The 72,089-nt window shown below is 38.4% G+C and overlaps 1 protein-coding gene across 1 annotated transcript; it reads left to right on the plus strand.

Annotated features, from left to right (window-relative positions):
• Positions 1 to 2,655: 2,655 nt before the first annotated feature.
• On the plus strand, positions 2,656 to 34,904 carry RAB11FIP2 (RAB11 family interacting protein 2). Its single transcript, XM_010408423.3, has 5 exons — positions 2,656 to 3,232; positions 13,937 to 14,379; positions 15,073 to 15,532; positions 26,640 to 26,685; positions 30,277 to 34,904. The coding sequence occupies exons 1-5, from the start codon at positions 2,880 to 2,882 to the stop codon at positions 30,502 to 30,504; spliced, it is 1,530 nt and encodes a 509-aa protein (XP_010406725.1). The 5' UTR covers positions 2,656 to 2,879; the 3' UTR covers positions 30,505 to 34,904.
• Positions 34,905 to 72,089: the final 37,185 nt, after the last annotated feature.

Here is a 72,089-nt window from a genome sequence, read left to right on the forward strand (position 1 = left end):
GCATACAGGCACTGAGCAGTCGTGGTGGCTTAGTGAATGAAAATCTGAGTCATTTCTGGATTAATGCTCTAACATAGTGCCAGGGGACACTGTGTTGCTGGAGATATCATTATTTCTCTGAGATATTTTGTCGCTTATATCCCACGTTACGTTCCAGAAGATGACAATTACCCTATTCCAAAGAGGACAAAATCAAAAGGCCAGCTTTCAGATTGACCCTAGAGGGATATAAGAGGAAATAAAATATATCTGGTGCACCTTTGAGCAGAATTCTCTTCAAGCACAGGGGTGGAGGAGTTGAGAGGGCATCTCCCCAGTGCATGCTCCACCAGCTGAGCAGAGAGGAGAAAGGGGAAAGGTTCCACACTCCTTTTCTCGCATGCCAGATTGCACATAAGGAGTGGAGGACTAATAATCTGTTTATTTTTGAAAGCAGTTAAGGCAGATTGGGTATTGCATTGATGTATGGTCTGCAGCAGTACAAAAGTTCTTCCACCTTCCCCTGTTCAGCTGGGTGCACATGTATTCCAGTCAGCCCCTGTCTAGGAAGAGACAATAATAAGAAATTAGAGAATACCAATAAAAGGCAAGCAAAAAGCACAAAACCTGCCTGTTGTAAAAACTCATAAAACTTTTCCTAAGATGCAGCATGCAAGATATGATGTTTGACTTAAATTTCTATTAAATAAATACATTCTGCCTACCTACAATTAATTTCTTGTTTTGATTTGATGAGTTCATCACGCTTGGTTTCTATTCAGTGCAATGAAGATTATTCTACTAAACCAGAATTTGTATGTGGTAAAATTAATTTCAGAAATATTCTGACGTACATAAGTCTCTCTACTTTCCAACAAGAACCCCATGGCTTTCCCCCATGGCCCAAGTCTCCTGCAGAACACTGGCACCATAATCCCTTCTGGCTCTTCCAGCCTGAAATACAGCGACTCTTTCCCCAAGTACAGGAGCTCCTCCTGGGAGATTCATTGTGAAACATTTGGGAAAGATACCTGAGGATGTGGAAGAATGACAGCTGCAGAGTAGGGGAAGGGGTTTTCAGGTGAGGGGGATGGTGATTTATACCAAAGAGTTGACCTGCAGCCTTAATTGACTATTAGCATCTCAGTATCACAAACCAAGGCAGACAACCATAGCATTTGTAACTGTTTCAGAAATTACTACCCTAGATAATCCATTTACATGTTTTTGCCTAAATATGATCATGTATTGAAGTTACCATTTCCAACTGGACCATCTATTTTCGTATCAACAAAAATCAGACACAATACGGGAAAGAAGTGCCAATTCTGTGTTAACTCTCACAGCATGCAGACAGCTATAACTGCCAGTCAAAAACTGAGGGTCAATGAAGTATTTATTAAAATTGTGTACAGAGATGACATGAGCTGGGACTTAGGCTAATGACTGTGTGTAAACTTTTATGGCCCTGGACAATAACTTGCTTGGCATTAGGCATTGTGGGCAGCATCGTACTTTACACTCCCTAATGGCCTTCAGCTTTGTTTTTCATTTCCAGTAGGTCTCAGGTGTATGAGAAGGTCTCCCAAGGTTTTTTTGCTCACTAACTTGTGAGCCATGGACCAGGAGCTCATGAGTGAGGGGTGGTGGGTGAAGTATTATCTGACCTGGCTGCTGGTTTCCTTGCTTTTTATGGTTTACAGGGGTGGGATACATAGCCTTGCAACCCTAATTTTTTTAATTTTGGTAAAAACAATGTTAATACCTGTGACTCTGCTTACAGGTGCGCATGTAAACACGTGCAGGCTCCAGGTGTACAATCAGAAAAATTATGTGTCCTCAAAACATCTTCTATAATATTATTTTTATTAATACTTTTGCATTTTGTAATTTTCGCTCTCTCATTTAAATCCAAGAGATTTGCCAGGGCGGGTGGATGGGGCTGAAAATAAAGAAGTTCCCGAAGCGGTAGGCACCAGGGTGGGCTCCAGAGCAGCACCACTCCCGGCTGGCTCCATGGCCGCCCCCGAGCCCTTCATATTGAATAATAGTAACAATAGACGACTTTAGCCAAGTTCCCTCCTCTCCACAGCTCCTGAAGAACTCTCTGCCCGCTCTAGAAATAAAAATAGCGATGAATTAATTAACGGGACGGGGATCTCAGCCGGGAGGGGCCCCCGGGAACCCAGCACTCCGTTACGCCCGGGGGAGCCGCGTCCTCTCCGGCCCTGCCCGCGGGCAGCGGGGGTGCTCGGTGCGCTGGGCAGCGCCTGTCCGGGCGGCCGGGGAACGGCGGCGAAGGGAAGAGAGGGAGGGGGCGAACCCTGCCCTCTGCCCTCTGACCGCCGCCGCCGCCCGCAGCATGGGGAAGGCGGAAGCGGCGGAGCCGGCCCGTCAGGCCGGGCGGCGGCGGGGGGGCAGCGCGGCGAGAGGCTGAGGCGGCCGCGGCGGGGACGGGCGGACTGACGGAGGCAGGGAGGGCAGCCCGGCACCGAGTCCCCCGCCGGCACCGAGCTCCCGCCGGCACCGAGCCGGGACGAGCAGGGGGAGGCCGCCGCCGGCCTGCGGGGCCCCGCGGCGGAGCGGCCCTGCCCGGGGGATGCCCTGGGGGCGGCGCGGGGCCGGGCCGGCGGCAGCGGCGGGCAGGGCCAGGCCGGGCGCGGGAGGGCGGCGGGGCCGCGGCTGCGGCGGGACCTGCAGCCCCCGGCCATGGAGCCGCAGGTGGGGCTGCCGGGGAAGGGGGGGACCCGTGGGCTGGTGAGGGCCACCCGCGGCCAGGAGCGCTAGAGGAAGGACCAGCTGAGCCCCTGACAGGTGTCTCCGCCGTAAGTGCCCTTACACAGTCACTCGAGGACTGACAGACTTTGCGTTTGTTATTGCTGCTGCTGCGACCTTCAAAGATGATGTTGGCAGAGCAAGCCCAGAAGTGGTTCCCAACTCACGTGCAAGTTACGGTCCTTCAAGCCAAAGGTCTGAAGCCAAAAGGTAAAAATGGCAGCAACGATGCCTACACCATCATACAGCTGGGCAAGGAGAAGTACTCCACCTCGGTGGCTGAGAAGACCCTGGATCCCATCTGGAAAGAAGAGGCCTCCTTCGAGCTCCCTGGATTACTCATGCAGGAGAATCCAGAGAAATACATCTTGTACCTGATTGTCATGCACCGGTCGCTGGTGGGGCTGGACAGGTTTTTAGGACAGGTGGCCATAAACCTGAATGATATATTTGAAGACAAGCAAAGGCGGAAAACAGAGTAAGTGATGGTTTTTTCATTATAATTCATATTCCTTGGACAGTTGCACTTGGGGAGGGTGGGAAATAATAGCATTACTATGAATGTACATACGTTGAAATGAAATTAATTCTGTCGTCAATTCGTGTTCCAGTCTCTTAACCTATACAGTTATGTCATTGTGGCCTGACCTCTTCCAGAGAAGTTTACTGTAATCAAATGCTTACTTTGCACAGGGAAGGACTGTCAATAACGTTAACTTTTCTGACAAACTCTTGTGTGTAACATGAACTCATTACAGTCTGTTTTTCTAAGCATTTTTCTTCGTTCTGTGCAGGGCCATACCCCCATTCAACTCCTACCTCAGTTTGAACCATGCGTGAGACTCAGATGCCCTGAAACCTGGTGTGGTTCTCTTTAAAATTGTTTTCCTTCAGTTGCTTCAACTATGTGTCTTTAAATGTTTTATATTTATGTTTTAGTGGTCAATGAACTGTGACTTAATGAAGGCTTACCACAACAGCACAGTGCTTTGCTGGTCCTGATTAATCTTAGGCCACGATCCCACAGGCTGCACTGTACAGCAGGCCTTAACTGAGAAGCCTGAAGAGAAATTTTGGCTCTTGTGGTAGCTTCCATCAGTACCTACATAGGCCTTTTTCAAATAAAATTGTGTTTGCCAGGAAGTTCAGGCACTGGAATGCAAAAAAAAAAAGGAATTAAAAAAAAAGTCATCATAGCAGTTTAAGTTGAACTGTACTTATCTAATTCTCTGAGTTTCTCAGCTAAATGAGTAAAGTTGTTTTAAGGTTCCTAGTCAGGACATGGTTACACAAAGGTGTTTGGTAGCAGCATCATGTATCCTCCATGTGTATTTGTAACTCAGACTGTAGGTATGAGAGTACTGTAGGCATGCCTATGACTCCATGCTTTGGGTTTGGTTTAGGTATGCTTGTCCCACAGGAGCTGAATAAGAACAGCATGGAGACCTCCAAGTGAGCTCTATGTAGACAGTGACATATGAGCGCTGTCAGATATTTCTGCAGCAGTTAAAAAGTTCCTGCTCCAGGTGCTTTTCCTCCTCTGGTGTCTCTTCAGTAGAGTACAAAAGCTCCTGTTCCCAAATCTCAGCTGTTAAAACTGAAGTCTGGTATCCATAGTGATGGTGGGTCTGTGGTGAGGTGCTGGACTTTGCATCCAAGCCACTAAAAGACTGGCATCGCTTGTCTGTCTCTGACTGTGCCAGGGTTGAACCTCCAGCAGCGTTGGCAGTTGGAGGTGGAAATCCATATGGTTAACACCAGGCAGGGCTTCTTGGTCAGACTGCGGTTTCTTCTGAAACCACCTCAAAACTTGGTGCTACTTAAATGCATGGCTGAGGTTGAAGAGCACCAAAGACAAGTCAAAGCTCTCATTGCCGTAGTGTTTGTTTTTGTAGACTGATTTTTTTTGCAAAAGAGTATATTCACAAACCATAAAAAAGAAAGAAGTAGTTCCTGCAAAATGTCTTGTGGGTTCACTGTCTGGAGTATTACGCTTTTTAATTGCTTACCTTTTTAGGGACAATCCAGTTATCTTGATGCAATACATGGTAATGCCTGTAGCCTTAGGGTCTTAATTTCTGTTAACACTTGATTCAAGAAGTTTCACTGCTCTTTAGACATGCATCTTAAAAATTCTTGAATCATTAGTTGTAATTATCTTGCAAGTCAGTAGGCATCTGCCTTAGTTGCAACACCTAGCAACAAGGTGATAAACAAGGTGAATGAATGAGGGAGGAATGCTACTAAATGTAAATCTAGATAGAAATATGTATTCAGAACTGGAGTAAAATATGTAAATTATTCCTGTATTACTGTGAGTAGCAAAACCTTTTCTCCCTAGAAAAAGAAACATAGGGTCTTGCACCAGTTTTAGCAAAAGTAGTACTGGATTCTTGCAAAATTATTCCAGAAATTTTTAAGTGGGGTAAGTAACACAGTCCTTGTGATAGTTAAATAAACATTCAGATCTGCAGTATTTTTATAGGAAGTTATGCTTAGCACGGCTCCATAGGTGTTATTTTCTCATTTCTTTCTCTGAAGTGTGAGAGAGGAACTCCTGCTATGTAGACATGAAGCAGTTCCTTCCAGACCACCACTGAAATCGCCGCGGCTCCTCGGGAACGCTGCGCGCTGCCTGCGAGCTCTGCTGCACAAGATGGGGGCCTACGGGGAAAGTTTTACAAACAGCCTAAGAGCTTTCTTCAGAAGTTACTTGAGCATTTAAGATTGCAAATCTTATTAAAAGTTGATGGGTGTTAGGCTTCTAGGGCCGAACAGCCGTACTTGTAAAAGTCTTATGTAAGTGTAAAAGTGCGGCTGGGCGGCAAGTGGGATTTTTGGCAGTGCGTTCTCGCTTAATGCTGATTTAAATTCTTATGAGGAAGGAGCCACTGAAAGTCCAGTTTTCCCCTTGGTGTCTTTAGGTGCTTAGAAACCTCAAAAATGTCCTTTCTAAAGCTCACTTTAGAAACAAAGTAACTCGGAGTTCTTAAGTTTAGATGTTTTTGAGAAGTTTTCGTGGTTGTGTGCTTGTGTGCCCTTGTGCCACGCAGGTGTGTCGTTGCTGTCTCCTCTAAGCATTACTTGGAGATGTGGATGCAATATTTGTGCATGTGTGTGGGACGAGGGCAAACTTTCAAGAACAGATTTACGAATGCAGTCTCAAACAAAATGCTCTTTTTCCCCTCCCCTTTATTAAATCCTTTTTGATACAAAATATTCCTAGTCCTGTGTTGGCAGTAAACTAAGGGTAATATATTTGGACCCAAAGACCTTCTAACTGTGACTATGGTGTGGGAACTGAGACACCCAGCACCTTTCAAGACCAAGTCCAATGTCTTTGCTACCAAAGCATTCTGATGGTTGAAAGCTATATTCATTGTTTCAGAAACACTAATCTGTTTTATTAAGCAATGTTTTTACTTTCAAATATGTTCAACAGGCTTGTGCTGTTATTAAATCCAGAGTTATTTTCTTATGTTGATGTAACCTTAACATTTCTTGCTTTGTTTGGGGATGAATGAGATCCAGTTATTTGATGAAGTGTCTATTGGTAATATTTCTACTTTTTAATATATTTAATAGCTTCCTCTTTCCAACACAGCTGTACATATGGTGCTGTAAGAGACAGACTCAAGAGTCACCAGGGTATTGCAAAAAAGATATTTAATATTCTGCACAATGCTGAACCCTGTCAGCAATTCCCTAGTGCTTTTTTAGTAAGGAGGTATGAGAAGTGAAGGCTACCAGCTGATTCTGAGTTCCTAGGAAGACCATGGGGTGTGTGACATTTCACTTTTTACATATTTTTTTAATTTAATATTTTATAATTTGGAAGAAATAAATTTCAAAAATCATTGCAGACTCAGGAACGTTATGTTAGGGAAAAATAATCCTTTATTTTCTGTGTAGCTTTTTTTGTTACTTGTCACATCTTAAGACAAATACTCCCTGCAGTAAAGTTTTCAGGCAGAGGCCTCATGATAGGATTTGTCTTGTGTTCTAAGAAACTTGCTCTGGCTCCAGACTTAATGAAACAAAGTATTTACTATAACTTGATAGGGAAAATTTTGTACACAGCATCATACAATGTCCTTTTCCTTTCTGAAACTGACGATTTTTCAAATTCTTAAAAGTAAAAATTCCTGGAACAGTTAGATCCAGATGCGGCTCAGATGGTCCCTCACTAGATCTCTTCCAGAGACTTCATCCAAAGCGTCTGCAGGATCCCAGTTCATTTTCTTTCTGCCTTAGTCCAGCAATGCCCATTGTACTGTGAAAGTTCATAAATTTGTGTCTCTGACATCTCTGCTTTAGCTGGAAATGGACAGGGACTTTTTACTTCTGCTCTTTTTTCCAGAGCTGAAAACTAAGCTCCAGATGCTGAAAGATTTTACTACAGTTCAAAAGGCTTTGGAAAAACTGCTTAAATGAAAGTGTATTTAGCAAAAGTTTTCAAATGTTCCATTTGTGACACGGCTTTTATTTTTTGCAATAACGTTGCATGGGTTTTTTAATTCATCCTAAGAAATACATGGACAATTTTTTCCGTCTGCTCTTGCAAAATAAATATACCTCTTCTACTCTTCCATTTGAAATGTAAATTATGATCAATGAATGTATTGTTTTAAAGAATATATGCTTTTTTGTAATAATTTCAATTCAGTTATAATTCATGGTTGCCTTAATGCTGCTGATAATCTGATTGCATAGCATCAAGACAAATTTTTGAGTTACCATGTAGTAAGAAAAATACTTATTTGCTGACATGCCTTAATTTACTGAAGCATTTTTCAGTTGTTTTTTACAATGACTGTGCTTAGATTTTTTCCACCTGAGGGCTAAATGAACACAGCACTAGAAGAACAAATTGCTGTTAACTTTCCTGATGTTACTTATTTCCTCAGCTTTTGCTTCATCCTTGTTACTCTAATTCCACTCTGTTTATTGTCCATTCCTTTGTGTGCTTCCCTGGATGGCTCATTTTATTGTATGTTCAGCTGATTTAAGATGCAACACTTGTTTGGAATGCTATAAATTTAAGGAGGCAGGTGATGTAGAGTTATTATTTCTTATGGAAATGTCAGAGGAGACATCTTTTATTTTTGATTTAGTTCCTCTTCTCCCTGGAGTCTATAATACCTCAACAACACTCCCCTCCACACACATACAAATTGCAGCACTGGTTAAAAGAAATGCTTGCTTGAGCATAAACAGTGAAGGAATCTTGGCCTTTTCTAAAGATACTTATCCACTTATATTGATAATAAAAAAGTCAAAACCAGCTTCTCAGCAAGCGAAGAGAACTAATGGTTGACCATGATCAGTACCTCTGTGTTGTAGGCACTTACTTTAGTGCTGCTTAGCTTCCTGGAAGATATGCAAATTGTGTGACTTTTTCCAAATTAATGTGAATTCTTTCTTGGCAGCCTCTGTCTTGGATATGAGCTCCCTCTTCAACTGCCTCTGCTCTGTCCTCTCTCTCATCTGTAGCAGCACAAGCAAGAGGGAGGCACTTGAGTAGGTGACTTCAAATACATCTGGAATTATGAACAAGCAAACAAGAGTAAATAGATAATATATGGGCTCGGTACTTGTTAATGAGTGGGAACCATTTTAATAATATTTCTGCAAAACATAACACACTATTATTTACTAATTTTTAGTCTTAACTTTAGTTTAAACCAGAAAAATGCATTTTAAGGGATGAACTTCAGTAATAGTGGAAATGGCAGGGTGTAACAAAAAATGTCTTTATTGTGGTTAGAGCAAGAGAAAAATCTTGTTCCACTCAAGTCAAAAGTGGGAAGAGTAGTAACTGAGAAATTTGTTAAAGGCACAGAAATAAAGGGCAGCCTGGAGATTCCATGCAGCTTGTTTTGTGGTACCACTCATTAAATAGAAAAAAAAGGAATGTGAGTAGTGAGGAACAGAAGAGAAAGATGGTTATGGGAGAAAACAAAGTTTTGCCCAGTTATAGCTTTATGGACTTATATTTTCAAATTATTTAGTAATATTCCCAGCACTTACATTTTGACAACAAATCCATGCACATCCTCTCAATACATCATAATTCTGAGTCAGTCTAAGTGCCATCTGGATTGATATGCTTCTCCATTTTCTGTGCACATACACACATGCTCGCACACACACTCAACTCAAATAACTGGCTTTAATTCTCATACCTTCAGTTATTTTGTTTCTAAAATAAAAGTATTCACACATAGTCTTTAGCCAAAATAATAAGTAAACTAAGACGACTTTAATGACTTTGATTCGAGTTGATGTTAGCAAACCCTGTAGTGAGGGTGTTGTGATAGCTGTCAGTTCCCATATGTTTTGTGGTGTTACAATGTCACTCTGTAGTATTTATTTTAAACTGCTTTGAGTATCTTCGGTTGGCTTCCAGAAAGTAAGAGTATTCATCTTTGGGAGTGTCATCACTTATTTTAATAAATTATTTGTTTTCTTCTTAATTTCCCGTCATACACGATGTAGTCTGTGCTCAGCCCCTTGCCTTAATTTTCCTACTTGCTGACTTTTGGGGCAGTCTCTCAGTATGGTATTGGAATGATTTATCACAAAACATACTTCTGTATTTTTCAAAGTGCATACACTGCTAAATGAAAATGTCAGACAGTTCTGGGCTTTGGATGTTGTTTTTTTATCAATAAGCTGTGGACATTTATGTCAGTGGGGTTTTGTAAAGCAAGTTTCTTCAGTGCATCTAGCATGACAGTAGTCATCAACTTTGTTTTTGTGACAGCTGATGGACATGTTCTATCATTGAGATTCTGATGGTCTGTTTTAGGGGTAAGTTTAGAAGTATCTGCCTGCATAGAAAATTCTCCTCATTACTGTGTAGCAGATCATGATGCCGATTTTTGCCTGTAAACTCAAGGTCAGAAGCCTTGGCGGATGCTGTGATGATTATGTGGCTTTTTGCAAAATTTCTTCAATAATTTGTGAATTAGAATAAATATCTTGCAAAATTCTTCGGATGCAATCTAATGCTTTCAGCAAAGCAAAACTAGATCAGTTCAACAGATGATTACTGGTAGAGGGAAGGCAGAGTGATGTATTTGAGAAGCAGAAAGATGGGAAAATTCCTTCAATACTTTCCATGTTTGGAGTTGGGAGATCGTCTGTCATGCACAGGTTGAATGTGCTGGCTGGAACACTTGATTCCTGTTGAGATTGGTAGACAAGTTACCCAATGCTTTTGGAGGCTGTTAAAATGTGTAATTAAAATGTAATTGAAATTAGGTAGTGCTTTTTCTTACCCATGCTGTCAGCCCATCCTGTTCACTGTTACATGGTGAGCAGAATAGGCTGAGTGATGCTTCTTTAAAGGAGAGAGAGGGATAAGACTTGGAAGTGTCAGATTCTGTGGCAGATTTGGAGAACAAGTAAAATCAGAAAAGGGGAGGAAAAACCAGCTGAAAGTCTGTTTGTAGATCACTAGCTATTTAAATGAAATAGGCAGGCCATGATTTTGTAACTTGCTCATTTGTAGTAGCTTATTTCAGTTTTCTCCTTCACCCTTCCTGTCTCTTTCCTAAGGTGAAGGGTTTGTTGCTGGTAGTACTGCACAAGTTATGAGAGTTTGCTTTTTCCACCCCTAATTGTAGGTGTGGCCAGAATCAACTGATTTTGTTGTGGTTAGGAAGTAGCCCTGCTGCTTCACATAGGGGTTTAGCTTTTCAAGGCTGCCTGGTCAGCAGGATTTTTCCTCTTTAGCCTTGCATGTTGATCTTCTCTTTGCACATTCAAGAAAATTGTCAGCATGCAGAGCAGCAATTTATAGAATACTTAAAAGTAAAAATTAACAGAAACCTGTGCAAGACAGGCAGAGCCCACTAGCACCCTGAAAAACAGACAAGGGAAAGAAGCAAGGGTTGTTCTGATGGAAGCCATAGGGAAAAAGTTGAAGTTAGAGAGTGTATGGAGGACATTGCCCTACAGAATATTTGAAGGTGAGAGCAAGAAGAATAAATGTGATTCCAAAGGCAATAGGGCTTCCTTTGAAGTTGGGAAAATTTACCAGACTTTGTACAAGGTCTGTTTAAATAAAGACTGTCTGCAAGACTGGATGTAATATTTGGTTATTAAGTAAAAGGGCATCTGCTCTCATAAAAGCCACCCTGTTTTGTTCATGTATGTTATTGGCTATTTTCCTACTTTGTACAGGCTTTCTATAGAATAAGCTCATGGCAGCCTGACAAATGGAGCATTTATTGTGGCTAAAAGTACTGTAAACAAAACCAAAATAGCAAGTTTTATTGGCTTTTATAATACATTTCAATTTTTTAAATTGGCAGTAGTATAGTGGAATTTAGTGTTTTAGGACCCAAATGTTGTTATCTGAAAACAGCGGACTTCATTTTCCGATTCTTTTTTCTCTCCTCTATAAGCTGTTTTTTCTATTTGCTGCTCACGCCCGTGTGTTGTCGAAACAGATTCTAATAAGAAACATTTACAGACTTAGTTGCTCATTCACGTGCAGCTCCACATAAATGCATTGCCTGCATTTGTTCTCATCTGTTTAAAAAAGTAATTAGTTGCCTTTGAATTTTGAAGAAAATCATGATTTGAGTCTGCTTCTCATATTGTCTTGTTATGAGCTGAAGCATATGGAACCTTCATTATAACTAAAACAAGATAAACTCTCCAAGGTAACAAAGAAGCCTCCTTGAAATGCCTGTGAAAATTAAATATCTGTCTTTCATGCAAAGATTTGATCCAGCAATCATTATTCAAATAGAAATTCCACTGAAGACCAGAGGAATTTTGCTGGAGTAGAAGAGTTTATGATTAAATTCTGTTGGAATCAGTAGCAGTATTGAACCTGGTTCCTGCAGGACCTTCTGTTGTCTTCCTAGGGAGAGTTTCGTTGTTTGCCCAGCTGAACTTGTTTTTAATGTCAAGTTCTTCAAGGTCTACTTTGAAAAGAAATGTAGAAACTGTGAAGGCAAGGTATTAGTTGTGTGCTTCTTTTTAAGAAGAGGTAAGTGTCAAAATGGTACATGGCATTTGCCCTTAGCAGGTAAGTGCTGGTAATGACACAGCATTGTTGATTAGTGATGAGAATGCCAATAATGGAGTTAAATGAATTTTTAAAATAAAAGACATTCTTCCACATAGCAAAAGCTTAAGAATTCATGTCTTCTTGTTGTTCTAAGACAAGTTAACAAGTGTCATTCATCAGTTTAAAGTTTCAGTAATTCCTAAGCAGAAACAGAAGAATTCACCAGTTTTATCAGAGTATTAATGTTTGAACCCTGTGAGGAGAGGGAAAAAGGGAATGTTTTGTTACAGTGTAGGCTGAGCCATTACATTTGAATGTCAAAAAGTGAAGTCCTTTCTGCCTCCTGCATCTCTTAAAACACTCACGAGCCTTATTTGTACTGGTGTGTATGTTTAGTGGGTGGCTGAGGAACCATGGGACAGCTTTCTCAGATTCAGGATGGTTTTTGTTGGGGCTTTTTATCTGCACAGACAGGATCTGTCTGAGCAAGGGGTTGTTCATTATGGCTGTGTATTGTTTGTATTTTTAAAGGGAATATGTAAACATATTTTCTTTTAAAGAGTTTTAAAGAAAGTAGGCTATCTTGTCTTCCAGTTTTTGCCATGTTATGTAGCACAAAGGCAACTGACTCTTGGTTCTGTGTGTGTTTTCTCTAAGGACTCTATAGATGACTTAAAGTGTTTCTGGAATCAGTTACCAAAGAAGTGAAACATTATTAACTAAAAGGAAAAACAATCCATCTTCTTCAGATACATATTCCAGGTTTTGCATTTCATTTAAAGTATATAAATGAAGTTACCTCACAACAGAAGAAAAGTTTTTTTCCTAAAGATTTAATTATCCTTCTACTGGTTTGAGCTTCTGGCTCTACAGGTCTGGATTCATGTTGTTCGGGGCCAGAACAGAGGAGGTGTGATATTTCTTAATTATTCTACTTTAGTATGAAATATAAAATCTTGTGAACATCACAAAGCAACAACAACAACCAAAAAAGGCATGTATAACTGTATCATCAATTTTGTATCTGTTAATAGAGAATTTAATTTCTTAGTCTCTCCAATTCAAAAGTTACTCGTGGTAAGGCACTGTTGTGGGAATTTGTGTGCATGGATTTCTCCTGACAGTGGGGTTAGAGCACTTCTTTGGAGCTGGTGGATCTGAAATATGCCCTTGTGCCCCTTTTTGAAAAAGGGAAGGGCTCTTGGTGATGGTTGTGGAGGAGGGATTGTGTGTTGGTCATTCATTTAGGTGAAGCTGTGGAGGGAGGATTGAGCCATAATTCTGCAGATGCTTCCATGGGACAATGCAGCACAATAGGGAATGAATAAGACACTTGGATAATGATAAAGCTTTTGCTGGACCTGGCAAAGAAGCACACTTGGCTTTTTGAAACAGATGATCACACCTTTGATCTCTTTTCAAGGAGTGGGGATTTACGTCATGGTTCCAAAGGAAATATTTCTGAAGTTAATCCTGCTGGTGACCTGCAAAAGAGAGGATGCTGTTGGATACACCTACGTGCTCACAGTTGTGCTCGTGGAGTTACTGTCAGCATCCAGAGGGGAGGCAGTTGCAGAATTGAAATGGTAGCTGGCTGTTCAGGGCTCTCAGATATTTCTTAGCCAGTGTTGCTGCAGTTGACATAAATCTTAACCAGTGCTTAGAAGAAAGGAAAGAGGGGAAAATGTTTGCCAGTGTATAAACCTGAGCAAAATCAACGGAGAAAAGGTCACTAGATCAAGTAGTTGCCACATAGAATACATTAATACACATCACTACTAAATAAAGGACACTTGAAAACTATAAAAAAATAAAATAAAATGTATCTATATTTATAATTAAGTACAAATTCTCCTTTGTAAGCAGATGGAAGCCCACTAGCTTTGATGAAGTTTAGTCAGCTTCCAGAGTTGATTTTGATTTTGAAACAGCTGAACACTGTCAAGAACTTCGTCTTGCTTAGTTATTAAGTTTTCTCTTTGAAAACAAATATAAACAAAGAAGTTTTTTAGCACAAGAATGGTTGAATCTTCGATGTAGGATTTGGGTTTTCATACTTTAAATTGTTCTAACCGGATGCATTAACCAACTAACCAGAGTGTAATGAGTAGTCTCCAGAAAACACAACTTAATTTGTGCTCTTTCTCCTTTAAGGTGGTTTCCCCTAGAATCCAGACAAGGGAAGAGAACTAAAGACAGAGGAGAAATAAATGTCAATATTCAGTTTATGAGGAATAACATGACAGCAAGTATGTTTGATTTGTCAATGAAGGACAAAACCAAATCCCCATTTGCTAAACTAAAAGACAAAATGAAGGGTCGGAAAAATGATGGGACGTTTTCAGATACATCCTCTGCAATCATCCCAAGCACTCACATACCTGATGCAAATCTAGAGGTGTGTAGTGGTGAAGTGCAAATGAAATCAAAACCAAAAAAACCTTTCCTCTTGGGACCTCAGCGGCTGTCCTCAGCTCACTCCATGTCAGATCTAACAGGACCACACGTCTCCTCAGACAAAATGAAATCCAGCACTGTTGGCTACTCCCATCTTTTCAGGCGTCAGCTGGAGTCCTTTGGCTCGGTTGATGAAGGTGGTAAGTAAAACTCACGACCATTAGAGCTACAGCTCACTACTATTAGGGCATTCAGAATCTGGTGCTTCAGTTCATGAAGCACTTACAAGGCCAAAATGTTAAGAGATATTACTGGCCTATTTTTTACACTTTCTTTAGTTGCTGGTGGCTCATAATTGCTGTTTCTGAGCATAAGAAATAACTCACATGGCTCATAATGTATGATAATTTAGCATTTTCTTTTATTATGTCCTCATCTGAGAGTATATTGCATTCCAGAGGGGACTCTAGGTGAAAGAAATAACATCTTGTGAAAAGTAAGTCTAATTAAAAAGTCAAAAACTATCACCAAATTTTAAACCTGATTTATACAAAGAACTGCGAGTATTTTGCATTGTTCAAAGTTATTATGCACTAACATACTTTTGTCTCTTTCTGGAATGGCACAACAGTCATAGCTGTCTTCTCTACAGATCTTTGTTTTCATGCAGGAAACAAAAATTTCCTGTGGTGCCTATCCATAAACATTTCTGAAACATGAAATCGAGGCCACAGCTGTTAATTTTTTTCTTTAATAGCTTAGTTACTCACCAGTGTTCTGAACCGAGACTCAATTGCAAAGCTTCTAGATCTAAGCTAGAATGGGTTTTCTGCATGTCATAAACTGTGATATAGTGTCTCATTGATAATATACTAATGACAGATTGTTTGCAGGGAGTCTAAAATCTCCACACAGAAGGACATTAAGTGTTGATACTTCTAAAATGAACCAACTTGACAGCACAGTTGATGAAACTGCACTTGAAGCACAAAATGACCCATTTAATGTGAGTGCTTCGTTACCCCAAAAATTTGCTACACTGCCAAGACAGAAGAATCCATTTGAAGAAAGCCCAGCAACGTGGGATCAAAACATAAGTCTGTTTTCCAAACCTGTTGAGATCAGAAAAGAAATTAAAAAAGAGAAGAAAGAGAAAGTTAGTCTTTTTGAAAGAGTGACTGGAAAAAAAGATAGCAAGAGGTCAGATAAACTTAGCAATGGGGGATCAGAGAGTTCTACTGACTTGAAATCACCGAGTGCGTTTGGGGAAGCTCATCAGGAGAGTTTTGATTATGATTCGACTAATCCGTTTATGGCAAACTTCAAGCCTACAAGCATGTTGCCATCTTCAAGGTAGGTTTTTGCTGTATTTCAATCTGATATCTTGAACATGTTATATAAATGAAAATGGGAAGTGTTGAGGAGCACAGTCTTTGCTTTATACACGATTATATCAGTGCTTGTCTGTTTCTAAGTAAAAGTTACGAACTTTTTATATAATTTGATTGTTTCATACTTATTTTTGAAGTGACATTTTATTACTGATATGTGCTGTGAATGTTCTTGGGTACTTGTGTTTGTGGAAGACCTGTTTGTGCTTCAGAATGGGCTCTCCCTGAAGTCTTCTGCTTAAACTGAACATTCGTTGTTAATAGTTACATTGCCCTAAGTGAGGTTTTGAGAGGGAAAGGTTTCAAGTGTAAGGGAAAGAGGAAATTGAATAACTAAAAGATTGGTGAAAATGGGAGTAGTGAAAAGAAATCCTGTGGATGTCACTATTTGGGGAAAAAAAAAAAAAGAGTATTTAGGTTCTATATGTTAGAGTACAAGAATTAAAGAACATTTGGTTTCTAAATGGGAGCCCTCACATGACCACTTATCTCACTTGAATTCATTTGGCTCACTGCAGCTTTGCTGAGTTTGATGTATATTGGAATCATTGCACGAGGCAGCAGTTCATGTATTGAGCGGAATGAATTAAGTTACAAGGGCTGATAAGAAACTTTGATTTAAATAATCCATTTTAATCTCTGTTTGTCTATCAATGCTTTACTTGTTTTCCTTAAAAAAAAAAGTGTAACCCACAGTTAGTTTCTTTTCTGGGTTTTGTTAGCTAGTGAGAAAGATATCCTGTCTCTCTTTTTATATGTAAAAATATATATATATTTATGTACACTCCCACCCACATATACTGGTCACAATAGATAAACGTTTAAGAAGTTAATTAACTTTCATTCATTTGCATTCTTTTTTTTTTTGTATATAAATGCCAGAAATTAGCAGGCCTTGCTTTTTCAAGGTAATGATTCATTTCTATGTAATAACTGAAATTTAGTAGAAAATGCATTTAAAATTAAAATGCTTCAAACTGGAATCTAAAGGCTGTAAGATCAATCACTGTTTTAAATGGAAAACATGGTTCTAGAAAATTCACCTTTTCCTGTGTATTAATTCCTTAATTAATGACACAGGAGTAGTTTCTTTTAGAAGAAAAATGTTTCTTATTATCTTGTTCTTTTAGAACAGAGGGATCTTATTTGTGTCCCAGCTCAGTTTTTTTCATGGGTTAGAATGCATGCACTCCTGATTTAAACTTAGAATCATTTTCTTAACAAAGCTAATAATGGCTGTGAATTTGGTAAATGAACTGAAATTGAACTGCTGTAGAAAAGAATTTGTCGCTAGAAGCTCATCCAGACCTCAACAAATTATCTTCTTAGTGCCTTCTGTGAGCCAAGTCAGTTCCTAGTGTCTTAAATAACATGTTTATAGACAATCTTAGAATATTTTTTGTTTAATGAAGTATTTCTCTGGGTTAGTGTAAGGTTAGGTTGTAGATTGGTTTGTCAGAAGTTAAACTTCCATTTAAATAAGCTCCTTTAAAGAGAAATAATTTAAATAACAATTAAAATTACATAGTATTTAATTTTTTAAAAATGAAACTGCATTCAGGCAGATGCTAGATGTAAGTAGTGAAATCTTTTGAAGTTCTTGAATGCAGCAGATCTTGATAAATATAAAACTTAATGGTAATCATGATGGACTTTTTTCTTTGTTTTGTAGTTAAAAAGCTCATCACAGTGCCCATTCAGAAGGACTCTAGTCATTTGTTTCCTTCTTTGTGTGAGAGTCCCTTTTACTAGTTCTTGACTTTTATGTAAACATAAACTTTTGATAAGACAAATAGATATTATTTTATTTTCAAAAAGCCAAAAATAGTAAACATTCTGACCTTTTTTGTGAGACAGCTGTTATGGCATAATATCTAGCATGCAGTAAGTTCTTGATTTTTATATGTTAGAAGCTCTTGATTTTTATATGTTCCATTATGATGTTCTGTGTGAACCTTTTAGACTTAGTTTACTTTCTTTCAAATGTATCTTGTACAGTTATTTTCTTTTGAAGTAGAAACTAATACAAAATGTGCATATTTAATAAGTTTACAGTTTAAGTTTACCTTTTATCTGTGGAGTATTTCTCGAATGGAATCCATTTTTAATTTTTTGAACTAGTAATGCTGAAGAAAGAATTGTATGAATATGTGGGCACAAAGTAAATGAGGCTGGGTAACAAATTCAGTATGCAGAAAGTGTAGACAGGGAATTTAGACTTTGGGTTGTTTCTTATTTACTCAATGTGCTATTAAGCTCTTTTGCATGAATCCCATTTCTGCAAGTAAACCAGGCAGGTTTTTTTTATTAAGGTGTGTCCAAAATCAATGTTCTGCTGTGGATCAGGTGTTTGCTTTGCAGGTGGATCTCCCAGTTAACCCCACTTAGCTAAGCCTTGGTTTGGGTGATGGAACATCCTGAACTGGATTCCTGTCTGATGAAATTCAGCTGGATGATGTATTCCAGGGGCACACTGTAGCCATAAAACAACATCCAGTCTGTGGGACCAGGCTGGACATAGAGCAAAGTGGAAGGAAAAAAATCCAACCCATAGCAGCCCTCTTTCCCAACCCTCCAAAAAAATCGACCAAACCCAACTCCTTCATGTTTACAGTGTGAATGTCAAGTTCTCAGCACTGTTGAAGCCACATCTGTAACCTTAGTGGGAGGCTTTTCAGTGACTTTGGTGAGCTTTGCGTCAGGCTTAAGTCCATCCTAATTAATTGTGGTTGGTATTGCTGACTGAGCAGTAACAATATGGAGAACAGCAGCTCGTAACATCAGCTGCTGGCTGGGTGAGCTGCTGAATAGCCCTTCACCTGCCCCATCCTTCAGTGCTTAGCTGGCTGTTTGCATGCTCTGTCACTAATTACTCTTACTAATTAAACGAATGAAGATAAGTACATCTTCCACATGTTGCTGATCCAAAAATTATAGAAGTGGTTCAGCAACACTTGTAGGACTTTTTTTTCTAAAAGCAAGCATGCCAGGATTATTTGAAAATTGTTATTTATTTTTATTTCTACTATTTATTATTTTTGTTTCAAGAAGGTTTTAGAAGTATTTTGGAAAAGCAAAACAAAACCTATTTGGTTTGTATATAATCCTTATTGACAGGAAATCACAAAATATGGACCCCTAATTTCTATTAATCTCTGATCTGTCAGAGGCTTGTTCCGTGGCTTTGGCTAAATCTGTAAAATAGGGATGATACTTTGTTACCTCCTGCAAATGCTGAGTGGATAAATGAGTATTTTTTTAAATGTTTTTGTAGATGCGATATTGCAGTGTTACTTAAGTGTTAAGACTGGGGGGTTCCATTGTCTGTTGCAGGCATAGTAGAGATATTTATGAGCTGATTCCTTGATAAATTAAAAATGCAAGAGTCATAGTGAAACAAAAAATTCTTGTTTTGCAAATATTACAAAATCTGTTAGTTCCAGAGGTTTTGTATCATACAACCAGTGAGGAATTTTTAAGCAAACGTCCAGCGCTCTTAGCCAGCATTTACCAGTAATAATTTTGGTTTTATATTTCTTAATGCACTGTTTTGAAACTTCTACTTAATATTGCCTCAAATTGCACTCATTCTTACAATTACTGCTATTGTCATGGCTCTCAGGAGGTTAATTTGCAGTCAGAAGCCACGTGGCTTTTGTGTTGAACACAGTTAAAGAAACTGAGGGTGCTCCTGGAAAACAAAGATTGTTTTGTGCCATAACCAAAGCTTGTGCATCGTTTTTCTGAAATTGTTTTTGTTTAGGAAAATACATGACACTACACTACAGGCTAATAAACTGATGTGAAAATTTCTCAATTTACACCACTTGACAAGTGCTAAAAGAAAAGCATCTTTAATTTTAATGTGTTATTAGGACCTTTTTAGAGAGATTGTACAAGTTATTAACAAGGTCCTCTGAGACAGGAGACGGGTAATTAACAAGACCTACAGAAAGGGAGTTTAGGTAATTAACAAGATCTTAGGCACTGGACACAGGGAGACAAATAGTCCAATATTTAAAGCTGACAGGTTGTTACTAGTCAGATTGAATTCCAGATCTGGGAAACTGGATTGATAGGTGTTTGGAAGCTTTCTACTAAGCAGTTATATATATATGCACACATAAAAAATGTGTGTGTCTGTGTATACACATATACATATATGTGAATCTAGAGAGGCATTAAAAAACCCATCTAAAGTAGCATTTTCTTGACCTAACCATTGTTATACTTCAGAGAAAAGAAGATAAAGCTTGTGTCTGCATTCTGATTACACTTTATCTCAAGTTGTAGCAATAAGTGTGTCACATTCTAAGCAATGTGGAAGATGGAATACTGGAGGAGAACGAACCTTGTATCTTATTAGGCTTCACTATAACAATTACAAATAATGCTCGTATTTATAATATTAGGCACTGGTGAATTGGAGCATAAATTATGAAAATACTTAAATTTTTTTTTCTGTATTCTCTTACTGCTTCAGCTGTTTTTCAAATTTGCAACTCAAAAAGAAAAAACACCAACCCAACCTTTAAACTCTTTTGCATATTTCTGCTTTGTAATTTCTGAATGTGGTTATTTTCTTCAGCCTCTCTCCCCCCTTCATCACATGTGGCTGTTAGAGCTGCCTGTCTCTCCAATGTCACATGTTCCAAACAAATAAGGGACTGCAGTTTTGTTTTTCCCAATGGAGGCAATGTTTGGAATAAGCAATGCCTCTGCATTTTGATATGGTCATTATTAGATTTGTAAAAAAATGAGTGAGGTGCCATGAAAACAGGAGGCTCTTGATCACAGCGATGTGTTTGGATCATATTAAATTGTTAGGTCTAAAGAACAGCTGATGTCTGCTACATTTCAACAAACATTAACATTTTGAATGTGTGATGGTCAGGTAGTTAAAGAAGCTTTTGCTACATCCTGTTGTTCCTCTGGGTTACTGCTTGTCACTTGAGCTCTGAGAGTAGAGCAGGTGCTTGTCTCGAGTCAGCTGAAGTTCTAAAGTAAAACCTGTTATCCCAAACCACACTGAGGGTGAGTTATTAGTGCAATAACTTCAACATAATCAAAGTCACTGTTAAATGGTTTCAGTCTTGCAGAGTTACTGGCAGCAGCTCCATTGGAAGAACCCCAGAAGTTGCCTGATGAGAGCAAAGGGTTGTAGTGGCTGTGTGTTTCTCTGCCAAATACGACATCCAGTGTGCAATACAATTCACTATTTCTAATTTTCATGTGCCTTTTTCAGAAATGTTGCTCTCTATATATTATTGTGCTTGCTAAAGCAATAAAATCTGTTAAGACGTTTTGGCATATTTATTCTCTGTTAGTCAAAAAATGGCATCAGGTGAACTATGGTATTTTCAGAATTTTGTTTCCTCTGTTAGTGTTAGCATGTCTTATTTTAAGAACAATGTACTTCTGCATTCCTTTTCTTGAAATGAATAATTTTTTTCAGTTCTCTTCTGAAATTTGACTAGACTTTAGTCAACTGTGATCTACAGTCTAGGTAGAGTATTGATGGACTATGACAGTGCTATAATGGTTGTCTAGGCCATTAATATTTGTTAATTCAGTGTGGTAAGGTTGTCAGTGGAACATTATTTCAACAAAACAAATACATTGCTGGTACATGAGAGGTAAAGAGAAATTAAAAAACAAGCAGAAGTCATGCAGAGATTCTTAGTCTGTCCTGCCAGGACTGTTATCATATGATTTAAAAGTTCACTGCATGTGATAGGAGAATAATGAAATCTTTTGGAAAGCTCCTACAAAGCAGTGGTCACAGCATTTAGGACAAGACTAAGGTGGGCTGGAGCAATCAATTCTTAGAGGGATATTGTAGAAATACTCAGTATTAATCTTGACTTTTGCAGACTCCTCACCAGCAATCAGTCACTCCTAATTAGTTGACTGTTTTAGGGATACTGCTAGGAAAGTTCATCCTGCTGGCTGCATGACAAGACTTTTTCAAGCTTTCACTGTCTCTTGGTGCACATTAGAGCATGCGAAATCTTTTTTGAGAGGATGTATGAGCCATATTATCTTTCCCAAGGGAAGATGGGCTGCCTGTTCTATTTAATTTTAAAAAAAGAATAATTTTTTCTATTGTTTCTTTATTAATAAATGCAGAAACTATGTAAAAGCAATGTATTTTTTTGTGTGTGTTTCATTATTATAAGAACCAAGAATTAGTTCTACAGATCTGGAAATTTCAGTGTAAAGTGTAATTTTAGGGTTGTTTGATTTATTTGTTTGTTTGTTGTTGACTTAGAGATCTCTAATAATAGGGTCTTCTAGTGGAGATCCTGGCACAACTTTTAGTCTAACAGTTCTTTAGTGGTCTCTTGAGAAAAAGACTTTTTTGCTATAGCACAACTCCTAGTAAAAGGAGAAATATTTATATACTTAAAATTCTAACTAATCAAGAAAAGGCAGTGATAGCCACAAAACCTGATCCTCTTTTTGTGTCTTCCTGGGGTCACCCAAGCTCCAAAAAGCCATGGAACATGGCTTGACAGCAGAGCAATTTATATAATGAAGTGTCTTAAGTGATGTTCCCCAGAATCTAATTGCAAAATAAATGTTAATATGCTTGTTCTGTACTTGTTTAGCTGCCAGACAAGACAGTCATTCCTTCTCAGAGTATGAAGTGAACTCTGCATTGCCAGGCACAGCAGGCTGACAATATTCTATGGAAGGCTAAGTTTCTGAATTTCATTAACTGTATCTGATTTTATTAATTTCTTTTGGGTTTTTTTTCCTAGTGCATTGGTAATAACCTAAATGGCATCTTAATATTTCAAGGTTTTGATATATGTTGAGAGAATCCAAAGAAAAATGCATAAACACTGTAGTAAGAATCAGTCCAAAGACCAAGAAGTAGGATAGGAATAGGAATTTCAACTCTAATGGAAAATGAATATGGCAGAGCTTTGCTAATTACCTGTATGCAGACATTCCATACTAAAGGAAAGAAACTGAAAGCTCACACTTAGCTCATTGGTATAATGGATATTTTACAGAATGTTAACATAAATTTTAATACTTTGGATAGTATTGATTAATGTAGATATCCTGATTTTAGTTTCTAATAGTATACACTACTATCATGTAACTAATATGAGTAGCAAAAGTAAAAAGCTTTTGCTCCTTAAGAAAACACTCTTTGCACGGAGCATAATTTAGGAGTCTGATTCCCATTCATTATGTTGTCAGAGTAAATGGCAGTAAAATGTTTAAATCAGTTATAGGAAAGATTTGATAAAGATTGTTTTAATCTCTAGGCATTCAGAAGCTAAATATTTAAGCAGCCACTAGACCTAATGTTTGAATTTTTAACTACCATTAAACTTCAATAGACAAAATTGTAAGATGCACTCATAAACTTGAACTTGTGGCACATCCTGAACACAACTCCACTGTATTCTTCCCATAGAAACTGTAAATTATCAACATGCAATGGAAGTATTTAACTACCATAAAAGATAGGTGTTATCAGGAAAAAAAAGTTTTATGTAGTTCTAATGAAATGTTTTTAAATAGAGAAGATAACAATAAAGTGCAAAATAATGTGCTTGCTCTGATTGTGAAGTAGTAACCCAAACCCCTCTACAGAAGCAGCATTGCAATGTATCTGTCTCCATTATTAGTTTATACTATTTTTCTTTCTCATCACTTTCTCCCCTCAGGAACAGGGCGATAGGAAAGGGTTCTCATCTCAGATGAGCTACAATTGAAATCCAAGCTAATAAAACCCCAGAAATTAAAACAAACTTTACTATTCAAGAAAAATGTAAAAAGAAAGTTATATCCAAAGCAGTAAAATAATATGGAATAATAAAATAATGGATATGATTTAATCTGGTAAAAATGTAAGTTTATATAAAATAGCTGTTAAGGACGCTAATTGAATTCCCAGATGAGTGAAATGAGGTACAGGAGTAATTGCTGTGTTGGATTGGAGAAGTCTATTCTACCAGAGAAGGGTAGGGGTGATGTACAAGTTGAGTGGCTCAGTGTCACTTCCATGATCCTACTGAAGCTGATTTTTAGTCTGTGCTGATTTACCACCCTTTAGTAGCTCATGTCTTAAAGGCGATCTGAGAGAATGAAAGTTTATTACTTGTAGGAGAAAAACAGTTAAAAATCAGTATGGGACCTGAGGCATCATCTTGAGGTACATGAGGAGTGCATTTGTTAGAAAAGAAATACCTTTTTACTTGTAAACTGAGCAAATTTAGTTTGGGCAAAATTGACAAACAATAATTATAGAATCCCACAATGCCAGTTTTTAACAGTCACTGGTCACAGTAAACTGCACTCAAAAAACCCCCACAAAAATCCAGAAAGATACTTTTTTTTTCCCCAAGCTGTGAAGATGTGAACTTCTTCGTAGCAGAAGTTCCCTGCCAGTTTATCAAACCCCGGGAAAAAAACCCAGAGGTTGGATTATAACTCATGCTATCACTATGAACTGTGACTGTAACACAGGAAAAAACAATGTTATTTTTTACAATTGCTTAGATCAATGATTTCAGAATGCTTTTAGGAAGTCAAGAGAATGGCTGCTGGAATGATGCTTGTCAGTGTGGGCTGCAGTCCTAGAGGCCTGTTTTCTATAATTATTGCCAGTAATCAAGTGAGATGGTAACTTTAGAGGTGTATTATTGTGATGAAATTTAAATTAAAAAATAAATGCTCTCGTGAATTTCAATACACCAAAGAGACAGCTCCACCAACTGTATGCATTCATAACTTTACAGGATTTTCTTTTGAGGCGTTACCTGGTCCTCAGACATTGAACTAGGCGTGCAGTGGTGGGAGTCTGCATCTGCTCACACTCACCTCGGGCTGGGAGCACTGGCAGGAAACCCTGCGGAGCTCAGCAAGGCCGACAAGCTACCACCTTACTTAGCAGACACTTTGATTTAGAAAAATGTTTTTATATGCAATCTCAGCACCTGTTTCTTCCTTGAGAAGCAGTATATTTTCTACATATCTCCTTAAAATATGAGTCTTCATGGAGTTTGGATTTTTATTGGGGAATATTTTAATAGCTTTTCATTTTTTTTGCAAGCGTATTCAAATTTCTTCTTGCAAAATACACAGATGTTCTCTTTTGTAATTGTAGTTATGATGTCCACAATTTTACAGAAACGATTGCAGGTTTTTTACTGCTTAAAAAAACCCTGAACAACTAGTCCATATTGCCAGTGATTTATACTTCTAATTTTGAAATGCAGCTTCTCGTAGTCAGAACTGCTGCTTTCATTTTAAGCTGCCGCTATGAAAAAGAGTCCCAGAACTTATTTCACAGAAACTATAAAGTCATTCAGGGCAGTGAAAGATCCTGCTTTTTTAACCTTTCAGAAAGTTGCCCAGTTGAGCAGTCAGGCCGTATTATTCTATATCTTGTCTAACATGAGGAAACAGTCCCAAAAGAAAGATATCCCAAATTAACGCCACACTTCGTTAAATAGAGACATTCTTGGTTTTCACCAAGCTAATTCGATCCAGTTCAGTTAACTCATTTTTTTTGTACTCGGATCACGGAAGGCAGCCATGAATGGAGCGAGTTCATCATGTGTTTGACACATCAGTGTGAGGTTGAAAGGAGGCTGCGAAGGAGGAATCCTGCCTTTGGCTTGGCGGACAATACCCGATGAAAGAGGCCCCTCATTCAAAAGTGGTCTCCAGCAAACAAGGCAGACTGCTGGGGATCACTGTTACAAACAGGTAGAATGGGAATTAGCCAAACTTGATTCCTCAGACACCTCTGGATTTCTAGTTGTGACTGTTCCTGTAATCCAGTCTCTGTCTAATACCCTCAGCCCACAGATGGTTTACAGGACTTCTGTGTGAGCACAGGTTTGCCTGCTTTGGAAATTAAACATCATGTACAGAATAAAAAAAAAAAAAAAAAAGTAAAAAATAAACTTTAATATGAAAAAAAGAGTCTTTACAGAAAAATATCATCATTTGTATTTTATATATTGTACATATTTTAAGTTCATAAATTTTTTCCCTTCCGCTTTTACACCATGAAATACATGACTTATAAATTCAGATAACAGAGTGGTAAACAGTCACAAAATACTTTCCCTGCTTTAAAAAATCTTAAAAAAAAAAAAAAAAGTGTAGATATATTTTTGTAGCTCTCAGTCAAACATCACCCTCAAAGCCAGTACATGCAGTCTAACAAAACAGTAGATTCTGTGATGTGGAAGAATGTGTCTGCCGTGGTGCTACCAAGTAAATAATATTTGTGAGCCATATCTGAACTCTGAACACATTTTCAGAGAATGTTTTCTCTCCAAACTTGCTGTAGCAAGTACCTAAGAACACAGCAACACTGATTTTTGAAGATACTTGCTAATAATTACACCAAGCTGAGAGAGCAGTGGGCCGTTTCTCAAGCCTGACATTTAGACAGTGGCTGTTTTTATCAGTATCAACAACATCATCAAAGAGCTGTGCTGTTTGGATATGCACAATAATCACCAGGTTTATTAAATAATAGATTATTTACTCAATTTTAAGTACAAAATAAATGTAGCTGACAGAAGATGGCTTTTTAGTCCTGACTTAAGCTGGTGATCTCACTGGAATTTCTACAGGAACTTTGTCCTTTAGGAGCTGCCATGAAAGCTGGGAATACCTGTTAGTCTGTAGGGTTTGGTTGTTGGTTTTTATCAATCTCATCCCAGGGACTGGTTTCTAGGATATTTCATTTAAAGTAGCACTTCATGCTTAGAAGCTCAAGCTAAGTCTAGAGATAAGAGGAGAAATAAGGAAGCCCAATCCATAATAGCCTTCTTGCATTTCTTAATTAGTTATTCAAATTTTATGACAAAAAGAATATGAAAAATACAAAGAATTATGAACAAAATATATTAAAATTTCCTTTAATTTCTAATATTTTCTTTTCCTAAGTTTAACAAATCAAGAAAATAAATCATCTTAAATACTTTGTAGCTGCATGCCTAATTCAGTACTGTCTTCTAGTAGATGTTTTGGTCAAATAAGTGTACACTGCTAATACTTGTTTGTCTGTTTTTTTTCTCCTACAGTTTTAATGTGAATCCTTCTGGCATTGAGGATCTCAGGAAAAAAACGGTGAGTTATGAAATGTTATGGAAAGCCATCAGTAAATGCCAACTAATTGGTATTTGTGTAAGCTTATAAGCTTTTGTTCTTTTTTTAACCTCTTCTATGGAAATGTTGGGGGTTTTTTTGACATATCCAGAAAACCTAAATAGAAAAGCACAGGCTTAATGTATATTTGGAAATAAAGAAGAGTTTTGCACTCAGTATGGAGTTTACCTGTGGTATGATGAAGAAGGAATTTAGTTCTTTGCACAAAAAGTAAGAAAACCCAAAAACCTGGAATTTTGGGGGTGGTTTAGATGATTCTAGAGACATAATGGTCAGGTGAGGAACTCTGCACTAGGCAGTGATGTATTAATTGACCAAACAGGAGTCATTACTATAATCAGAGACTTGAGGACAGTCTTTAGAAAGCAGATCAAAATTGAAATTATGATCTCATATATGATAGGATTAATAATACACGTAATAAATGAACAGCTGAAAACACTAAAAAATAGAAATACTAGAAGGTAATATTCCAAACGCTCTTGTTTCTAAAAGCACTGAGAATAAATTGTGTACTAAGAAAAGGCAAAAACTAATCCACAGATTGCCTAGGCAGTGTCTTTGTTTGAAGGAAAATGTGGTCTTACTAGAATTTTTTCTGTGAATAGATGACATCTTTAAAAGTGGGTTTGTTTTCAATCTCTAAAATATGTAGAAAACAAGTTTCACAAGCAAATATGACTTTGTACTGTTTGTTTTCTGCTGGTTTATGTAAATGACTTGTAATAACATTTGATGTTATTGTAAATGCCCAAGTTTTTATAATGTAAGTAGCTGGTGGGAGATGTCAGAGTATTTGAAGGCTGCCTTTGATCAGATAGTAAACTGAATTCTACCAGGCAGTTACTTAATCTCTGACAAAAAGAGACATCAAAAAATTGATTTAACTTAGCAGCCATTGTTTGTAAAGAAACCATAATTACAGTTTCTATGTGCTTGCAAATGTACTACTGCAAATCATGTAATTTATTGCTGGTAAAAGCATCGGTTTAATTCTTTTAAGAAATAAGATGTGAATTGTTTTATTTAAAGGATTTAAAGGTGATAAAAGAAATCCTTGATAATTTTTCTTTTGGAATACCAGCTACCCTAAATGTCAGTTGTAGGATTATGATGTGGTGCTCATTTAATGCAAAATACAAATTAGGTGGGGAAGAAACTATATCACAATCATAGTTTTGAATGAAACCATTTGAATTTTTTTTAAATATTCAGGATTGCTTTCTAAGGTGTTTGAAGTAATTTATTATTAGATTCTGTAATAGTAACGCTCGCCAAGTTATTATATTTCTTCCTTGTGCATATTATTTAGTAATTATGTTTGTATGTCTTCTCCTCTGATGCCAACACCTGTCTCTGAAAGCAGTGTTTAAATGGGAGCAGTAGCCAGTTGAAAGGGCAGTGTGAGCTCTTTAAGGCCTAATTAAGAACTGAAAGGAAGATGAAGTAAGTAGGACAAAAGATGTGAAAGTAGCTTAGATGATATTCCCAGAGCAGAATTCCTCATTAGAACAATGAAGAGATGATCAGGGATTGCCAGGCCTTCATTTTATCTAACGTTGTTTCCTCTGGCTGGCGGTGTGTACCCCAACAGGGTTTGTAGCTGAGACAATCATTCTTTTCATGGCTTGTTGCTTAGAATCTTTTTTTTTCCTTAATAATTCATTATAAGATTATTGTTAGGCACTTAAATTGTGATATCTAAAGACATAGGTGTTCTTTATACATTCATATATCACCTATTGGCCCAAACTGAACTTAGAAGATCTTCTTAATTTTAACAATATTAATTTCTAAATACTAGCATACTTTAGCTAGAATTTTCTTGCATAATTAATGTGATAAGTTATTTCCCCCTGCCCCGAGACGTGTATGGAGCATGTGTATGATAAAACATCTTTAAAGCATATATATTACAGACAATTTTCCACTAAACTTGATAGCATAATTAAAGTCATTATTGCATCTTAATTCCTGTTCCTTTGCCAAATCAGAATATTAGGCAAACCCTGTATTTCAGGCATGTAAGTGTTAATGATATTTTTTCCAGTGTGTACCGAAATTTGCTACCATAGAGAGAAAGTTTTACTTCCTTCTTGTAGAAGAAAATGTGCTAAACTTATGACCACAAAGTGAAGTTATTTTCTCTCCTATATTTGTTGAAAATTGATTACTAACCAATTTATAAATTTCATCAGGTTAGCCATTTTAATAAAGTGAGAGTTATTGATTACTTACAGTCCCTTGACTTGGTAAGTTTAAAATACCGAATACACGTCCATAAATGTGACATTAAATGTCACAAATATAGAGAGAAACCCTTAAAAGCACATATTTTTGAGAGCTACTGTTAGAATATAATTGATGGAGAGGCTGATCTGTCACACTTCAGCCTATTTGCAGGGCACCATCACTTTTAATGAGGTTCATTTGAAAACTTTGGCCAGCTGCATATTTTAATGGGTGGACATGTGCCAGTGTGCAAGTATGGAGCTGTAGGGAAAGAAAAGGAATGGGGCATGGAAGGGGAATGAGTATGACTGTTATGTGGTGTGCTTCTTAGCTGTGCAAACTTTATCATTTTTAATGACATGCTTCTGCTGTAAACAAAAGCTGTCTCGTGTCCTCTTAGAAGTGCAGGATTTTTTAGGTTCCATATATTCTAAATGTTTTCATTTCTGAATGAGATAAAGCCTCCTGCTTAACATGTCTAATAGTGCTGATACTTTTATAAACTAACACAAAAGAAGACATTCAGGTTTATATGTTTTGGATCACATGTTGCGATTTTTAAGATGACTGATTTGTCCATCTCAGCTAATACCTGCACTTACTGAATCATCAGAAATCATTACAGAAACAATTTTGTTTTCCCTACTGCTTAATTCTGTGCCTCTCCTGCTATAAAGCAAGCAAGATCTTTTGTAAAAACACATTTATTTCTACCTAAAGCGCTCTGGTGCAAGTAAGAGGCAACCTTTTACCTTCACCTGAAATTTAAAATTGAAAGTTTTATTATGTGATTCAGAAGCCAAGGCCTGGAGAACTACTGGTGAGTAAAAATATGAATATGAAAGACAAATGAGGGCTGATGTCATTTAGAGCTGAGTAAATCCTTTGCTGTGATGCTCTCCAGAGGCAAAGACTCAGAGAAGTTGCAGTAGGAGTTGAGTTCTTAGGGCACTTCTCTTGTTCTTCTATAGTTAAGGTGGTTGGTTTCCCAAAGTGGACCTGCCAGCTGTTGTTGTGGTTACTGCTTGTATGATCACTGACTGTGACACACTGACTGTGTGTCCATCTCACTGAGAAGATTTTTTTCTGAGATGACAGTGTGGGAAATGTTCATCCAGCTGGGCAGCCCATCTCCAGTTGTCTGCTCCAGTGGGGATGTTGGAGAGAAAAGTGCTGCAGCAAACAGAGGTGTTGCTGAAAGAAATTGGTTTTCATGTCAAGAGATGCACATGAGAAACATGAAGAGCAATAACCAATCAATTTTCTGGGAATAGTGAACTGCTTAATAAAATCTGGTGTTTTTCTACGCTTAACCTGCAGGAAGGAAATCCTTTCGACGCCACTGCAGGATACCGAAACCTCACTTATGAGGAGGTTCTGCAGGAGCTGGTGAAACACAAAGAGCAACTCAAGAAGAAGGACACCCACATTCGGGAGCTCGAGGATTACATTGACAATCTTCTGGTACGAGTGATGGAGGAAACCCCCAGTATTCTCAGAGTGCCATATGAACCTTCTCGGAAAGCTGGCAAATTTTCCAAAAGCTGAGATAGTGGTACTTGAGGGTACTTTCTGCTGAATACATTAGTGGAAGGAGATCACATTTTAATATTTTGACTTCTCTTCATTCCTTTTCTCCTGAGAAATTCCAGGAAAACGGGGAGGAGAGACAATGGCGTGGGTTTTTTCCTTTTTGTTTTTTTAATCAAAACACTAGCAGGGCTGCCAAAAGTAGTATTCTGTTAGATTACCTAAGTAACTTTTTCTTTTTTTTTTTTTCTTTTTGAAAACACCTTTAGGTACAGAATACTTAAAATAGAGTTAATAATACATATTAAATATGTCCATGCAGTTTATATAACAGCTTAGTGTTCACCATGTGGCAGTTTCAACTGGGAAGCCTGTGCTGTTATGAATGTTTTCTTGAATGATTATTGGTATTAGGCAAATATATTGATTCTTTTCTTACAGCATGCCATCAAGACCACTGTTTTCAATCCAGTGTAGTACTCTACTAAACCTAAGTGTGGTTTGTTGCAATGGAATGTAGTTCTGCACATATCAGAGGAAAACAGTGATGCACAATCCTTGCAGAGTAAATGCTGTATTCTATACAATGTGCTTTTTATAGAACAATGTAAAAAAACCCCATGCCATTTCTGTCATGGCACATGCTGGAACCAGTTATTTTACACTTAAATGCTGAATTTTGTGTTTAATGAGTGAACTTTGGTAGTGAGCTCATGACATAAGGTTGTTTTGAGGATCTTTTTGTATGAATTACTGCATGCCTTTTTATGTGTTAAAAGTACTTTGAGCAGTGTTCACAGAGGTACAGCTGGAGAACTCAAGTATGGAATAAAGATACGAATACTTTTGTTCAGTCAAAGTCTACTGCGATGGAAATGTAGAAGAAATGGAGAGGCTGACTTAAATAGACACGATAAATCAATTTAAGGTTGAGTTTTACATGATATATGTGTCTTAACTTTTTAAATCTTATAACAACAAAGTCTATGCCTTTAGAAATAGGCCATGTTGCTAAACACATATAGAGTACTTAGGCTTTTCATTAAAAATGTCCGTATTCCATGTAAATAGTTCTAAAAGTCAGTTTTCATTGAGGCAAATGAACCAAGAATGTAGTAAATATCTTCCTGATCGTTTAATAATTGTTTGTAAAATGATGTATGAAAAAGGTATCTGTTATTCAATGAATTGGAAAAATATAGTGATGAAGGTATAATGGGAAAATACTGTAGGAGAACCCTCAAAATTTTAACATGAATAGATTTTAATTTTAATTTCCTTAATAAGAGTCTTACTTGGATTTTCTGTTGCTGTGGAACAGTAAAATGTTATTTAAAAAATGTACAGAGAATATTTTAGATTTGGATTTAGGATGACTGTCTTTTCCTCTCTTTCTGCTCCTGATCTGTTGGGTTTTTTTTTACAGCACCATGAAATGGCTGCTGCCAAGGTGACCAAAAAGCTTGAAATTAAATTCCAGTTTTTTTCTTGTTGTTGTAAAAGATTTAAATATATTTTCATTTTAAAAACTGCAGAAATTGGTAATATCTTGAATATGTGGAAGGGTTGAAAAAGTTTTATCTGACTGCTTTTGATGTCATTAGTTTTGTAGGACAGCACGTAATTATTCTTGTTACAGAAAAAACTTCTTTGTACAAATATTCTCAGATTTCATTTACTTTTTTTTGGCTTTCCCTCCTTTATTTTCTTCTTTTATTTAGCAACTACCTCCCGTCCCCATTTAGCACTGTCCCTAAAATGTGTGCTGCCAGAGTTCCCAACCCACCAGTGAGATCCCTGGGTGTAGATCCCTGTGCCTGGATGGATCCTGAGAGATCCCAGCCCTGCCCAGTTGTAGAGCTCTGCATTTGTATTTTGTAGTGCAGAAATCCATCCCACACCAGGCAGTCTCTCTTTTGTCAAATGTATCAAGTTGTATCAAGTTTGGTACCTCAGAAACCACATGAATGTTCTTTTGACCCACTTAAAATCTCGTTGACTGTAAATTTGTTGTAATGTATTCAAAGTGCCAAAGGTTATATACCAGGTTATGGTACGTTTGCTGTTGGAAGTTGGGTTTTGCACTCAATTAGGTTTTAATTTTCTAATTCCACCAAGATGTATTTCGGTTACTCAGTATTTCCATAGAAGTTCTTAAACATTTTCAAATGTTTGGCCAAAGCCAGCGGTTTTCTCATGTTGTTAATGGGGAAATGTTCTGCCATTGTTTTGAATTCCACACTCATTTTCAGCTAACTGGTATGAGACCTTCTCTAGTATCCACAGTGCTTAAATCATACACACCAGTGAGGATTAACCACTGCACTAACCAGAGAATGTGCTCCAATGACTTCTCACATGCAAGCCAACTTTTAATTATTAAAATGAAACTCTACTATATTTAGCACCTCTGAAATCACTTCTTTTAGAATGTAAATGTAGAATAGCAAACTGCATAATTGACTAAAAGCAGATCATTTGACATATTTGCATACCGAGAACGATAAGCAGATTAAAGGTAGCGAAAAGATCAATTTTTGTGCATTAGTGAAGAAATTTAGTGAAGCTTTGAATGTGCTATCTAGTCTTTATCTGATCTTTAAGTGAATAAAAGCACCTATTGTTTCTAACAGTTTGTCAAGAAAGAGGGAAGAACAACAAATGCAATTTAAGAAGAGGTAATGTTGCTAAGAGAGGCAGAATGGGACATTAACAACTATGAAAATATTTTTATAGGGTTTATAGGTAAAGATACAAGCTGCTTTTGGAGCAATTTGTGAAAGATTACATACACATCATTTTCTAATCAGAAAGAAAATTTTAGCATTTCCTATATTCTGAGATTATTTTTAAAAAGCATCTTCACCACAAGTATTTTTTGAACCATGCAGCTTTCAGATGAAAACTTTCCGTACAGAGTAATTTGTATGTTGAAAACAAAGGAAGTTCTGTTTTTCCCGTAGGATAAAATTCTAGACTTTCTTGCAGATCATTTTAAACCCATAAAATCTTGCCACTTGTGGTCAGTCTTTCCTGCCTTTTAAAATATACAGGTGAAAATTTTGAGCATCTCCATATTATTTGGATATTTTCTCTCATAAATTAGCATAAGAGTTCATCCAGGCATGCACTATACTTTGAAATTATCCTTTGAAACAGCTCTGCTCATAGCCATGTATTCTGCTTACTTAAAGGACAAATATGAAGGCCATACTTTAATGTAAGTTGTAAGTCAGAAATAGAAACTTTCTGCCATTCAAGAAGGATATTTAATATTTATATATGTTACCTCTTGCTGCTGTATTTTACGTTTAGCTTGGTTTTCCACCTCCTAATGAATGTAGCATTCTGCCTAGATTATACATAACTACATTTATTGCTGTTGGCTCTGTGTCAAGAACTATTTGTAATTTTCCAGCTGTGGAAATGTTGCCTTGTATTTAGAAAGGTTTCGTGATTTGGGGACCTGATGAAAATCATGCTCATTAGATACTAGCCTGCATTTCTTTCTGTACAGGATGCCCTTTCTTAGATGCATCTTAAAACAAACAGAACTGCTGTCTTAATGTGTTTACTGCTGCACTGGGGGTTTATTTACACTTCCAGCTTTAAAGAAAGATTATTGTCCTACATCAAGTATGTAAAGTGAGCTCATGCTTTTCTGCTCTTTATGTACCATTGCTGTTGTAGTTACGATAGAGGCGTTAGCTGGGCTTTCACAGTGGTGAATTTAGAGCATGTTGACTAACTTCCCCTTCTTTGAAGTACTTGCTGAAGGATTATAGCACTGCTGTGTTCATGATGCTAGATTTAAGGGTCTGTCAGCACTTTCGTATGAAACCCTATTTTCAGGGATTTCTAACTTAAAAGTTTCGATACAGTCACTGGAAGTATTTAATATGCAATAGGTAGCACTTTAATCTGTTTATGAAGGGGTTTGAGATTTGTTTCTGTTGAAAAGGTCACAGTTTCCTAAAGCATGGTGGGCATTTGCTTTATCGTTTATAATTTCTACATTGGAGAAGCCACTGTATGTTACAGGTGGCCGAGCCATTCCTATTCATCTTAGAAGCTTCCAGATGTCTTGTATTACAATGTATTATAAAAAGCTGAAGATCCAGGTTATATAGGAAGTCTGTAAAAGATATGAACATTACTTATAACTTAAGGGTTTTATTTTTGTCTCGTGCAATCAATGGTAGTTTGTCTACATTTAAATAATGGTACAGAATCATAACTATATGCACTTGTGAGAACTATAAACTTAGAATGCATGAAAAACTTTATTTTTGTTCCATTATTGCAACTTCAGATCTTTTAATTTGATTAAAATGTTATCTTAATATTTTCATTTCTGTTCATTAAATAAATATTGCATGTCTAACACTAATAAAGCACCACAATGCACTACCGCAGTATTTCTTGATTTGTGACATTAATTGGTGTTATGCAAAGCATGTGACTCCTAAACTCCACGGTGTTGAGGCTCTCAGACCACAGAGGGGGGCATTTCCTTAGGGACAGCTCTAAATGAATATCCCAGATGTTTGCAGGGTAGCCATTAGGGGAAATCTCTTCGGTAGTGTCCAAAGCTTAGAATTAGTGAAAAAAAATGGCATATTCCTAAATGTACTAATCTGTATGTCCTTTTTAGTATGGTATCTGTGATCCCTTTAAATGCACTATTCCTCTGATGCCATGGCTGTCTAAATATTACCAGGAGACCTTTGGCACTGCAGGCCAGAACAGCATTTAGCATGAGAACAAACACTGTGCAAATTTTGATACGGAAAACATGTGACATATTTCTCTTAATACTTGACAGAACAAAAACCCATCCAGAATGACAGAAAACTGGAGCATCCTCCCCCATCACCCAGAAGTATTTTTTTCAATGCTCCCACAAGTTTTTCTCCTCTCCCATGAAGCAGCAAAACAGCAAAGTCTGTCCCCTGACAACAGCAGGTTTTCTGGATGGTAAAGGAGGCATGGAAAACAGTCCAGGCTTGGGAGAAGAACTCTGTGAATATTTCACCCAGTTTCTTGGAGCCTTGAATTCCACAGGGATTCCCTTGCAGTCAACTTGCTCTGTGAACAGGTCCTTTGTCAATACGTTTATGGGCTTAGAAAGCTCAGAAAGGGTTCTTCTCTTAGAGGTGTCCATGCAGTGTGGTGGTTATGGGAAATCACAGCCAGTTATGAGCTGTCCATGGACTTCCACATGTGTTTCTATGCAGATTCCATCAGCTGTGTCACCCCATGGCTCACGATTTTGTAACTGTCCCGGTGTGTGAGAGGTGAGGAATGAGGGCAGGAGGAAGGCAGGTTTCAGAAAGCACCACACTGCCTATTGAATACCATCTGTAATTCACATCTGGTAATTAATCTCAGTTCCTGTGCCCGTTTGAAAAGGGAGCCACACCATTTCCCACCCTCAGAGGAATAATGTTTGTTAGCTGATACCAGCTGCAGTCCTACTGACAATATGAGAGCCCAGCTTGATTAAACAGCTTCCAGTTTCACCAGCATGAAGTTGTCTTTGGAGTTTTCATTAGTAGCCACCTCAAGCCCCTAGTAAAGGTTTTCAAGGATATTTTAAATATAGTTTAGCAGTTAAAAGAACTATTGGAATTAGATGTAAACTAAAAGTATCATTAAGGACAGTTCTCTCTCCAGTTGCACTTATTAAAGTTACTTTTTATGGAAGCACAGAGAGTAAAGATCAGGATTTCATTTCCCTATTTTAATTTGTTTTTATGGGAGTGTTGTGCAAGTTCTGGCTGCAGCTCACTTGGGATACGTTACCCTTTTGTGTAACATTGGGCATGCTGGTAAAGTTAAATGATGATAAATCCCATCTCTTTTTCTGGATTAATGAATTAAAATTTGGATTATTTTTTTGGATTGTTTTGTGATAGTCCATTTTAGGAGAGATAGGAATAAGTCTATCTGCTAAAGGAAGCTGTTTTCTCTGTACTGCTTATTGAGTTATTATGCAAGAAGGCTACCACACTGAGTGCAGCCCAACCTGGAAACTGTGTGGCATTGATTGTGTAATATTTAAACAAATACCAGTATATTCAGTGCTGGAAGCCAGTGGCTATTACATGGGGATTATTGCAATGTATTTATAATGTGTTTTTACAGCATTTAGTAATGTAGATCAGTCTCTGATAAATGGATGATGATTTAGGACAGAAAAGTACCCTCCGTGGCTAAACACTGACATGTTTATACTTTAAAAGTAAGCAGCTTAAAAAGGTTTTAGGGCCATGCAACGTTTAAATGAAGCTGAATACTAAAAAGGGGAGAAACTTTGCAGGATGTTTTTTGTTTGTTTCAGCCTAAACAGTGTCTGCTGTGTGACATGCAGGGAATGAATAGAAACAACACTGGGGAGATTCCAATGTTAGGATCAAAAAAACCCCAACAACAATAAAAAGTTAGTAGGACTAGGAGTCTGATTTTAAGGGAACTATTTGCCCAGTGTGTGCCAGGTTCTGTTTGTAATGGGAAGAGGTAACACAGCATCCCTTACTAACAAGATTGGTGGCAGGGTGAAAGCCCCCTAAAACTGGGAGTTTAACAGGGAGATGATTTCCCAAAGTTTTAGCTGTGGGACAGGTGTTGGGCAGAAGCAGAGCTGTCACTTCTGCGTTTTCAGCCCTGCTGACAGTGGTATTAAATTCAGGGATTTTCAGAATTCAGGACAAACCTAGGAAAGTTAGGAAGTGTCTGAGGAAATTTGGGGTGTGCAGCACATGGCTGGCCAGGTTGCCTTTGCTGTTACTTGAAGTGGGTGTCTGGCTCAGGGTCTTGTGGAGTGGCCAAAATGTGTCGTATCACCTCCTCTAAATCATTCATCTGGGGCCTTCCGAGGTGCTGAATGTCTCCTTCTCCGATAACTTGCTGCTCACATTATGAATTCCTTGAAAATTGACTCCCTGGGACATCTTTACATGAGACATCAAGGGTCTCCATTTAAATTTAATGAATACTGTGTAATTTGCCAAGGACTTCTACAATGCATTAGGAAAATCTGCCTCTTTGAGACCAGAGCTTTGCCAAAATAATGGCAGCTTAATTGCATCCTTTAAAAGCAACTGCTGACTCTCCAGCTATGGGTATTTTCCATTTCCTAATAAAATGTTTTCCCATTAAAGCAGCTTATTTCATTAACTTATAATTCATAGCTTAAATATGCTTATATTTTGTTAATTGTAGATTACTTAGTGCTTATTTTTAAGAAACACTGAAGCACAAAATACAAAATGTCAGGGTTTTTTTTAAAAGAAAAGTCTTGCCTTGTGCATAGCAATTGCATTTGGATAAGCAATTTAAATATGCTATTTTTAAGGAGTTTTTACATGCTATTTTAAACTAAATAATTAAACTTCTGTAACAAGAAACAATTTGAAGTGTTCATGCAATTTATAGTTTTAATTCCTTTATAGATATGTGCTCCAATATTTTATAGTTATGATTCAAAAGCTACCACAGTTACATATTTTAAATTGTAAGGATATATTGTGAGACTTCAAATTATTCTTTTCCAAAGTACACAAAGCCAAAGTATCTGATAGACTCTTTTGTGTTTTGTAAAAGTTAAAAGTGAGCTCTGGGAGAAGTAAGGTTTTCCTAAAAATTTGTATAAGCCTTTGTGTTGAGCTGCAGTGCAGCTCGATTTGGGTATGTAGCTTCAGGCACTCCTTTATCCAACAGGATAACATCGAATTTGCTTTATTTCTTTATAATTCAAGGACAACAGAGTAGGAATCAGTTTGCAGCAGATGCTGGGTACTACTTGTGAGGACCAAGTTACAAAAGTGGATGCTTTGTGAGGCGTGGTCTTGGCTTTTTGGTGTTTGTGAAGTAGGTGGCGTGTAAATACCAGGCTTGTTTGTGTTTCCAGGATCAGATAGAAAACTTCCTATTTTCTGATACTTTCACACTGAAAAACATTTTAATTTTTTTTGTTAATGGCCAGATTATATTTGGCTACAATGCATGTAACATTTCTCTTGATTAATGTGACTGCTGTTTGAGACCCTCTTGTAATTGGCCTCATAATCCACACACAGAGTACTGTGAAATAGTGTGAATTTGAAGTTGAGAGACTGATGAAAGGAACATCCATCAATAGTGGGGAGACATAAAATAATCCTAATTAAAAGCAAAAGAATTGTGTGATCTGAATTAAGATTCAGTTGGTAGATACTGAAGAGTATTTTTTCTGGTAAGTATTTTTATTATAACTGTCCAGTATAATTGCTTTAGAAAAAACTCATCTGTTGTGTTTAATGGTATAAACTTTATTAGCTCTTTATAAACCAAATACTCAATAAGGGTCTGGGACTTAACCTTTGTTTCATTGGATATGATTTCAGATGGTTTAAGCAGAATTTTATTGCTGGAGTTGATCACCACAGTTATATTTGCTAACAGGCTCACGGTTATTCTTTTATCTGTTTCAGGATTTTCTGTTTAGTTTTAAGTGCTGAACATTTCACCACAGTCTATTTAGAGCATTATTTAAAACTTGTTCCAGTTCTCTTCATTCTTACTCACGCCCATGTGTTAAACTGCTCCAGAAACTGGCTTAGCTCTGACCATATTTGGAGGCTGTTCCTCTTCTTTGCTCTTGGGCTGGTTTGGATGGGGCCTTACATCTAAAGTAACAAATGAAATATGTGACGAGAGCTGACTGCCAAAACCGGGATCAAAGCAAGTTTCTGAGGATCTCATTGGAAAACTATCCTGAACTTTGGAAGGATGACTCAAAGCCACATTCTAAATCGAGCCAACCGCAGTGAAATAAATGGCAAGGTGAGAACAGATTTCTTGAATAAGGTGTGTGTTCCCCTAAGACCAGAAAGTCACTTTAATTCTAGGGGAAAGGGAGCAAATCAGCAGATGAATTTCAAGTATCAGTCAGGATGGGTTGCTCAGGATGTTCTTTGTCTGCAAGCCCACAAACCTTTGCATTTCCTGTCTGGGTTTACTACACAGAAGTGTGTCAGCCAAAGAGCATTCAAAATGAAAGGTAACATTTGCTGATCGTGTCATGTGGGACATCACTGACTTGTTTGGAAAGCAGCCAAGTCTGAGGACATGTTCTGTTAAATACACTCAGTGTCTTCCTCATCTGACTTAGGACTATGAGAACATTCAGCTCTGATTCATTAGTTTTAGGCAGTTCATCTGAATAAAGAGGAGACCTGAATAAAGAGGATTTCCCTGAATCCTTCCGAGAAGCATGTAGACTTGCAAAAAACAGCTGCTGTATCTGAGTGGAAAGCTGTGCTTTGTGGTTGTGTGTGTCTTAAAAAAAGCTGGCATTGGAAAATAAAGAGAGTTCTGTGAGAAACCTAAGCCTCTCTCACAATCATGGCATCTCTGAAGGTCACAAAACTTCAAGATGTTTAGAAATAGCCGGAGAAAAGCATTCAGCAATGATGGTCTGTAGCAATCGGGAGCTGGAAAGAGAAATGTTAATTTTAGAGGGAGAGGAGGAGTTTGGGTAGTTGCTGTGTTGAAAACTTACAGATGTTAATACATGAGGTAGCTGTAGAAGGGAACAGCATCTCTCTCAGAATATAAAAGGTGCAGAATGAGCTTGTTGAGTTTTCCAGGGGCAGGGGATGAGAAGCAATAGCTGCTTCCTTTCAGGAGGCAATAACTGGCTGGCTGCAGTAAGCATTGCTCTTCAGGAGAGCGGTGGATGCTGTGAACACAAACGGTAACAGGTATCTCAGATTTTCCTGGAGCCTGGGAAAAAAATCACACAAATTGTCCTCCAAAGTAAATTACTTCAAGTACAAGCCTTTGATTTTATTTATTTATTTGTTGCCCAAAGGACAATAGCAGACACTAAAAATATTAAATATTTTACTTCTTTTTTTGATTCTACCTTTGACTTGTCTTGGAAAGGAATATTGTCTGACTAAAGGCTAATGGAGCTGTTCAAAGACTGACATATAAACAAAGAGTGATGCAGTTATAAAGGGAAGATGTCAGGTTAGCAGAATTGTTATTACAATTAAAATCTTTCAGTGCAATGGTGGTCTTCTGCCAGGAGCGCTATTTGTGATGTCCTGGGACTGTCCTTCCCTCAATAAATCCCCATACAAAGCAGCTGACGTTCTAGCTTGGGAAGAGTTACTGGCATGATGCTGGCCAGCTGGAATCACCTCTCAGGCAGTCCCAGGTACAAAGTGATGCTTTCTCTGAAGTATTTTAGAAGGCGATGCTTTCTCATTAGAGCATTTAGACAATTACTGTGGGATAAGATCATCACATTCTAAAATATGCAGGATGTCGTATTTTTCTCATTGCTAACCTAGGACTGGTACTTGGACAGCACAGTCAGGGTCTGAAAGCCTTTAAGCAGTTTGTAGCCCTTGCAGTTAGCACAGGAGAGGATCTCAGCACGACACTTGGATTATTGTTATCTGTACATTGTATCAGCTTGTATTATAGAAATGCAGAATGATTTGGGTTGGAAGGGACCTCAGAGATGATCTACTTCCAACTTTCCATAAGACCAATCTGGCCTTGAACACCTCCAGGGGTGGGGCAGCCACAGCATCTCTGGGAAACCAGGGTTTCCCGACCCTCACAGGGAGGAATTTCTTCCTAATACCTAACCTGTCAACTCCCTCAACTACTGTGCATTAATTATATAGACTATTGGAGCACTGAGCCTCCCTGCTTCCCACAGGTATAAAATGTGTTTATTTTGATGTGGCCCTGGAGTTTACGCTGCCTTTTGCTCCCTGTGGGAAAAGCTGGCAGCATATCTGCTAAAAAACATGAATCTCTTTTATTAGACCGCTGCTCAAGAGCAGCAAAACTCAGGAGGCTCAGTTCTATGCAAAACTTTTTTTCCTTTTTTTGTCTCCATACCCTTACAAAGTTGTGAAATTCCTAATTATTTTTTTCAAACTTTGGTATTAGTGCACAAATTTGGCATTATACCGGGTCAAAAAGAGCTTAAAAGGCTACTAAATCCCAATATTAACAGTTATTCCCACTTTGCCCCTGTTTTAATGACTATATTAGATCCAGGGGAGTGGACCCTTATCCCACCTGTTTTCAAAGTAGCAATTAGCTTTGCTGACAGAAAGGAAAATTTAGGGCTAGATATAAATCCTGGTCCTTGGGAATGAAATATTTTGGCTTGTCTGATATTAAAATTGCACAAAATACAACGTGTTTGTAGCCCAGGATTTTTGTGAGTTGGCAGCAGCATCATTCTGTTGCTTTCTGAGTCTTTTTCCTTTTCTGGCACAGAGGTAAGCAGGCAAAGATGTTGATTTGCCACAGCTTCAGTTGTGAATATAAGCTTCTCCTTCAGCTATTTAATAACACTTGTACACGTTTGTGCACCTGTACCTGTGTTTGGCTTCAAATAAGTGCAGAGCATGAACTTCTGCAAGTTGTAAAAATTAGGTGAAGAATAATAATAAATAAAATGGCACTCAGCCCAAGCATGTTGTATTTTCATTACTCGTATAATAGCTCATTGGAATTATTTTCCAGATACAGTTCTGTATATTTAAGTATGTATCAGAATAACTGCACTTTTAAATCAAGAGTCAAGTAGCTACTTTGTATGCTGTGCTTATCTTAAACAGAGTTTGATTTAAAACATTTATCTTCCCCGGTATCATCTCCCATGTCAAAGCACATTTAAATCCTTCTCTGTTCCTAATATCACTGGTGTCTAAAATGGTATCTGAGTACAAAAGTTTGATGATTGCTCTGTTGTTTGCCCACTTTGTAGTTATTAGCTGCTCTACCGTTGTTTTGAGTATCACTGAAGCTGAGAAGGAGAAGCCTCAGCAAAGTAAACTTTTAAAAATTAAAGCCAAGGTCAGACTCCAGCGTTAGCAACACTAGGAGACAGCAATTTAAGATGGGTCAAATTATGCAAAATCATGCATTGAGTTACAGCCTCGAGTCTCCACTGGGACCTGGGAGGTTGCCTGGGTAAAAATATCAGAGGCATTTCAGGAGGGGTTCTCTTTGTTTCTCCCTTTATCTCAAGAGAGAACAATGCACTCTGGAATAACAGCTTTCCTTTTGAGGTCTGTAGCTCCAAAGGAAAGCCATTATCCCAGGAATGTTTAGTAAGTGCATTTCAGTGAGAGCAGCAAACCCAGCACGAGGCTTGGGAGACATTTGGCACCTTGTTGCATTTTATTGGCTTGCACAGGCAGAACATTGAGACAACACCTCTGAATCCAGAAATAAATCAGTTGAGGCACATCAAGTGACCCACTAAAGCAGAGCAGATTTTTCTCTTTGTGTTCTTGATATTTAAACCAAGCGCCATCACAGCTAGGTGCTTCTTCAGAAGATCTTAGAAGAAGATCTTAACTTTCCCTCATTTGTAATTTATCTTTTCCTTCCAATAATTGGAAAGCACAAGCATACAGTGGTGCCAAGTGGTGATTCCCAGAAAGGCTGGGAATGAAGAGATCAGACTCGGTTTACTTGGATGATTTGTGTGGAAGTTAGGATAGATATTATTTTGCCAAAAAAAGTCTACTTTACTACTTTTTTTCTGGGTGAAAGAACATCATGTGCTATGCTTTCAAAGCACCTATCCCCAAGCCAAAACACTGTAGAGAGATATTGTAGTTTTCCTACTTCAGAAAACATCAGAACTTACCACCATTACATTTTCTCCAGTTCTCTGTGAATCTGAGGTATAAGGTTTCATAATTTTGATCATTTGTATGAAAGCATCCTTAATAAGAGAAACAGAGAGATTATGTTCAATAAAAGCAGAAACACAGTTCTGAATATGTTTAAACAAGTTTTTGCATTGATAAACAAAACTACTGGGTATGTTTTTCAATCACTCAGACACAAGTACTTACTGAAGAATTTATACAGTGCTCAGGGCAAGTTACAGCTGGATCCTCTTAAAAACCTCAATCTTTTCTAACAAATGACTCACAAAACTAGTGTAGCTCCGAAGTTTTTCAGAAAATATATGTAATTAAAAGGGATTTTTGCCATTTGAACAAATAATAAGTTATTGTAAATATCTTAAGGATGAGATAAAAACCCGATATGTTTCTTCTGCAGAGCATTTCTCTTTCAAATATCCCAGAAACTGAGTTTCCAAACTGACAAATTTGCTACAGGAATTGTTCAAGTGTTTTTGACAGTGATGCTTCCTACCAAGCAGGGCTGAGGCACCTGGAAGGAAAGTCTTGTGCGTCTGTGTAATGAGCTGAGTGCATGAGAATTTGCTGTTCAGTTCATTCTGCAAGAGTTCTACTGCACCAAACACCTTTCCTTATGCAAGGAAAGTGTATTTGTAAATATTGCTGAAATTCCTTTGAACCGTTGAAAAAGAAAGTAAATTCAAACTCTGACTCCTTCTGTCACCCTCTGGGATCTTCTCTCATCTTTGGATGTTGTTTAGCCCCCGAGACATCTCCTCTGCCTTCCACAGCTTGCAGGTGGACTCCTGGTTGAAGCTGTTCCTGCATCAGCAGCTTCTCCTTCCCCTTCAGGATCTGCCACACCAAAAGCACTTCCTCTACTCCCCGTGCCTCCATGTGGGCTCAGCCTGGTGAGGCATGAGGAAAAGCTGCTATTGGGAAGATAATGACGCAGCCCTAGAGAGGAGGAAAAGTTGAATTTGAGCATCTCTCTTCTTCATGTCCATTGTAGAAGAGACAGTCTGTGCAATAAGGCCATTAGCAAGTCTAACCAAGAGAGCTGGATTATTTCTTCATGACCAAAGCACTCAGGGGAAAAGAAATTCCCAGTCAGTTTAAAAAATATCTGGTGATTCACTGGGATGGGATGTCTATTGTAGGATAATTCAGGCTGGAATGGACCTCAGGTTGGATCATCTCGTCCAGCCTCCCATACCCTCAGGCAGCATCACCTTTCCAGGAAATCTGTGTTAATTAAATTGCTTCCTCACGGGAATGTAACATCTCATGGTTTTGTGTCTCAGAATGCAGAATTGCACTGGGTAACATCTTTTAGGATGTAAAAACAAACAAACCAACGAAAAAAACCCTCTTGCAATCCATTATACTTTTACAATGACTTCTTTATGTTAACAGGACTGTGTTTGTCAGGAATGGGAATGGAATTAGGTCATCTTCCAGTTAGCTGATATTAATGAACTCAATAATGAACTCAACTCAAACTTTGCAGAACTTCCCAGAGATATGTAAAAGTAGGCAGCAACAAGGTCTTGTCTCTGTGCTGAGGTTAGAAGTGACAACTACTTCCAGAAATCTAAGAGCAAACTTTAATAAAAGATAATATGGGCTCTAAAACAGGTAATATTGAGTTTTGTGTTTTTATTCTGATAAAAAGTAGTCAATCGGTATTAGCAGAAAAATTATTGCTGTAGCAATAAAGACAACAACAAGTTTATAAAAAATGATACAATCATGTATGATTCTGTGTTCTCCAAGGTTTATGTTAGAAAGGGAAACTCGTAAAAAGGATAAAACTTTATCTGAATATACAGTCAAATAAAGTTCTCATTGACTGTAAGGGAGAAAAAAATTTCAAGTCACCTAGCACCTATAAATACATTTAGTTGTAGAATAAAACATGGAATATTCAATTTATTGATTTACCTACTTATATTAGAGAGATAGAAATTATAATAATCTGGAATTTGGGAAATAATTTAAGATGTTGTGAGGTTAGCATTAAATTGATGTTTACCCAAGAGTCAGAGGATATAGAGGGAGCTGGGCTGACAGAACTAAAGTCTGTTTGAACACAAGTGAATGAGTGAATTCAGGAGGCAAGTTGGACAATCCTGTTCTGGTATCCCTTAAGGCTCTGGATGTAGTGTGAGTTAAGCAATGCACTCCTTGGACTAGCAAAAATCATGGTCATATAAAATTTATATAAAAATAGTATTATGGAACTCTTATGAACCAACCCCCAGGTTTGATGTACAAATGCTTGTTAACAAAGTGTGAAAGGCACAGTTAAAGTATGATAGATAATGAGGTTAAGGAGGGAAAAATGGAAAATTCTCCAACAGGAACAGAAGGAAAATGGTGAGTTTAGCACACTGGGAGGACTGAAGCTCCTCCAGCCCAACCTTCTGGTAAGAATGGAGATGTGCTATTAGAGGCTTGCAATGCAGCCTAGAAAGACTGAGCCATGTTGAGTTGATTTAAACCAAAATAATAAAAAACTAATTAAAATAATACCAATAAACAATCAGAACACTTTTAAGGCTGCAATAACTTGCTTATATATAGGGAACACTATCTTGTATTTATTATTTAGGCTCTTGTATAGATTTGTTTCTATTTGCATTTATTATGGGCTGGACTATGTTTATATCCTCATTTATGTATAAATTATAATTCCAGTGGATATAAAATCTAGGAATTAATCTTAATGCTACTGAAATAAATTATCCTGGGTAGGCTAGATATATAAGAAAACAATATAAATTCATCTAAATTCAATTATTAAACAAAGGGAATATTGTATTTAGTTAGAAAATTGAATCAATTTACTTACATTCATCCTTATCTGTCATAATTTTAGAGATGATAAATCTCTCCCTCTTACACTGTATTGTTATACAGACAGAAAGAAGAAAATAATATCTCTTCCATTTTGCAATTCCTGTTTGATTTTTTTCTCAGCTGTGGATGAGCTAATTAGTAATCAGAACTATTGGAAAAAACTGAGGTAAAAGGAAGGCATTTTTTTACAATAGAAAAGGATAGTGTTGTCAAAATATGGATTAGACTTTGACTAACTGATACAGATATTTAGCCAGGACTTCAAATAATCAGTAGCTTAACTTCCTTCAAAGTTTAGAGAAAACTTGTGTGAATATTTCTTAATTTTAAATTTAAAAAATATTGTGAATTAAGTAAATGTAACTATTTTTGAAAGCCTTTTTAAAAATCTAACATTTTAAAATTACTTCTGTTACCCACCCCTATTTAAAGTGGGAAATAAAACAAAGAATATGAAATCTAAGATACCTAATCCAGCTTTTGGGGCCTTCCTTAATCTTTAGAGTCCAGTGCAAAGTCGGCTCCTTCTGAAATGGACTTTATCTAATTTGGGTTTGATGGACTAATTTTTTTTTTCTAAGGAAGACTTAGGGCACTTAGGGTGCAGTAATTAAAAAATTGAGGATTTATTTTGATGCTGCAAGATATCACAAAGGCTTATGCAAACCAGAGTTCAAATTGCAGCTGGTCTTGTTCCTTGGAGCTTTTTAAGTCAGGAAGAACTCCTAAGTTTTACACTCTCAGTATTTGTGCAGCTCATTATCCCAAATGGGTCAACCTGAAAGTCACCGTAGTAAAAGCTTGTTATATTTGGCTGGGATCTGCAATTGTCAGAAGTCAGTCCAAAATTCGGGGAAGTCATGGATTTTCATGAGGTGAGTATAAATTAATACAGACTAGGTCTGTCACACTTCAGCCAACAATGACCTTTCTTTACATGTATGAGCATTCCCCTTCTGAATTCGATTACGAAGATATCTATTTCTTAAGCCCTACAGAGTACTTTTCTTGGAAAAATACCTTGCCTGTCAATTTTTCAACCAGTGATTATAAGTAGTCATGGTAAATCCTGCAAACCACACTGAGACTAATCTTGGGAGAGAAAGACCTGAGCCAGTGTTAAGAGCACAGGTACCCAGTTTTTCCAAAGAAATGCAATTATAGTTAAGTATTTAAATAATACATGAATATTGAAAAAGGTGCAGTAAGTTTAGGGAATTTCTTTGCCTTACATTTCCTGAGAAACTATCGGGCTAATTTCCACCCGAATTTATCATCACATATAAAATTACCGCAGTTAGGAAAATTGCTGTTTGATGTATAAAGGAGTGAATTGTTCTTCTGAAAGCAAGATATTATAGGGCTTGGCAGTTGTTATATTAGGGTTTATGAACTGTGAATGTTCTACAATGTTCTCCTGTACCTCGTGGGCCTGAACTGTTGATACATCTCCGAATGAATCTTGTAAACGGTGCTCCCGTGGGTGCACTCCAATTTTGGAACCTTTGTTACAGCAAATGGAATAAAGGGTTCGATAATCAAGTAACATAAAATGCACCCTGTAGCATGAAAATGACACCGCTTCTGTTTCTCTAGATTCACTTTAAAATTATTTGATTGGCGCCACACACTTTGTTTGTGGTTATTGAGTTTTCTTACATTCACTGGCATACGTGGAAAAAGGCTTTTGCAATGCACTGCAGACTGTTCATTGATGCAGATGAATCTAAGGGCACTATGAGATGTTGAAGCTGGTATTTTGACTGATTTGGCCAAAATAATGTGTGGCGTGTATTACTATTCTGTGTATAATTACACAAACACACAAAATAATAATGCAGCTAGACTCTCTTCTCTAATTAAGATGATTCTGTAGTTCCTTTTAAAAATTGAAGTTATACTGGCTTTTTTAAAATTTAATTTTAATGAAGGGAAAGAGGAATGTGAAGAGGATAAAAACCACGTTAGTGATTAGAAGCCTTGGCCAAGCTGTAAGAAATTCAAGTTCTCTATCCTGTTCTGCATGACTGTGTTGGGATTCAAACCATCTGCTTCCCAGGAAGAGGCTTTTGCCACTGGCTGTTGTAGTCCTGGGCACAAGGACGCTCCACTTTGTAGCTAAAGCTTCTCCAGCACTGCAGAAAGCACACAAAGTACAGGGCTGGTAAAGGCAGGAGGCAGGGTCTCAGTTCTCTGATGCAGTGATGATCATATTTGATGCCTTCAACCTGCAAGAGCTGCTGCTGAATGTTCAGTGTTAAAGGCAAGGCCACTCATGTTCTGGCATAGTATTGGAGCTGGGCACTGAGCACTCAGAGGGTGATGGTGGTGCTGGGCTAAAAACATCAAGGGTTTCTTACTGTTAAAAACGTGGGTGCACATGTGACCTGAGGAGTCACACTTCTGTTCCCCAGTGCCTACATTTTATTCCTCTCTTGCTTTTTTCACTTGCATCCTTTGGCAGGTGATGGCTTTGGGGATTTGCCACAAATCATGCAGAAAACTGTAATGAAGAAGGAAAACCGAGCCAAAGCCACTATCTTTCAGGCTGGGGACATAATTAGCAAATCATCCTCTGGCCTTGCTGTTCTGTTCTGGATGGTCCCAGTGAAGAGGATCAGGTTTGTTTGTAGGTTATCCTATCCATGACAGATCTCAGGGACTCTGCAATGGAGAACTTTAAAAGGCTTAATTAGGACCCACTGGTGTGCCCAGGCAGCTGTTTACAAATAGGTGTGGTAAGAATCTGCAAGTCCAACAGGGCACAGAAGCCTATAGGGACACTGACAACTGTCTTGGAGTGGTTATAGCCATGGGGACTGGAAAAATAAAATTCAACTGTGCTCTGCAGTCTGTCACCTGCCTCAAGAGTGGTACTCTCCCAGTGTGATAGTCTTCAAATACGTGTCACACATTTTTCCTTTCCCTGTAAAATCTCTTCTTTGTTCATCCATCACTCCAAACCAACTGTGAGGTTTGAGTTTCCTCATCCACTGCTGCACCAATTCAACTCCTGTGGATGTTGTAACATAGTTAAGAAATATGAAACACTGAGACAGCTGAGAGCCTGTAAATGTCTCTAAGAAATGAGTCTTTAAAGCTCATCTGCCAGCTGAGAAGGGTGGGGTGAGAGCAAGAGGTGTAATTTCAGCTCTTAATTTCATAGTACATCCTGTGGAAAAAATCAGATGTGAATAATAAGGCAACATTAATTCTTCCGTTTCTCAGCTTTGGAACATTTGACTTTATAAACTTATATTCTTAATATTTCTTAATCAGAAGTTTGATATAATTTTGCCATAATGCTGTTTTCTATTGGCACTGGGAGAAGTTATGGACTCACTCTAATGCAGGTGGGTAGGCTCACACCTTTGCAGAGTCACCAGAGAGTAAGCGACCTTATTAATGAATTTAAGAGTAATGATGCCGTTCATTGGTGTTCCAACAGGCATTGAGGTGTCAGCAGCACCGGGAATCTCATGATATATGTCTGGAACAGCCTGTTCTTACAGTTTTAAGAGGCATGAGCTGGCAAGCATCTATGTGCCTCTGGTGTTTTGTGCTGGAGCAGTCAGCTCTCCTCAAACCTTTAAGTGCTGCTCCTGGGAAACTCTTCCCCACATGGAGCAAAGGTGCAGCACCCAGTCATGATCTGCTGCATTCCAAGAGTGCTGCCCCAGCCCAAAATAGAAAGCCCTGACAGCCAAGGGTGAGAACTTTGTTTTGTAAATCAAAGAAAAGTGTTAGTTACAAAGCTGGGGGAGGCCACAGAAAAAAACTTATTTAGCAGTAGGTCTGTCCTGGAGCATAAAGAAATTATGCACACAGTTCATAGAGGGCAGATTATAAATGTGCATGTTTTAGATCAGCTTCTGTTCTTTGCATCAAGGAGCTCAGTGCAAGCCCAAGCAATGCTGACAAAAGCAGTACTGCTCTGAACTCTCTCTGGCTGAAGGGGCCATAATTTGCCCGCGGTTACCTTTAGCTAAGCACGGATCTAAATGAAGTTCCTGCAGCTGACCCTCCTTGTATTTGCAAAAAGTTCAGCTGAGTTCTGGCTTTCAGTGTGTCCCACAGCCCCCATCTCACCCTCTACCTGCAGTGGCTGCACCTTTTGTGTTTACCTATGAGTTTGCAGTTGGAGAACTTCAGAAGACAAAAAGTTAATATGGTACAAATTTAGGGTCACATGCTTGCACTGCGAAGGCAGGTTAATCAGCCTCTTAACATCCTGTATTTCCCCTGGCAAGTAATGACATTATGCTTCAATCACATCAACATTTTTTTAACACTGCCCTCACAAAAGATTTGGAAAAGATAAACATTTCCTGTAACATTTCTCCCCCCTCCCCGACTTGCGTCAGCCATGTATGATTTATCTTTTAATGTGTTAAGGCCAGCTCAGTACTCCCTGCCCAAGATAATCTCTCATTGACTCCACTGGGAGATTTACTCAGGGCAAGAACATTAAACAGAACACTGATTTTATTTTATTTTTAATGTGCTTCTGACAAATTTTTTGATTTTGCCTCTCTTTTTTCATTTTCATTTCTGCCTCAGCAATGCAGTAGAGATAATTTATTGGGATATGTTTTCAACATTATTGTTTCAGCCACGCTTTAACACCTGCCATGGATGATAAATATGCCATGCACTGGTATAACATGAAATGTGATTCTTTCTCCTATGATTTGCTTATAACTTTATTTTTAGATGGAGGTCTTTGTGCATAGAGACTGAGTTGTGTAATTTTTGGTTGGCAGCATTGCTGTTATCAATGATTTCTTCTTCGTGCACATTGGCACTTAAAATATTTTCTTCAAATCCATCCCTTTTTGCTACAAAGGCAATTTGATAGCGACTTGGTTTAAGAAATTGAAAGCCTACATAAAGCTTGCCTTAATAATGTGGACTATGGAAGGTAAAAAGTTATTACACTCTTCTGTTTGTACTGTGGAGACAGCCCTAAATTTTATCATGTATTTGCTAACTTTAAATTCCACTCTTGAAAAAGCTTGTATTTATGATTACCTTTAATAACATAAAAAGAATACACTAATTTGGCACTACTATTACGCTATTAAAAAGGTTTATAAAATGAGGCCCTGTATTAAGATACTGCAGAGAAATTAGATTCTAATTGGCAACATTCTTTTATTTTACTCATCATGGTAGCTGTCATAATTAGAGGCCTTGTTGGAAAATGTTTTTTGTTTACATTTTGTGAATAAGTTTTGATTTTCTTTTTATGTGACATGATCCATTTAAAGCAGTTCTCCTAATGATTTTATGAGGCTTTTGAACCTTTTTTCCTCCTTATGTGTAGCTACTGACAGGTAACCAATTTCAGGATCAAGAGACAGTTTTGCTTAGGGCATGGGCTCTGAAGCACAGTGACCTTGTCCTCTTCAAGTTTTCACCAGCATGGTTAAAATTTGTATCTCCCAACTTATAAAAGCTCAGCTGTGAGCTTTGCCATCCAGTGATATTTGATATTAGGAATGGTGTCGTTGGTTTTGTTTTACTCTGGATTAAATAGAGAATCAGAGAAGTAAATACTGATGGTGGCAACGTGTTGAAGAAACGATGTCATTGATGCTTTCCTCAGTTTCCTCTGCTATCCCTGAGTGGAAAGAGTTGGGGACAGCAGGATAACACATGGAGAGGTCAGGACATTTCTGTTTGCCCTGGGGGGCCAGTCATGCTGCTTAGACTTGTTTTTCAGCTTTCAGTGTCAACCAGCTGTAACCCTGAGGTAAGGTGATGTCTCATTTGTCCCTGCCCGGTTTTGGTGTCTAAGATCCATTATGGAGCTGCACACACGCCTGGAAGATGTCCCACCACTGTTCTGAAGTCACTGTGCTTCAACAAATCACAGAATCTAATAGGCTGGAACTTTGTTGATGCTTGGCACATGGCGTGGTGGCAGTGGAGTCACTTGACAGGCCTGTTGCTTAATTAGTTCAAATTGCAGAGAAGGTTTCAGGGTAGACATTCTCTCCTGCTTTCATAAATAAAGATGTCTCAGACAAATAAATCCTGAATTCTGGTGCCACAGCTGAGTCTGGGTCTCCATCCAGGCTGGCCAGGTTGCAAAGCCCTGCTGTGAAACCAGCCCTGCAGGCCTGCATGGTTCCAACGTCCAGACTTTCACTCGGGTGCATCTGCTTCCTTTGTGTTTTATTTGTATTTTGATTATTCCCACATCCCCTTTACTTACTAGCAGAAATGGTTGTCCTGCCCTGGAAATTTTGGGGCCAGATGCAGCTTCTGAAGAATAGCCAGGAATAGCAAAGCAGGCCAATCCTTGGGATCCTTGCCCATCTTGCAGGTAGCATTGTCTGCCTCAGTATGAGACCTTAGTAATAGAAATAAGGGAAAGTAGCAGAAATAGATTAATATCTACTGGCTTCAAGCTTAAAACAACAATTTTGTCCCTGAGTTGATGGGTTTCCAGGCCTCTTCAGGCAAGAGTGTGTTTTTCCACAGTTTGGTACCTTCTTGCGTGAGGCTTATCTACAAAGTAGTCACATTTCTGACCTGCTTAGCAGCAATTATTCTCCCTTCTTCATGTCAGCTCTAAGTATACCCAATACATATGAACACAGCCAATGCAAAGTGGCAGAAGGTATTAAACTCATGCTTAAAATTGCTGCCACCATGTTTACTTCATTCAGTTGTTCCCGTGAAGGAGGTGGTTTCTAGAAACGTTTCTTTTCTGTGCTTGCACTCATTGCAATGCAGACTGAATGCTTCTGCATAAACAATTAATCTGACTTCTTTGCATCAGGCACCCTTTTGATAAATACTGCTGTTGCAACTTGTTTGCACAAGGTGAAGACCTATCGCTTAAAAACATTTACTTGATATATTTACATATAATTCTGCATTCTCTCAAGACCTGTTGGCAGCATTAAGTTATTCTACAATGTCAGCTGTTACAAGGTTGTGAGTTTCTTGGCTCCTCAGTGTTGCATAGAAACAAAGCACTTGCAGACACTTTGCCATTTGGCTGTAATGTTGCTTTCCATTTAACAAAAAAAAGCAATTCTTGGATGTCATGTGAGCATCAGTATCAGATTTCTGAGTGATTAGACCCGTGGTACAGGTAGACATAAAACTGTTGCTGCTGCTGGTATGTATTAAACCTTTAGTAAGGTCTTTGATGTTCTACCTGAGTGCTTGCAAACTGTTGCCACCTTAGTCTGTCAGCATTTTTGATGTTCCAAAATGTGAAAACGATAACCACGTGTCATTAGCAACCTGTTGCTGCTCAAAGATAAAAGGCAGTGGTGGCAGCAGCAATGTTAACAGCCACACTGCTGTCCTAGAGACACATTACCTGAGCTGTGGTCTGCAAAAGGATTTGTCCTGCCACCCATTAAAATAATTAATCAGCAAAATGCAATGTTAATGAGGAATTCAGAGATGCCTAGATGGGTCCATGAAAATGATCCTTTACACCTGAGGCTAGATTCTGTTCACCAAAGAAATTCTGTTGGCTTCAGTTGTGTTATTCTTAACAACAGTGTGTGAATACAATCAGGAGCAGATCTGTAAAACTGAGGGAAAGTATAATATGAATGAATGGTTTTTAGAATGATTGTTAGATTAATCTGAGGGAGGGGAAAAAATGTGGAAATTGCAGTTAGTAAGAAGTAACTTATATAGGGAGGTGTTTGCAGCTAAATCATCTGTCACTGAAATGTAAGCGGGCCTGGATGATAGCTGGGGAAAGCAAAACCCTCTAAATGTTGATAGGAAAGTACTTGGAAGCAAAGTGCTTAGTAACAATCAGAAGAGATGACAGATTGTATTATTGCACAACAATAAGTCCTCAAGGTATTAGAGGTATCAATTTACAGCCCTTTCTATACCATCATTACCTGCCACAGTCTGACTCTAATCACAGCAGTAGAAACCAGGGGAGCTCCATGGGTGTTTGTGACTTTCTCTGAATATTTATGAAGGTTACAAATGAAATCAGAATCTTGCTCTCTGTTCTTAGCCCATCTGTATAACCATGAAGGCCAAATGAAGCTTTTAGTCATTATACTTAATTGGATGAATGGCCTTCAAAGCTGTCAATAAGTGGTGTGTTCACAGTAAGGTAATTAATAACGCTATTTCCTTTTGGAAGACATATCATTAGCCATTATTTCTCGAGATACAACACTGATGTCTTTATTCAAGGAGGTAATTGGAGGTTACCCACCAATTCCCCACCAGTGACATCATCTTTGCAAACTGAATCTCACAATCTGTCACTTCTGAATTCATAATTAGGATATTTTCCTAATGGCAAGTGAATGTTATTGAAAGAAATACCTACTTTGTCGTTACAGGAATAAGCACAGCCGTCCTGAAGAGTGAGGGGCTTGTAACACAAATAAGGCCTGTGGGTTGTTAGACTGAACATCTGGGGCCTTCAGAATGACTGTGTTGAAGGAACCAGCAAAAGTCAGAAAGCCAAACTACCAGCTCTATCACAACCAGTGTGTCACCAACAGTTTTGATGGTATACTTGAACAGACATGCTGCAAATATTCTCTGCTGCACAATTTATTTGCTAATTCAGAGTATTTTATGATAACAGATAAAGAGGTTCTGTTAGATTGTCCCCGCTCAGAAAATATGTCTTATGATAGGCCACAGAGAATGAACGTCCCTTTCCACCTCTTAATTAGCTAATATCCTATGCAGTGTAGCTGATTCCTGACCCTGAGAGGTAAGAAACATGGATAGCAGTGCACTTTGGTGCCATTTATTTGTTTATCCTATTTTAAAATGCACATGTACGAATAGCAAGAATCCTTCACCAAGAGGTGAACAGTCCTTGCTGCTGTAAAGCTATACAGGTAAATTGCATCTATTTATGTCAGTGTGAAATCCTTAAGTACAGACATAGATTTCAGCTGTTTCAGAGAATTATTTTTCTTCTTGCACCAGCCATGTGGGTTCTTCAGTACCCTGGGAATTTTGTGAAGGTATAACTGACAGCGTGGTTTATGCACTGGCTTTGATCCGCAGACTTCAAACAAATGCACTCTGCCAGTGTTTGTCACAGGCCCAAAATTCTAGCAGGAGCTGGAGCCCATTCTGCATCCAAACCCTGGGAGATTGATTCTGGTTTTACATCCACATCTTACCAAGAGCAGGAACACATTCAACGTGATTTCTGCTTCCCTGATCCTCACTGTTTGTTTAATCTTGAGTCACCTGTCACTGTCTCCCTGCACCTTAGCTCTATGTTTTGGAGGTGAGCTGGCCTTCAGCTGCCCCTGGGTCACCTCATGTACTCCAAAGAATTCATGATGCAGATGAAGGGTTGCAAAGGACTTCACGAAGAGGGCTAGCAGTGATGTGGCTAATCACCAAGCAGCTTTGGAACACATCATCTGGAGCAGGTTCTGAGCAAAAATAGCATTCATGGCCTTGGTATTCTTGACCCAGGATGGGAAGACTACTCCTTATTTTACTGTATTGCTTTGTGACACTGACAAGAGCTGTCAGGAGACTGTGGCAGAGTAGAAACTCTCTGGAATTTCTTTCTTGGTGGTTTAAAGATAGGGTGCTAAGCAGTTTCTTCTGGTAAAATATTTTAAGTTGTGACATAATTTCCTTTAAATAACTATCATTTTCAAACCTAATAAAAGTGAGAGCTTTATGGCCTGTGTTAACTCAAACAGCCCTTTGGAGAATGTCTGACATTTTATGAATACTTATTGTCTTGCTTTTCTACCTGCTCTTAAATAATGAGAAGCCTAACACCTAGAAACATGAAACTATGTCGAGGAGGAAGATCTAACACTTAGCACTGCCTGGAATATCAGGCATCAGAATTTCTCATCTGTAAACAATATTATTCTTACAGGGCTCGCAAGTATCAGGAAATCTTTATCTCAAAGCCACTGCAGGAAATGTTCAGGATTCAGTGGGTGGGTGCACTCTGACTGATGAAATACTGGAAAAATTTACCTCCCTATGCTGGAAATTTAGGTCTTGAAAAGCCATAGGCAGCATGGTTGCAAATGGCTCTTGCAGAAGCACAATGTGAAAGATTGCATAAAATTCTCTCATGGGAATGAAGTAGTATTTCAAATATAATGCAATAAAAATTGAGTCCAGTGTCTGATCTCTTTTTACTTAGCTGACCATATTTGCTATCTGACTTGCTATGTGAAAAAGATGTCACTTTTCTTTCCCCCAAAAATCTCATGTCTCTTTAATCTTTTTATTTTCCTTGCAAACAGCCCAGTGTAATATTTACCTATTTAAAAATCCAAGGAGAATGCTAGAGCATGGCTGCATTTAAAAAGCAGCATTTAAAATAAAACTTCTCGATTTATTAAGCAGAAGGAAGGTGGATTTTTAATGCTAATTTTTTGAATGTATGACAAATTGTAATGCAAACTTGCAGAACAATTAAGACATAATTATTGAGAAGTGAAAGTCTGGCAATAAAACTTCTTTGAATTTTGCATTTTTAATACACAAAGTTGAATCCTGGACATCTTCCTTTGGTAGAAATACTTGTGTGATAAAAGACAGTTCAATAAATGTCCCTTTATCTAAATGCATTTCCCAGATGATAGGGAAGATAAAATGATCAAGCCCAGAAGTGTTTTATTTGCAAGAATAAAGTTGAATGTTGAATGAGGGGGGGTTTGCAGAGCTGTACTGAGAGAGACTGCAGTCAGAGCTCACTGGGGGAGATGGAACTTGGGGCTGAAGCATACAGAACTCTCTGGGTTCGGGTGGGAGTGGGAAATGTTCCTTTTGGTTGTGCCCCTGGAGGCACAGCCCATCATTGGAGGACTTGTTCTCCCACTGCTACTCAGGGACCTGTGTACATCACAGACAGAACTAAGGACCAAGGCCCTCATGACCCTTTACCTCCTGTTTTTGCCCAGCTGAATTAGCAGGATCATGGTGGAAGCTCTTCATGATTCCTGAAGCAGAACTTGTCACGGGGCAGTAAATCACTGCCATGATGCACTGCTGGGTTTTTCTGGCATGATTCAATTAATTCTTGGTAAAGAACCTCAAAGACTGTCTTAAAATCAAGGTACAGTAATGCATAACAAAGCCTTTTACTTGTCAAAGAGAACTTACAAGACTAAACATTGGGGACCACACCCTTCCCTCCAAACCACAAACATCTTTGTGGCCAGAGATGCCAAGGTGTGTTTCAGCCCTACTTCATTAAATCAGTCAGAAAATCTTACTCGGCCTCTCAGGAGAGGATCTGGGCATTATTGCTCAATAGCACAACTGAAAACACTGGCCCCAGGCACTGAAGTGAAGCAACTGGATGTTGTTTTGCACAATCTTAGTCTGTGCTTGCAGATGGCTTTGTGCAACCGTAGCTGTCCCAGGACGATAGGCATGATTTGTGTCTTATGTGCCTATAAACCTATCAGTTGAAGGAGTTATTAATGATCATAACCCATCATTATCAGCAATCTGCTGGATGCTCAGTCCATTGATTACACTCAAGAACCTCTTGGAAAGGTGTAAAGCAGGAGCACCGTCACTGTTGCGTAATGAAATGATTATGTAATGAATGTGTAATTATGTAAAGCATTAATAACGTTAAATGCTGCCAAATGTTAACTGTATGAATCACTAGAGGGCAGATTATAATCCCTGCTGGGTCCTTCCCTGCTCGCTGCCTGTGGCATGGGGAGGCAACAGAGGGGAACAGGTGGGGAACAGAGGGACCAATGATCAGCCCTCCCCAACACAACCAGCAGAGAGCCGGGACAGGGACACGGACACACAGCCCAAGGTCAGCAAGTCAGGTGGAGGCTGCATCCTTCTCTTGAAACAAAGGGGACCCCTCTGACTTTTGGCAGAAATTTAGTTTATTGCTGTTTCTAGAAGTATAAGAATGTGGCTCTTTACCTTGTTTCCAATTTATGACAGAATCAAAGCTCCTATTATTATCTAATAACATTTGTGGTAATAGAGCTAATTGTATGCCAAAATGTTTGCAGGATCAAGGCATTTATGATTATTTTATAACCTCACTGGCATTTAAATATGCACCATATCTCCTCCTTTTTGTTTTGTTTTCTTCTTTGTCCTTTCAGAGTTTATGCAAACATGTATATTAGCGTAAATTTTCCTCAGTAGCAATTTATAAGCATTTATATTTTAAGCTCACTTGAACCCCATACCCCACTTTTGGGCTTTATTTTGATGTTGTCATAAAGCCATCCTACCTATCCACCGCCAGAACAACCATGGGGGATCTGCTGTGTGCTATTTAACTGAAACAAACCAAAAAAGATTTGAATGAAGTTTGAGATCAAGACAGCTCTCGTCTTTTCCTCCAAATGGTGGCATAATGATAAAATCAGTGATGTTTCAATTCTTTGGATTTTTAAAGTAGAGAGAGACTAAATATAGACATGGAGGCCTCTCGCTCAACCTGCTGACCCTGAACCAAGTGACTGCAGGTTACACTGACAAGAGCCCCATTGTCCTTTTCATTAATCAAACCCACTGAGCCAGGTAAATCTTTAAACAAGATGAATGGGCAGCATTTTTAAAAAGTAAAATAATTCACTAGGCTTTGGATATGTTTCTCTTTAATTAGTTTGATGAGCACAAAGTCTGAAGCCTTGTCAAACACCCAGTATTAACTTCTGGTGCTGACCTAGAAAAGGAGCATTGCAGAGGTAAGAAAATGGGCAGGTGAAACTAAGTGAATAAGAGATCTTTTTTGTGAAGGCCTTTTGCCAGATGAAAAGAATCATTACCACAATGATACTTCTAATTATACTGTCATTAGGGTACTAGTGCAAGTTCCTATGGTGCATGAAGCTTTCCCTCTTTCAACAACTTGATCCAAAAAGGGAAAAATACAGGTATTAACCCTTTCACAGGGAATACAGCTGAATATTTAGGCAAGTCAAAAGAAAATATTTTATTTTATAGCCAAGTCATAATATTGTTGACATTTCTGGAAAATTCACAAGGGTTTTTTTTTGTTCGTTTTAAATGTAAGTAGTAAACAATGCTGAAGAGTAAATTACCTGGCCACCGTGCGTTCTTGCGAGAGGCCAAAGATGAAGAAATGATGACGTGTGATTCTCAAGATAGCCAAAAGGGAACAAAAATGTGCTTTATAGTTGATCTAATTGTTGCCTGACTGGAAAATGTGAGGTGAAGTTTCTGGCACTGAGTTGTCCAAACCATTGAAAGGAGCCAAGAGCAGGTAACACACTGGCCTGTGGAAAACAGAGCTGTTCAAGGTCACTTTCAACTCATGAAGCAGCTGTTTAATCTATGACGTGAAAAATACTTGCATTTTTTTATAACTTGCAAGCTGCAGATGATGCTGTAACATAACCTCAAAGCTTCCTCTTGACTTTGGGGGACTGGATATTCAACTCCTGTATCCAAAATGGGTACAAAATCACAAGCAGGTACCGACCAAGGTGTTAAAAATTAGGTTCTCTTAGATGTTTTCATAAGAAACCTCCTACCTATCCAAAGTCCTAGACTTTGGATACCAGGTCCAAGTTGACTCAGCACTGTTGTCTAAAATTTGCTTTGTCTAGGGCAAACAGTGGATTTCTCACTGTTCTGGATGGCTTTTAGCTCATGTTTTGTTCTTCAGGAGCTGATGGTGGGACGATAGCCTGTTCTGGCAGTATGGAACAAAATCATGTCATCTTCAAGGTAACCCAAGCAGGCGACTTCAACCCTTTGGGTTCCACATGTACAGAGTTACTCAGAGTGCTGGGTAGGTTGGAGCTCTGCCATCAGGTGTCCCCAGTCGGGGGCTGCTCCAGGAGATCCAAAATTAGAAGCCTATGATCAAAGCAAAGGGAGAGATGCCTAGAGGAAGGAATCTTGGAGCTCTGAATTATCCCTGAGGCAGATGTCCTAAATGCTGGGATGAAACGAGAGTTTTCAGTGGAAGGAATTGAGCAAGACCAGCAGATCAGAAACCACAGCAGCAAAACACATAAAGGCAAAAGGAGAACGGGCAGCTAGGAAGGGAGATAAATTTCCACAAAATAGGGGGAAAATAACACTATTCATGTATCCCTGACTTTTTGGGATGCTCAGCCAGTGATGCTGCAGTTCTGTGATACAGCTCATGGCAGTTTAAAGTGAGGATGTGGCTATGGAGGTTTTGTGAATCCCAGAAGCTTCTCTTTGATGAATAAATAGTTATTAGCTCTTTTTTTGGACTGGGTACCATTTAGATAATTGGTGAGTGGACTGTGACCTGAAGTACTGATAAACTGGAGGGAAATAATTCAGCATTCTTTTCAGTTTTACTCCATACTGCTTTTGTTTCATGTTCACACACTCAATCTAAAACACGAATCATTATTTTCATAAGAGAAATCATAATAGGCATAATTTGAAGGAAAAAAAAGTAGTAATACTTGTTAATATGAGCAGAATTCAATTAATAAGACACCAAACCACATACTGTGGCTGATTTGTTTCTAAAATATCCTCTTTTCTACTTTAAGAGGCAAATATGTTGTCTGTTGTGGTCAGTCTTTTAAAAAGACAGCAGGATTTATCCCTTCTGCCCCACATTTTTAATCTTTGGGATTAGCCACATCTTAAAAACAAAGAGCCTGGTCCTTTATGCCTGAAACTGGTGGGAGTTCTGTCTAAAATCACGTGTGACTTCATTTATGGTCATAAAGCAGTACTGGTTTAAGTGATGTTGCAACACTGCCTGGCATGTACAGAAAAGAGACCTTTTCACAGCACATTAAAAGCAAAAAAATCTGGGAGACATACTCCAGTTCTAGCCTTTTGTAAACAGATTTCCAACTGGAGGAATTGCAATACTGCATTCAGATGAACAGCAAAATTACCTCAGTTATGTCCTGTCCAGTCATTTGTTCCTGATTAGTTAGTAAGTGCAAAATGTTTTCAAATTTCTTAGACAGTGTGTGTCTTTGTCAACATTTATGGAGCCCCTACTGTATAGAATCTCTCCACAAAAATAGAGATTAATAAAGAACATTCAGATTTTTAAAATTTTCTTCTAGCACCTGTTCTGCTGATGCATATAGATTTTTAGGTGATTTTACTCTAATTTTTTAAGTGAAAGGAGATATGAAACTTATTTTTGTCATAATTAGAAACCTAAAATGTAAGTTTGCTCACTGAAAACTATATCTTGGAGTTCTTTTGCAATACAAATTAATTAACTGGATTTAGATATTTGCAAGATGATATATTTAATGGGATTACTTCTCATATAATGTTCTCAGTGACTGATTTGGAATCCAAGCTTGGGGAACAGAATACTGAGTTTCCAGCTCTTTGAGAGTTAATGTTGTGTTAAGAGAAAGTACAATTTGAACCTTATTGTTGATGAATAGTGAGGTTATTCTGGTGAAATGGAGCCGGAGCCAACAAGGGCTGCACGAGGCAGATGCGGGAGCAGGAGCGCGCGGAGAGCGACATTCCTGCCGGGCTCGGGGCACAGGGACACCCACACCTGAACTCCTGGCAAGTTCAAGGCAGTTGCAGATCTCATCCAAGCATAATGGCCCTTTATTCAGCCCCTGTCTCCCAGGTAGGATCAATTAGATGCTCTGGTCTGCGGGCTTAAAAATAAACACTCGTGTTTTCATTTGTGTTTAGAATGAAAGTGTAGATTCCTTTCTTTGCTGCCTGCTCCTGTCGTGGTTTGGAACTCCTGTTATTTCCTTCTTTCAAAATATTGTCTTTTCAATTAAAAAAAAAAAAAAGGAGGGGGAAAAGTTAAATGATAACTTGCTCTGGGAAAAAAATATACAGTAGCCCTGACAAAGAATATTTCCATGTGCCAATATATCCCACATTAGTGTCTATCTTCTTTTGAAGGCAAATATATTTCTGTATGTCAATTTGGTTCACTACAATGTTAGAGTTTTGCTCCCAGCACAGGATTTCTCTAATGAATATGATAATTTAAATCTCCTGATCAGAATACAACTTTTTAAAGAAATTTGAACATTTTTTGTCTAAATGCTATTAAGTGTTTCAATATTAGCTCAGTCAAATAACTATTAGATTGGGGAATCTCATTTTAGTGGATGTCTGTGTAATTCTACAGTTCTTCCATACTGTAATATTTTTAAAAAGTAATTCATAAGTAAAATGATAATTCATGTTTAACCAGCATCGATTTTAAAATTTAACTTGTGTTCAAAAGCTCCAGTGAATTCAAATATCTCAACATTTTTATTTGGGAGACTAATTTTAATTTTGAGCTTTGCTAAAATGAAGTCTAAAAGAATGAACTGGATAAGGTCATTCAGTTCACAGTGGCTCACCAGGGCCCATGCTGGAATGCAGACAAAAATCCCACAAAGAGAGGACGTACATACTGCCTTTTCCCCGAGTCGGAGCTAAAATACCTTTGGAAATGATGTGGTTTTGGTTTGTTTATGTTTTCTTTTCACCAGTTTTAGCTAATTTCGTATTACATATTTTGCCTTTAATATAAAAACCTTGGTTTGGATGTGGTTATGTGCTCTGGTCAGAGGGTTTCAGTGACACAGATGAGGAACAGAGTGAATTACCTCACTTTGCAAAGTCAAATGTGAGCGGTCAACCAGAGTCATGCCAAGGCAACCTTGAAATCTAGAGTTTTACATGATTGTTAGGTTATAAGTGTTTCATTGTAAGCATTTTAGTACTTGTATAACCAGCTCTTATTAAGCTAAATTTAGATCTGTTCTATTTATGAATGCATGAAAATAAGCCTGTTTATTTTTCATGATTTGTCTGTAGTCAAGACAACTGTGAAATGTGCCCTGTCCTACAGGGCAATCACCAAATAGACCACAATAAATTAATAGCTTACAGAAACCTCTTAAAATAGTCTAAGCTCATATATTTGTGAAGAGTTTGGGATCTTAAAATGTGATGTTCTGTGATTTACCAGCAAAGGAATTTGAATTGCGCCACTGTATTCCTGTCCTGCAGCATGATGTTCTTCCTGCTAGCCAGGGCTTTCACTGATGCAAGCCCAGATACTGCATTTCCTTGACTGAACACCAGTGCCACTGTATGAGGGGGAATTCCTGAACTTAAAAGGAGTTTTTTTTCTCAGTTCTTCAAATTATCTTCAATTTATCCCGTGCATATCATCACTGTAGGCATCACAGGGGAAAAAAAAAGATCACTCAACAGCTTTTTTCCAAGTGTCAAAGTGATTTGGGGAGTTTAAAAAGTCAGGATTTTCAAAACCGAGTTGGTTGTGGAAACAGCACAGCAATCTTGCACATCCAGGAGTGGCACTTGCAGTGACAACATGGAGCAAAAGGAACATTTCGGGTGGGCAGGGATCAGTGAATCAGCTGCTGTTTGGGCTCTGAAAAAGCACTTGTGGGACTTTACTTTGGCTCTCAGTATGTGGAATTAGTGTTCTCCAGGATGGAGTTACAGCCACGGGCACAGATAGCAGGGAGATAATGAACTAATGCTCAGAGAAAGAAGGTGGTTTGACCAAGGTATGTGAATGAACAAGGCCAGGGACGGCGGGTCTGGTTTGACAGTGTTGATACCGGTGTGCTTGGGGAGTTTCTGTCAGCTGAGACTAATACAGTTACCTGTGCAGAGTTATAATAGCAAGGAAAAACATATTGCAATTAATCCCATTAATTTGATTAGTCTATTGTTAAAGAGAAATGTAAGATGACATCAGACTGGAGAAGCTTTTAAGAGACCGTGTACCAGATATACCTTCTCAGAACACACAATTTATCGGAACTGATATAATTTGCAAAGTCAGGTGTTGCCAGAATGTCTGAAAAAGTTATGACAGTAAGAAAATATATCTTTTGGAATGAACTGATGGTGCTGGTTTGGCTTTTCAATTCCACTTTTAATTTTTTTTTTTCAGTATCCTCTTCCATTGCAAGTTGAACTGAAACTAAGTCTAGCAAAGCATCTGAGTCTGAATTAGTGTAATAATTCTCCATTTACAGAAAGAACAGTAACTTCCAGCACATCTTGACAGATGTATTTTACAACTTTCTTCTATCTTACATCTTCGATCCACAGATAAGTGAGAAAAATACAGAGCTGTATTATTGTAAAGGCAACATCTGAAAGTACAAAAAAAATGTCCTGCTTTATTAATCAAAGAACAATGTGATTCTGTACTAATAGCAGTTTGGAAAACACAAACTGAAGCTAGAGCATTTGTGAAATTATCACCCATTACACATATTAATTGCCAGTGCACTCCAGGAATTAATTGATCTGAGTGTGGGATCTGGCAGATATGGCAGATAGGAACGCTCTTCTCTGAGAAGAGGGAACATGCAGTGCTAGTGCAAGCTGACAGCATTCTCAGGCTCCTCAGTGAGTGGTAGGAATGGTTTTTCATACTCATCATTTACCCTCACAAGGAGCCACTGGAGATCCTTGGATCAGGCCTGGGAGCAGTTTGGTATTCACTGTCTCAATTTCAGCCCAAACAGAGCATGCAAATGGAGGAGCTCATTGGGAATGCATTTGGCAGCCCAGGGCAACCTGCTTTTCCCAAAATGAGAGCCTGTGGAAAGCAGTTTTCATCTTCCAAAGCCACTGGCCTTATGGACTTCAGTGCAAATAAGTTTCCAAATAATGAACCTGCAGTTCAGTTTCTGGCCAAGGCAAACGAGCACACGTTAAGTCATTCAGAAAGGAGATGAAAAGCTCACATTCAGGATGCATTAATCTGAAAACAAGTGTACTTTTGTGTCTGGGGAGTATTATTTTCATTGCCATCAATTTAGAACATAGATAGACTGTGATTCTAGCTTCACTATCAGGTTGCCCCGCAGGCTGAGACCCCTCCCCAGGCCACTCTATTTAATTTAGACTAATCTAAAGCTAAGTGAAACTTTTTACCCTCTCTGATTTCTTCTTATGATGGGGAAGACACCCTTCCCCAGTGACCTGCTCAGAGTGGCTGGAGGAACAGGGGAAAGAGAGGTACACAGGAAAATGCCCCCAGGTAAGGGGAATTATTTGTGTCAGCTGACAGCCTGTGAACAGATGGATGGCAAAAGCCACTTCTTCCCTAGAAGTTCTTGTTAGTTTGACTTTTCTTTCACTTTTACACTGTCCTTTTGAAGGCAGCCTTTGGTACACGAATTTTTCAATGCATTGCAAGTACCGACAGATAAATCTCCCACAGAGCAGAATGAAATCCAGTACTTTTGCTGCTCTTACACCTTTCTTGTGCCCCTGCATTTGCAGTGAAATTTGATGTGGCAGGAATTGGGCCCTGTATTTTTCATGTTGGTTTCTTCAAGAGTTTCTTTTATTTTTCCTGAAATGAAATTCTCAGCAAATTGAAGGAAGGAGTCGGTAAAACAGGTGCCCCGAGGCAGATGGGCTGAGGACAGTTTGCATCCCTCCTTCTCAACCTCTCTTTAGAAGGTTTTAATGCTGGAAAGGGAGAAGGGCTTGATGTGAGTGTGTGGGACTCTGCCTGGACAGGCATAAGTTCAGAGCTGAGCCTTCATGTTCACTGAAACACGCAGTGAGCAGGATATGGGGATGTCTCACAGTTCTTGAGACAGTCGGATATAATTAATTTGACACCATTTGCAATCTTTTTTCTAGAAAATTTTCATTTCCTACAGATGTGCAACTCCTTGTGAGATTTAATGACATCAATGTCTATGTGAGAGCCTGTTTTGGGCAGCATCTGATGTCAGGACAGCTTTGGTGACTTTGATGCATCTTTTCTTCTTGTCCTTTGAAATTTACAGATTCATCCAGAGAAAGACTCTTGTTAAAAATTTATATAACTCCTCAAAATTTAGGTTGGTGTTATTATTATTATTATTGTTATTATTATTATTAATTTGTTTGTTTGTTTGTTTGTTTTCCTTTTCCTTTTTTCCCTTTTGTTTTGTAACCCCCAAAATGACTTTCTATGGATAAGCCAAGTGAAGAAAACAAATTCGGCCCAGTAATGATCCCAAAATAAGGATCACTCAGCAAGCAACACATAAAGAATCAGATTGTCATTTGATTTGGCCTCTCAATTTCTTGTTCAAAGAAGTAAGGAGAGGAAACTGCCTGTGACTCTTAATGTTTTACAAAGCAAAATTTTGGGAATCTGGTAACAGGCCTGAAAAAAAGATCTGCAGCAGTACTTATTTTAAATGTGTCAATTAGTAAATTGGGATTACTCTCTCAATAGCCAATAAATAAAATATAGTGAACAAGAAATTAAAGTTAGTCTGAGTAGCGCTTGGAAAACATTTTTAAACCGAAATGTTTAATTCTTAAAATGCAACAGTGTGGAAATATTCAGCAGGTCTAAAAAAGTACTGCTATTGTAAATTTTCTGGAAGTCTTTGGCTACAGTGTTCCCATAAAAAATCTGTTAGATGTGATGAAGTTATTAAACTGATTAGTTCTAATTGACCTTAGATCTTAGAGGGAAGATATGTTAAGGAAAGAGAGGTCCTAAATTTACCTCCTGGGTGCTGCTAGGCCTGGTTATGTTTCTCATACACAATTGTGGTTTTCTGATTTAGACTTGCAGTGCAAAAAAAAAAAAAAATCAAGCAAAAAAAAAAATCTTATTTTTGTCTGGTGGCTCACAAAACTTGCACGAACAAGACTTTTATGTGTGTGAAACTGCCAAACTGGAGCCAGGGTCGGAACTCTCAAGGGGCTGAATATTGAGCAAAAGAGAGAAATGAAACAGCTGAGTTACTACACTGAGAAACATATGTGGTACATTTACACATTTACCAACATTCAAAAGATTTTCTGATATGTAGCTGCTCTCTTGAAAATTATGTATGTGGTTGTCTGGAGTTGCACCAGAACTGCAGGACCTATTTTGGCTTCCCAGGCAAATTAAACAGAGTTGCAAAGAAGTTTATAAATGAGTATTTATCCCTTAGAGAGAAACCTTTTTGGAGGAACTCTGACAGACTAGTGGAGGAATAACAAGTCCTTTGAAAACTGTTTGCATGCATGTGCCCAGGACTGCAAAGCCTCTCTGAATTAGAGTATTTTTATTATGCTTCGTGTTAAAAAACCCCAAGAAATTATCTTGAGACAACAATAATGTTGTTGCACCTAGTAAAGCCAAGAAATTCAAGGTTATGGCTGACACTGATCCTAATTGATGGAGCTGACAGCTCTTACTCTAATCAACCACTTCACCACTACCACCTCAGTCATCTGAAATCTTTTATTTCAGAGAATAATGTGTGCTTTAATTAATCAGGCATGCTACCCTCACAAATCCTGCTGCACATCCTCTCCACTCCTGGAGAAGTGAACAGACACCAAACAGTCCTTCCTGAGGAAAGATTGTCTTTTCCATGGCAGAAAACATAAATATTTCCTCCTAATGAGATGGGTTTAATAGTTGCATATTTGCAGAGATTTTGACCCTTTATCCTGGCGGGCTCTGCACGGTGGTAGGAAGTAACTAAGACTGAATAACTCTTCTCCCATTTCATTGTCCCAGGTGTATTTATTTGATCAGTGTTTCATATTTAAATATGCAGCATGTGTTTTATGTTGAGAGAAAACTGCGTTATTAAATGATGGCAGAAGAGAACTGGAGTCAGAAACAAAGGAAACAAATATATTTGAATTATGCTGCAGACAGCATGAAAGAAAAGGTCTATAAATACACACAGAAACGAGTCTGTCTAAAAAATGCATTGAGGCTTGATGAAAACATCACTGACACCAAAGGAAATTGTTCACATTGGCTGTGGGTGAACACTGAAATTCAGGTGCCACCAGCACCAGCTCCAGTTGGTGATTTCCATCCCCATCCCTCCTGCTGTGCACTACTGCAGCAGGATTCTCCAGCCTCATCTGGGAACCCAGTGAAATCTCTTTTGTAGCAGACAGAGAAGGCTCTGGAGCAACTTCTGCAGAGTCCAATGCTCTGACTCCTGGAAATGCCTCCCCCAGTCTGTACCAGGGGCATTTGGCCAGAACCAGGGCTCACCCTCCTGCTAAGTGCTCCCAAATGAGGCTTCCACCTTTCTGTGCCCCCATCCTATCTCCCTGTCCCCTCCTCCTCCACTGACTTTTCTCTGAGGGTCAAGATGACACATGAACCTTCTTTAACCGTGGCCTATCTAATTCCAAATGGACAGTTGTGTGTTGTTTCTGTATTCTTCCTATCTATCCTTTCTCCTTTCCTTTCAGGTTGCTCTATTTGTTGCTATCACACAGGTTTTTTTCCCATAAATATTCTCTTTCAGCTCTTCATACCACTTTTTGTTACCAGAGTCATACGTTCTGCCCCTTCTCACAGCAATCTCATGACCTTCAGGTAATAGTACTAAAATAGGTGAAGTCCTCTCTCTTTCCTCAGCCAGCACCCAGTTTCCAGCCCTGCTAATGCTACGTGCCCAAGGTCAAGTCAAGATGAGCTCCACAGAAAAGATATTCCTTTCTCTTTGGTAATTTAAGATGGAGATTGAGAGCCAAGAGTGCAATACTTCAAGAATAGCTCTTCATGAAACAAATCCAGTTTGACTGTGAGGAGCACAGAGTAACCTTCTAGCGTTTTCTCAGAGATTCAAAAGTATCCTGAAAGGGTGGAAATTAAGCTTCTACAATCAAAGTCTTAAAAAATAAGCAGCTGCCTTTTTTCTTTTTTTTTTTTCTCTTTACTTTGTCCATGTGGCATGCAAAGGTGCAAATAAATAGAAATTGAGCTTGATGACTGAGTAGTATGACCCTGCTTCTTGCTTTTAATACAGTTGAAATCAAAGCCTAGAAACAGGTTAAAAGAGAAAGGTCTGAGGTTCACCATCTCATGGCTACAAACATCAAAGTTCCACTGAGGATGGAATTTTCACCACGGGAGAAATCCTGGAATTTCAAAACTCGAACACATCACTGAAATATTGGTATCTGGTGAATGCCACATCTGTTCAGGTTCCTCTGCTAAAAATGCCAGTCCTGCCACTGCTAACTTCCACTCAGGTGTGTGGTCATACCTGCTTTTGGCCAAACTGTGTCCAAAGTCATTTTCTTCCACCAGGAAACAAAAATTTTCCATTATGCCACTGGAGGATCAGGTCCCCATATATTTACATCTGCTGTATCATTTTACATAATACAGAAGTTTAGATCTATCCAAGGGAAAACTTCATTTAAAAGTCTGACAACAGCTTTAAATGATTTTTTTTTACCTGACTAGAAGTAATGGATTTTTTAAAGTCCAAAAATATGTTTTACCATTTTAGATAAAATTCCAGCTGTTGTAATGAAACAGGACAGTGAAGAATCCCTTTTTTAGCTGTCTTGCCCATGAAACTGTTACACAATGATGGAAATCCTATCATGACAGCTCCAAGTGGATGTATCCATGTGTCACAGCTGGTGATGTGTTAGTAAATACCATATTCATGTTATTTTTAATTTCCTAAGAAGGCCCAAGAGGAAATGATGGAAATTATGTTTAACCCTGAACTTAGCTACACATTGTGGAAGAACAAAAATTAAAGCTCACCTAAACATAAGGAAATGCAGCCAATCACAGCTGAAGGATTAGTAAAAAGTGTTAAAAATATTATATGAAAGTTTTAATTACACAGAAAAATTATAAAATGCCCATTAATTACAGTATATTGATTCCACTTTTTTTTCTTGAAATGCTGAAACTATTTCAACACACACAGAATCAATAAACATAATTAAAATATGAGCTCATCAAAACAGTAATTAAATGTACTTAACAGCTTTTGTGGCTTTTCTCCATATGGTTACTGTGGGAGTGTGAATCTGGCTTGCTAGATAAATGTAACAAAATAAAGTGAAAGCCTGGGAAAAGATTACTGTGGTATCATAAGCAAATACAATAAAGTCTAGCTCTATAATAAGTTCCAATAAATCAAAAAGTTGACAAAGGAAGCAGTGTTTACAATTATTAGAGAGAAATTCTGGAGGTTTTATATTTTTATAGGATTAACACTATCATGGACTTAATATAAAAGCCAAATCAAATCTTTTTTTTTTCCATCATTAAAGCTATCCTACCAGAAGACTTTCTGTTCAATGAAAGGTGTTTGGAAACTCTTTGGGCTCGCTGGTGTTGGTGACAAATCTCTTGACAGCTGTCATTCAGGGGGCAATTCAACTCCAGGACCTAACACAGCTGCTTGGAGCTGCCCTCTGGAGCAGCAAATCTCTCTCCAGCGATTAGATAAAGCAGCATGACTGCCAAGCAGAAAGGGAATTAGGTGCTTAAAGCAGAGTGTGTGGATGCTTTGCCATCCCTCTCCCTTCCTCTTCCCTGGGCACATGTGCAGTGTCATAAATAATACAGAAACATCAGTGGGAGTGCTTTGGAAAGCACTGAAAATGTTACTCAGCTCTAGAGGGAGTGCTTTGGAAAGCACTGAAAATGTTACTCAGCTCTAGAATGAAGTCCTTCAGAAAGCACCATGGGCACCTGTGGGCTGTGCAGCTCCTCCTCCTGCCTTTCCCAGAGTCCTCACATCTTTCCCTGCCACGTCCTCAGAGACCCTTGGCAAGTTTGGCATTTCAGTGCCATTTTTGCATCTCTGCCATGACGGGCACATGCAGATCACATGCAGTGTGTGTATCTTCTGTGCTGTGTGGGTCATAAAAAAGTTTGCAGAGATGTTAAGAGAAGCCTTACCACCAAGGTAGATATTGTGTAGCCAAAGAAAAATATTACAAGTGTGATGATGTGGTGACACATCATGAGTGCAAATATAAGAAGTGACATAGATGTGTGTTTCTAGGGCCCAATGCAGAGGCAGTATTGATGCCTTTGGCTGTACAAATAAACTTATTGCTGCCTCCTGTTTTCCCTAACCACCTCTCAACCTGAAGAAACAAGTACATTTCACACTGTGATGCATTGCAGAGATAGTCACAATTTCCTCGGCAGCTTGTGGCCACCAGCAGACCTCACACCTTGGTGTTTTAAAAATGGGAACATTCATTTTAAAAGCTTTGTTTAAATCCACTCCCAAATCCCTAAAGCCAAATAAACTCAGAGGAAGGAGTAAGACATGCATTACAATTCCTTGCACACCTTTCCAGAAGCAATCACTGGTGCTTTTTCTCAGGCCTCACTGTACAATGTGTGTCCTTCTCTGCCACCCCATGGGCTGAGAAAAAGAGAGTTTTAAGTTGCTGAAGAAGAGCAAAAAGGTTAATAATTCTTTTAAGGCAGGTACTCCTTTACGAAATGGGAAGATTTGGTGGCTAAATAGGTGTTGTCAAGGAGGGAAGCCTATTACAGTTGTACATTCCCTGTCTGTACCTTCCTCCTGGAACAGGGAACAGGGACATGTGACACAGCAGATCTCAGTCCCCAGCCCATTTTTGAGCGTCAGCACACTTCAGGAGGACAGCAAGATATGACTGCTTGGATATTTGCTGCCATCAGTCCTCTCTCGCTGACATTTCTTTCTACATTTGTCACTCTTTACAGATGTTTAAAAAAAAAATCTTTTTCTTGAAATGATTCACTTTTTTTCCCCCCTTTGCTCTTGAGAGCAAGTAATTTGTCTGTAAATAAGACATGGGCCTTAACTCCTGAAATTCCAGTGTCACTTTTTAAAGCTTTGCATAGGACTAGAATTGTGGGAATAGAATTAGTGGTATTCTCTCTTTAGCGATTTACGTTGTATTTAATTCCAAGCTTTTCATCACATAAGCTAATGAAAAGATCACCTTTTTTCCCAACTAAATCTAGTTGCTCTAAAGATGAAGATAGAAATGTACAGCTCTCACCACACAAGTGTTTACCAAAAAAATCTAAATCCTTCGAAATCCTGATTTCAAAATAAAGCACTAAGTTTTTGACTATGGTTTAAAGTTTCTGCCTTAAATGTTAAATGTTTCTTCCTTTAGCCAACTTCAGAAAATTTTAGTTTCTGCTTTTACACTTGAAAAAGGAGGCACAATAATGTGCTACTGGGCCTTCATATAAATTGTTTCCTGATTTTAACTGGTTGTAGCATCCTATTTGCTCTTCAGGATGGTGCTACGAATTTATTATACTCTGCATCCAGTTTCCTCATCTTGTATTATGTTGCCAAGTAGGAG

Source organism: Corvus cornix, chromosome 6, assembly GCF_000738735.6.
Source record: "Corvus cornix cornix isolate S_Up_H32 chromosome 6, ASM73873v5, whole genome shotgun sequence".
NCBI lineage: Eukaryota > Metazoa > Chordata > Aves > Passeriformes > Corvidae > Corvus > Corvus cornix.

Coding starts and splice junctions, on each gene's coding strand:
- RAB11FIP2 (XM_010408423.3), top strand. CDS start 2,880: ATGATGTTGGCAGAGCAAGCCCAGAAGTGGTTCCCAACTCACGTGCAA. Junction 3,233..13,936: donor AAGCAAAGGCGGAAAACAGA/GTAAGTGATGGT, acceptor TTCTCCTTTAAG/GTGGTTTCCCCTAGAATCCA. Junction 26,686..30,276: donor AGGATCTCAGGAAAAAAACG/GTGAGTTATGAA, acceptor CTTAACCTGCAG/GAAGGAAATCCTTTCGACGC.